This window comes from Ruditapes philippinarum, unplaced genomic scaffold, assembly GCF_026571515.1.
Source record: "Ruditapes philippinarum isolate M1 unplaced genomic scaffold, ASM2657151v2 ctg2338_1_1_1_1, whole genome shotgun sequence".
NCBI lineage: Eukaryota > Metazoa > Mollusca > Bivalvia > Venerida > Veneridae > Ruditapes > Ruditapes philippinarum.
This window is the reverse complement of record NW_026862802.1, coordinates 7480-58026: the sequence shown is the minus strand read 5'-3', so window position 1 is coordinate 58026 and position 50547 is coordinate 7480. Positions and strand designations below refer to the sequence as shown.

The following is a 50547-nucleotide window of genomic DNA, read 5'->3' as shown; positions in this document are numbered from 1 at the left end:
AGCTCGCCTTCAGATTCATGCTAATTTTCATGAAAATTTGAAAAATGTATTTAAAAGTATAATATTGTAAGGTGCAATTTACACATTATCAATGGCACTTACAACCCATGTTAGTTACCAAAAAGAGGTCAAAATTTACAAAGATAGCCCTTACTGCGTTAGTAAAGCAGTAAAAATATAGTTATATATGCTGAAAAATAGGTCATTAATTGCACATAATATGTAAACTATTAATAGAATTTTAAATCTTTTTACTTTTCCTAAAATCTTAATACATTTTCTCAGATTTGATTTTATTGAAATATTTTTGCTCATCTGGAGGTTTGCAGCTTTAAAAATATATACAATAAAAGATAAAGCACTCAAGTTGAATATTATCATCCCAAAAATATTCATTTAATTCAGATGATGTAGTTTATATGTAGTTTCAGACAAATATTAGTTTCCTTGATCAAAAAAAGAAAGTGGTCCCATCTGCTGGAAAACGGCACAGTTCCTTGATTTTTGCTTTGACATTTCTGAATTTCATAACTCATTGTGGCTAAATTTTAACCAAAATATTGCAGTATTTCAGAAAAAAATATTATTCAAGCAAATCACATACAGTAAATAAAAACATTGTCAGACTCTGTACTCCATAATAAAGTCAAATGAATTACATCAATCAGGATAAAATTTAACCATCCTTGATTTTCAAAGAAACTATCATATTTTCCAGCAATTTTTGTTGAGTTTTTATATTTTAATATTTTTACATGCCAAGTGTTTGCTTTGTTTAATCTCCATGTATTGATGAAATAAAAAAATTGCACCTCTTGTTAAAATTTTACCATCTGTTGCATATTTATAAAGATATTTTTATATGAATGTCTGGATTGCTAAAATAAATATTGCTTTTTGAAACTTTGGTTTTGTTACATGATTCATGGAATTTGGTGTTCAAACTCATTCCTGATACATATTAGAGTAGATATTTTATACTTTCTTGTTGTTTATATATAATAAATACTTTTGAAAACTAGGGATGTTTTTTTTTCTTGGTGTCTTAATGATATTATTATTATTATACTTTGAATCTGGACTCTGGGGTTGGAGGTTTTACAAAAATATGTCTAGAGATATAGCTCAATACCCTTCAGGTCATTTCTCTTACCATGCTGATTTTGTGAAGAATTGGCTGTGACTTGAGGAAAAATAGATAAATGAAAGGTTTAGCTCGACTATTTTAAGAATAGTGGGTCTATCCTACTCACCCAAGCACTGGCACAGTACTTTAATTATAATGTCCCATGCACTACTGAAGATATCATATGTGTTTGTAACTGTAAAATTTATTTCATATTACAGATCACTGTCCAAGGACCATGACTCAACTATGGCCCTTTGTGAACATAGAAAATATTGTGTTTCCTTTTACGTGCAACCTTTTTTATAGGGACACAACAGGATATATTTTTTTGAGATTTGGTTAACATTTGATATAAATGGACCAATATTGTGTGCAAAATTTCAGGTCACGAGCCTCCTCTATTTTCATTGTACTAAAGGTTCAACTGTTTTTAAGAATCATAAGAACACATAAGAACAGGAGCTGTCAGTAAGACAGCCTGCCTGAAACTGGGAATGATGGGTGACTAATAAGTATTTAAAGATCCTGTATGTTTTGTGATTGATATTGTTACTGTGTGTATACCACACTTGCAAAAATTTATATATGTATATAATTATGCAAATAAAACAATTTTCAAACATCGAAGAATATGTAAAATATGTACTGCAAATATTTGTGCACATAATATTTAATCAACAAATTACATGCATTCATTTCTTATTGGAAAATTTGACTTAGAATTTATAGAAAAATATATTTCTAATAACCTCCCTTTATTTACATGAAATGTTTAATTTAAATAATGCTTATTGGAACTTACAATATTGACAAATCTTAATTTGAGCATCATATTTATGAAATAAAACCATGAAAAAATTGTGTTACAGGATCTTTAAAGTTTCAAAGCTATACCTCAAAGGGTATAGGGAATAAGTAAGGTAGTATGAAAAACTTAACCCAAAGTTCAAGTTGAAAAAGGGTCAAAATCCTCGACAGAGTTATGACCTCTTGCCTGGAAGTGGGGATGAGGGTCATAAGTTGAAGAATATAAACTTAGTTTCCAAACAATACCTTTAAGGGCTATAGGAAATAAGTAGGACTTACCAAAAACTTAAAGGAAATTCCAGGCGAAAATTTTTGTCAGTTATGTCCTCTTGCCAATGGCAACTTACAATAGTTTCAAAGCAATACCTCAAAGATCATGGGAAATTAGTGGGTCTTTACCAAGTGTAACACAGATGCAGACACCCAGCCATCTGGCTTATATTCAATTTTCAATCTAATTCGAGATACATAATCTTGAGTATCCCATTACCCATGTACAAAATTTTTAGTCACGCTTGCTACTCTTAACTCCCATTGGCCTATGGGAAAATGAACATTATATTTATAGCAAGGGGTGATAATTTCCAGTATATTTATCCAAACTACCATTATTCACTCTTGACCTGCATTAATCATTTACATGTGGAAATTTCTCATGGGCCATGCCTTGCCAAGTCCGTTTAGATTTTTGACACTGGCAAGACTAGTAACAATTCTACACAAATTTCCCTTAACCAAGCACTTTCTTTGCAAGATACTCCATAAGCCATGCTGGTGACTAGTATTACAGGAAGCATGTTTCATTACATGTTCAATCCAAGTTGCAAGATGTGAATCTGGGCACAACACAAAAATGCTTCTCCGTTGTTTAGTGAGGACTGTTTGCGCCTTGTGGTTAACAATTAGCCACCTTAGTAAATTGGTTCGAATTATAGTCTGATTTTATTGACCTGTCAATTATGAATACATTACAGGACTCATTTAAATATTCGATCCCACTTCGGTTTGGTCCGTGTAGTTTACGAGAATTAATGTGGAGTATATAAGTCATGGGTTGATAGTCACACCAGCTTAATGTGAAGGTTTTCGTTAATTCACAATAGCACAGTCGGTAAAGAGAATGCCTGATAACTGAGAGGTCTGTGGTTCGATCCTTACTGTTGCCACTAGTATTCTTTCTTTATTTTTGCAGTATATTTTGAAGGAACAGATTTGTAGTGTGTTTTACGGCATTGAAAATACATTTATTGATTTTAATCCGTTTTAATTTTTTAACATGAATTCTTAAACATGTTATTTAAATGAGTATAGACAAAACAAAATTAAGTAAAACATAATAAAACAAAACGAACAATATAAAATAATCATATATAGCTTCAATAATGTTGAAAGTATTAATAAGTAAAAAAAATCATGGACCAACGCGGTCTCGAACTTAAAAACACGTGTGGCAGTTAGATTACAAACTCGTGCTTTACCCTATTGCGCTATAACGCTGAGTGCACTTAGTTTATAGATACAAATTAAATTAAATTCCATCGTAAAGCGTACAACTCACGGAACTTACCGAAAATTAATATACTGTGTGCATCGACCGTGTAATCAGTATGTAATTGACAGGTTAATAAAACCAAACAATAACGAAATAAATGCCCTTTGGCTCTGGCAGGTGAGATGGCTTTGACCAAAGTTTGTCAACACCAGAGATTAGCCAAAATCATCCGCTAAATGTGCTGTAAAACCAAACTATCAGACAAGGTACCCCTAGATATCAAAACAGAGTTCTCCCCATCAAGCTAAGCAGGTAGACAATGAATATGGACTTAGGCACCCAGTTTGTTAGAAAACTTGTATCTTACATGTGTACTACAGTGTACTTGTAAATTGATACAGCGCATTATTATTCTTGTGTAAACCAATTCATTAAAACAGAAGAAAAATCATTATTTTTCTAGTTTTATTAACAGTTATTATCATTTATGAAAAACAAAAGATGGGTCAAAGATGAGCTCTAATGGATGAATATTAACAATGAGTATCTACAGACATGCTCAAATGTATTTCAGAACTGACAATATACTGCAACATATTTAAAATATAAACTAGAAAAAAAAATCACAGATTGAACAGAACTAAACTGCTGATGATATTTGATCAGTTGCGAGATGGAAGCGAGATGTTAAGAAAGTCATTTAACTATGTTAAACCAGAATGAAATGAAATATGAATATTAACAAGTCTTTCTTGCAAATTTTGCTTATTGCAACAAAATCTATTAATTAACACACGATCTTCACAATAATGAACACAACAGAGTTTTATAAAAACAAAGATGAAACAACACATTTAACATCTATTTGGTCTCGACACAGGATCTCGGTATTTCACTCAGAATGGCAACGGCTGGATGATATAAATAATTAAAGTTTGTATCAGAGTTTTTTCCAATTAATCAACTTCCTCCATTCTTGAAGCATCATCATCATCACCTTCCAATGGGGGCATTTCTTCAGAGTTAGCTTCACCAGATTCTTGAACAACTACATCATCCTCGTCAATGCCTGTCAAAGTAATATAAAAATATTATATATATAACCGTCACAATAAAAAACTGATCAATTCGAACAACAGTGATTTACTCAATAATATAATAGTGTTACTGAAATAAGACCAGCTATTGCCTCCTTAATGACAATGGAAGAACAGTAGTCCAGCCATCAACGCCAGAAGATCTTTAATATTTCCTCCCGATACTGACATTTACACAAATAATATAAATGCTGTGAAGAGGATTACATTTCTACACCTTTCTTATAAATCAATTGGAACAAAATTGATTTACTCAACAATTATTTACTAGTTTAACTGAATTTTTTAAGACTATCTTCCTTTTGAAAGGGAAGAACAGTGTCCACCATCCCCCTCTTTAAATTTCCCCCCGATATGACATAACACAAAAAAAATAAAAATTGCGTGAAGGGGGTTTTCAAAAACCTTTCATTGTAAAATTACCAAATTCTAATGGTAATTTTACACATCAATCTACAAATCAAAATTGAAAAGAAGCCGAGAACACTTACCAAGACCAAGTTTGATCATTCTGTTGATTCTATTGGCATGGGTTGTTGGCTCTTCAAGGGAGAATCCAGAGGCTAGGAGAGCTGTTTCATACATCAGGAGAACTAAATCTTTCACTGATTTATCATTTTTATCTACACCAACTTTGTCCTTCAATGCTTTAATAATTGAGTGATCTGGATTGACTTCCAGATGTTTCTTTGCTGCCATGTAACCCATGGTGCTGGAATCTCGGAGGGCCTGTGCCTTCATTATACGCTCCATGTTGGCTGACCAACCATACTGACTTGTGACAATACAACATGGGGAATTCACCAAACGATTTGATACTGTAACCTGTAACATAAAAACATTATTTAACAAACTTTAACAAAAAATTGCTAATAAAAAACTTATTTAAAAGCAGAAGTACTGCTTGTTGCCTTCTTAATGACAATGGAAGAACAGTAGTCCAGCCATCAACGCCAGAAGATCTTTAATATTTCCTCCCGATACTGACATTTACACAAATAATATAAATGCTGTGAAGAGGATTACACCAAAAAACTAAGAATGACTACATGCTTAGGAAAATTTTCATAGTCTGATGAAATTAATAAACTTTTTCATCTAATTACAAATGTTGAAATCAATTTAATTCAAATTTATACAGGGTTAAAAATCTTAAACAAGAGGGCCATGATGGCCCCGAGGTCGCTCACCTGTATATAGTCCCCCCAACCCCCAATGTTGCAGGGTCAATTTAACCCAAGGGCTTTTATTTGCACAAACTTGGTAGACACCCATAAGAAAATGTTTCATGCTAAACATCTAAGCTCTAGCTCATTGGGCTTTTTAAAAGAAGATTTTTTTAAGTTTTTACTATACACATATAGTTAAAAACAATGACACCCCTGGGGCCGGGCCAGTTTTGACCCCAGGGCTTTTATTTGAACAAACTTTGTAGACACTTACTAGAAGATGGTTCATGCTTAATATCTTAACTCTAGCTATTTGTTTTTTTTCAAAGAATATTTAAGTTTTTGCTAAACACATATAAAGAAAATCAATGACCCCCGGGGCGGGGCCAATTTTGACCCCAGGGCTTTTATTTGAACAAACTTTGTAGACACTCACTAAAAGATGTTTCATGCTTAATATCTTAACTCTAGCTATTTGGGTTTTTTCAAAGAAGATTTTTTAAGTTTTTGCTATACAGTGAGTATACACATATAAGGAAAATCAATGACCCCCTGGGCGGTGCCAATTTTGACCCCAGGGCTTTTATTTGAACAAACTTGGTAGACACCTATTAGAACATGTTTGATGCTAAATATCTTAGCCATAGCTCTTTGAGTTCTTTAAAAGAAGATTTTTTAAGTTTTTACTATATGCATATAGGGAAAATCAATGACCCCCCGGGGCGGGGCCAATTTTGACCCCAGGGCTTTTATTTGAACAAACTTGGTAGACACTTATTAGAACATGTTTCATGCTAAATATCTTAGCTCTAACTCTTTTGGTTCTTTTAAAGAAGATTTTTTAAAGTTTTTACTATATGCATATAGGGAAAATCAATGACCCCCCAGGGGCGGGGCAAATTTTGACCCCAGGGCTTTTATTTGAACAAACTTGGTAGACATCCATTAGAACATGTTTCATGCTAAATATCTTAGCTCTAGCTCTTTTGGTTCTTTAAAAGAAGATTTTTTAAGTTTTAACTATATGCATATAGGGAAAATCAATGACCCCCCGGGGCGGGGCCAATTTTGACCCCAGGACTTTTATTTGAACAAACTTGGTAGACATCCATTAGAACATGTTTCATGCTAAATATCTTAGCTCTAGCTCTTTGGGTTCTTTAAAAGAAGATTTTTTAAGTTTTTACTATATGCATATAGGGAAAATCAATGACCCCCCGGGGCGGGGCCAATTTTGACCCCAGGGCTTTTATTTGAACAAACTTGGTAGACACTCACTAGAAGATGTTTCATGCCAAATATCTAAGCTCTAGCTCTTATGGTTTTTTAAAAGAAGATATTTAAAGTTTTTTCTTTCGGTTGCCATGGCAACCAGAGTTCTGCATGGAATTAAATTCCTTGAACAATTTTTAAAGGTGACCACCAAAGGAACATTCCTGTGAAGTTTGGATGAAATTGGCCAAGTGGTTTATGAGATGTCATTTAAAGTAAAAGTTTACGGACGGACAGACGCCGGACGAAAAGCGATCACAAAAGCTCACCCTGTCACTTTGTGACAGGTGAGCTAAAAACACTGCTTCTTTTAAAGTTATATTTAGAGCGGTCATTAGTTTTAAAATACCCATTGCATAAACATTTTTTCTGACTTTTTGGTCATCACTGTTACGAAATATGCCCATTACATAATGACAGCATAGTAGATATAGCCATCTGCTTCAGAATATGTTTTGGTTAGATTCTTGATAAACAGAAATGTATGAGCAGTATTCTATGAGTGGCAGCGGAAATTACTTTAAAGTACATCCCTTACGCACATACCTTTTCAACTTTTTTGTCAAGGATTTCCTTCATGACTTTGCACAAGCCTTCAAATTCAGCTGTTTGTTCTTCACGTTTCTTTTTCTCATCCTCGTCCTCGGGGAGTTCAAGACCTTCCTTGGTAACACATACCAAGTTCTTGCCTTCAAACTCCTTAAGCTGTTGTACAGAGTATTCATCAATTGGGTCAGTCATGTAGACTACTTCAAAACCACGGCTGATTACACGCTCAACAAAAGCAGAGGACTGTACAACTTCCTTGCTTTCACCTGAAATAGAAGTTAAATTTTTATACATTATTTTTCCCGAAAAATATATTGGGCCAACTGTTACATTTTGAAGTATTGTTAAAATGGACCATTGCCATTATCAAATTTTGGTTATTAATTTTATTTTATTCTTTTCCCTTACTGTAACACAAAATTAAATTTAAACCTGCATGCTTGAAAATGTAAAATTTCAAAAAAAAATATATGTGTACCTGTAATGTAATAGATATCTTTCTGGTTTTCCTTCATTCTGGATACATACTCCTTCAATGAGGACATTTCATCACCAGACTGTGAAGTATGGTACCTAAGGAAGTTGGCAATCTTTTTTCTGTTTGTTGAATCTTCATGGATACCAAGCTGTAAAAACCAAAATATTCAAATGTTATACATTACAAGACTTTTCACACAAAATAGTTCTTTTTAAGTCTTTCAAATGTTATAAATTTTAAAGCTCTTGTTAATTGTACACTAAATTATTTTTACTATGGATACCGTAATATAGATAAAAACTATGCTTTACCTTGAGATTCTTGGCAAACTGTTCATAGAATTTTTTGTAGTTATCTTTGTCTTCTACCAAATCATCAAAGAGTTCCATACATTTCTTTACAAGATTTTTGCGAATGACCTTGAGGATTTTACTCTGTTGCAACATTTCTCTTGAAATATTTAAAGGAAGGTCCTCAGAGTCTACTATTCCCTTCATAAAGTTCAAATATTCTGGAATCAATTCTTCACAATTGTCCATGATAAAAACTCTTCTCACATATAGTTTGATATTGTTCTTTTTCTTTTTGTTTTCAAACATGTCGAATGGAGCTCTCTTTGGAACAAACAGAAGAGCACGGAATTCAAGCTGGCCTTCAACGGAGAAGTGCTGTAACAAGAAATAAAATGTTACGGTTAGAAAAATAAATTGACAGCAACATCTTTGTTGTGCCAGTGTTTAAATACATCAAAACATTATAAAGTATTTATCATCTTATTTTAGAAATCTTAACTGAAAAACTGTAAATAATGCTTTATATTACAAATTAATGTTACTATTGAATAAACCCTATGGCAATAATGATGTTGGGCAACAATGACCACAACAAAGTAATAGAAAACAATATGTGCAGTACCTTCACGGCTAAATGATCTTCCCAATCATTGGTGAGTGACTTGTAGAACTCTCCATATTCCTCTTGTGTGATGTCATCGGGATTTCTGGTCCAAAGTGGCTTGGTCTTATTTAATTCTTCATCTTCCTGGTACTTTTCCTTGATCTTCTTTTTCTTCTTTTTGTCTTTTTTATCATCATCTTCCTCATCTTCATCAAGATCCTCTACCTTGGGCTTGTCTTCCTCCTGAAAGCAATAGGATTAAAATTTTTTAGATCTTGCTCAAACTGACCTGACCTATCCGGAAAGTTTTGTGGTTACAAAAAAAAATTATTGAAATTACAGTTAAAAACTTTGCATTACTTAAAGCAGCAGCCTTCAGATTCAAGCTTATTTTCATGAATTTTTTGGATAACGTATTTAAAAGCAAACAAGAAACATGGCAATGCCATGAAACCAGGTTTTCAATTATCACCATTGTAGATAAATATGTTGTATTTGAAATACAAATACAAGCAACAAACAATGTAACTATGTGCAATGTAAAACATGAATAATGTAGGAGGAATTGCCACTGAAGAAGTGTTCACTATAATATTAAGTATAAGGAAAAAAACAAAGGGCCATAATTAGGTCAAAAACTATCCCAATCACAAAACCCCGCACATATGTGCCAGGGTGCTGATGAACAAAGCTTCTGTGAAAGTTTGAACAAAATCCGTTGAGAAATGTAGGACGAGTTCAGCACAGAAGAATTTGTTCACTATAATTATATTTGATTAATTCTGTATAATGAAAAACAAGTTACAAAGTAGACATGAAATAATATATCATATCTTTTTTAAATTACCTCCAAAGATGATATGACCTTTGACTGCCAAATCAAGTTTAAAATCATGTAAACAGGATTTTTCAATGTTAATGTCACTGTGACCTTGACCTTGGAGCCAGCCATGCGGAACATGCGTTCTGCACGTCCATCTTGATGTGGTAAACATTTGTCTGAAGTTTCATCAAAATTCTTCAAAGGGTGAAAGAGTTACAGAGCGGACAGGATTTTCCAATGTTAATGTCACTGTGACCTTGACCTTGGAGCCAGCCCTGCGGCAACATGCCGTTCTGGGCACGTCATCTTTGATATGGGTAAACATTTGTCTGAAGTTTTCATCAAAATTCTTCAAAGGGTTTGAAGAGTTACAGAGGCGGACACAATTTCGTTTTGACGCCCGAAGTTTAAAATCATGTAAACAGGATTTTTCAATGTTAATGTCACTGTGACCTTGACCTTTGGAGCCAGCCATGCGGAACACTGCGTTCTGCACGTTCATCTTGATGTGGTAAACATTTGATCTGAAGTTTCATCAAAATTCTTCAAAAGGGTTTTCGAAGAGTTACAGAGCGGACAGGATTTTCATGTTAATGTCACTGTGACCTTGACCTTGGAGCAGCCATGCGGAACATGCGTTTCTGCACGTCATCTTGATGTGGTAACATTTGTCTGAAGTTTCATCAAAATTCTTCAAAGGGTTGAAGAGTTACAGAGCGGACACAATTTCGTTTGACGCCCGCCCATCCGCCCGCCATACCCCAATCTAATAACCAGGATTTTCAAAATTGAAAACCTGGTTATTGCTGGACTTGCAAAAATTGTGAAGAGAAGTAATTTACACATTGCTGGTCTTGCATTTAGTATTCAATTTAATTGCCAAAAAATTGAAGTAATATTTTAGCCATTACAGCTTCAGTCACTAAGTAGAAATATTCTGATACATACTTAAAATCAGTCATTAATTGCACATAAAATGTGAATTATATAGAGGATATTTGTTTAGTTCAGTGTAAAAATCGGAATATATTTCATTGAGTGAGCACCAAAAGTTATATTTCACGATTGGCGCAGCTTTATATTTCACCAATATATTTCTATAAACCACCGAAAAGCATGTAATAAAACTTGTTGAATCTTTTTACTTTCTTGAAAGCTTAGTACATTTTTATCGATTTGATTTTCTTTAAATATTCTGGCTCATCCACATGCAGCTTTAACCAGACAAATTTAAACAATATTCAATATCAATTACAAACCTTTTTCTCTTCACCATCAGCAGCATCCTCTTTCTTTTCTTCCTCCTCTTCATCATCAGAGACTTCCTTATCTCTTTCCTTTTCACAAACAAGCTTGATGGGATAGCCAATGAACTGGGAATGTTTCTTCACTACCTCTTTGATGCGCTTCTCTTCCAAATATTCTGCCTGATCCTCTTTGATCTGAAGGGTGATCATTGTTCCACGCTCAAATGGTGTATCTGTACAGATAAGAATGTCAAAATATACACACATGCTTTTATAATTGTCATTAATTCATACAAGAATCATTAAAATTAAAACATACTAGGTTTTTTCTTATATATTAACATCTATAAATTAATCTACAACTTTAAAAGAGTTAAATTTCATTATATTGATTAGGCCAGGGCTCACGCTGTCGGTCGCCATAGTCGCCATTTGCGATTATTTTATAAGATTGGCGATTATTTTTGCATTTTGGCTACAAAATCTGGCGATTAATTTTTACTTCCAACAGTGTTTATATAAGGTGTAAAAATCGATAATGAATGCAGTAGACCCAATTAACACCAGCGGGGTGCATTTAATTGAGTGTCAACTTTTTACCGGTCACGTGCAGCTGCCCGAGGTGAAAAAATACATGCGAGATGTATAATTGTATAAGTACTTTAAAGATATTGTCCAGCATTTATAATAGCCATCAAATATCCGTCAATTAGCCACAAAAAATCGTTTTAAAATTGATAAACTGGATATTGACTTACCCAAAATTTACCGTGAAATGCAGTAATTGCGAATTTTGATTTTTATTTGTTTTAAGCTATTTGACTAAATCGCCAGTGGAAAACAATGGTAAAATATTTAAAAAGTATTAACTTCCAAACAACTATTTGCAAAACAACCAAAATTGTAAATATTTCTTCAGAAAACAGGAAAAATCCGATTGTCACATATTTTCGCGACACCGATAATTTTGATATTTATTTAAAGGTGAAATAAGCTATGTTCTGTTTAAAAATCTTTACTACTATGGCAGAAAATTTGTATTACATTGGTGATGATGATATTTTTCAGTAAATTATTCAGAAAAAAGGCTGCATTCTGTGAATGAGTTTGCAAACTTGTGTTATTTCTATAGGCTAATATGACCTAGATCTACTCCAGTTCTGTGTGAAATGTGGAAATTGACAGTGGTTATAGCTGACAAAATTGATTAGAACAAACAAAAAAAAGTTGTCTGATAACAGCATTATGTAAAGTTATAATGAATCTTTAATATTATTGTTATACAGTAATTATACTAATTATAACGTTTTTATTCTGTTCTATAATAACAATTAAAGTTGTGGTTCTATTTAAAATCAAAGTGCTGCAGCACTGAATGCGACGGACATGCAACCGGGGAGACATTTAGGGTTATTTAGAAAAAAAATAAAACACAAAATATAGGAATCTATAACAGAGAAAATTTGTTCCATACAAGGAGCAATATATTTTGTGTCCCAATCTGATATAATCCAGATTTTCTACTTTCAAGCAGAATGAAATATATGCCTAAAACCCTGGTCAAACTTGTAAATCAGTGTCATTATCGATTTATTCCAAGAAATGATATGTAAATGGAAAAAAAACTTTCAACAACATATTTCTAAAATAAAACCATGCAAATAGACTTCAAGCATAATACATTATACCACGGATAAATCCGTGATTATACATGTGAGAATGTTATTTAAATTGCTTCGTGTTTTAACATAGTGGGCATATAGACAATAAAATATAAGTCATTTGTATTTTTATTTCTTTTGATATGTACGTCTCATTAAAAATATCTTTGGTTAAAATCATCAGCAAATTAATAGTCACCGTATTTTTTTAGATTTCTTTTATTTGCAAGGGCCAGAGCACATCGTTTTTATTTTAATCTAAATGTCACAATTTTTTTTTAAAAGCACTATAGTGTTTAGTTGTCCTTTTCATTTTCACACTAAATTACATTTTCAACTTGTTTGCTTCTTACAATTGTATAGAATTTCTAAAAGTAATTGCATGTGAACAAAGTAAGTATCCGCTGGTTTATAACATGTATAATGTGTACTCCCTACTGTCCGAAAATCAGCACAGGTAAAGCAGAATCTATTTTTAGAATAGCGATGGTTAACTCATATCGTGACCTAGAAAATGTATCTAATTTATTAATAACTGCTGAATATTCAGCTAAACCCGCGGTATGAGTCACGAAAATAGTTCTTCTTTTATTAATGCGCGAGTTATTCTAGAGTCCAAAAAACTTTTGATTTGTTAATAATAATGTTTTGTATAATGTAGAAATATTTATTTCCTACTAATAATTTCTTGGAACTCAGAGCTTACACCTTTATTATAGTATAATTTGCTGTCCTACTTTTTCGACAGCGGTAAATCGCAGTAATTTGCATAATTGCGCAATAATACTACGGGACTACAACGTTTTTATCAATCATATACGTCCATATTTTAACTTGGATAACTTAATTTGAAATTGAAAAGGCTAAATATGGAAGATTTTATGATATCCACACATAGTATGGGAGTTTTAAAGGATCAAATTCATGTACTTTTTCTTGGGCTGTTAATCGGTTGAGGACACTTTGCGCGAGTGTAGCAGACGAAATCCCATGTAGATGACTTAGCTCTGAACGCGCCTGAGGGCGCGTCCGTCGCAAAAAGGTAGTTATCAATATACACAAATGTATCAGTTTATTTGAGAATCCTTATAAAACTAAAAAAATTTATATATGTAATGTTTATTTAATCAACTGTTTATGCTGTTAATCGCTAATTCGTGAATAGTCCGCTGAACTTTTGGCTATTATTTTTTTAAGTTGAAATTATTGGCTATTATTTTATTTGAGCCAGTGTGAGCCCTGTTAGGCAATTTATATTCTACCAAGTCTGTCCACTTAACCAGTTTGGAATTTGACGCCAAGGAAGACAGATAAATTTAAGAACCATCTAGTATATACCATTTCATTAAGCTAAAGAAAATTTCTAAAGTAACTTCAAATTTTCTACCGATTATTTACAACTTGTATGAATACACAATATTGCACATACCATGGTTTGGTTTAATTGTGAATGATCCACCAGCAGAAGATTCCCAAGTGTAACCTTCATCATCATTATTCTTGGAGACAACGGTCACTTTGTCTGCAATAAGGTAAGCAGAGTAGAAACCTACACCAAACTGACCAATCATAGATATATCAGCTCCAGCCTGGAGGGCTTCCATGAAGGCTTTCGTTCCAGACTTTGCGATGGTACCAAGGTTGTTGACAAGATCAGCCTTGGTCATTCCAATACCAGTATCAATGAGGGTCAGTGTGTTCCTTTCTCTGTCTGGGATGATCTTGATGTACAATTCTTTCCCACTGTCCAGCTTGGATGGATCCGTGAGACTTTCATATCTAATCTTATCAAGAGCATCAGAACTGTTGGAGATCAATTCTCTGAGGAAGATTTCTTTATTGGAATAAAAGGTGTTGATAATCAAGCTCATAAGCTGAGCAATTTCCGCCTGGAATGCGAAGGTTTCAGTTTCGCCATCTTCCATATTTTGTTGTTCAGGCATCTGAAATAAAAATACTAATTGTATATCACAATTAGGTAGGGAGAGACAAATTCATTTACATCCTTATTAAATATATAAAATAGGTAAAAAAATACAAGGACAATGCTACCAGTACCATTACAAGCCCACGTTAGGACAAAATGCGTGTTCAAGCACGCTGATCACTGTCCATAACTAACTGAATCATAAAGATACATTTAGATATTTAGGAAAACAATAAATTGTGCATTACATCAGTACAAATTTCAAAAAGAAATACAATCGAATCCGACAAAATTCAACGATTACTTGCTTTCAAAAAATTGACAAATGCCGGTCGCACGTGTTTTTTTTTCCTGCCAATTTTAACCTTTTTTCTCATTGAATCACATACAAAAACAATAGATCTACTATTATTATTTTAAATTAAAATGGATTGATCTGTAAAGAATAGTAAAAATTATTCCAAACTTACATTTAGATGTGTTGTGTTTTCTTTGTCGCAACTAAACGAGCTTCGCCCTGTTCAATCTGTAGCGTTTCTGACTGATACACACGCCGGTTGCAGTCAATAAGCGTGTTCGCGTAGGAAAATAATCAATTGCCGGGTAGTAAAAAATATATGTAATCAGAGATTATTGCTCAAATCAATGAAGTATTTCCGTCTTCTAAAACTAAATTATAACGTATTCAGGTATAAGTCAATATAATATATCGTAATTCACCACGCAATATTATTTTCTTCACCAGTACTACTTGACGGATGTAAGATCACACTAATTTATAGGTGTAGGAAATCGGTTAATCTAGAACGTTCGACGGAAGTGACGCATTATTCCAGAACATTCTTGGGATTTCCGATAAAAATTAGGTCAGTGTAGCTAAAAATAACTTCAAAATCGAAACCGAAAGTGCTCTAGACTCTTCTCGATCAAACATGTACATGTATATCATTTAATTATCTATATTACATGTTATAAATAATGTGTATGTTATACTTTATACTGTACACTATACAAATAAGATCTACATGTTAATAATTATGGATCTTCTTAAAATCATGTAGATCTATTTGACTAAAAACATGTATATCTATTGATATAATGTACAGGACTGTATAATTCATAGATACATGCAGCCAGAAATTGTATATGGTAGTTTAGTATTTAACCATAAAAAGTCTAGGAAAGTATCTAGACGAATATAAAACACGTTCCTGTTGCTATTAAGCAAACTTTCTTTCTTGGCCTACGTAAAAAGAAGCAAAATAGCAGTATCACAATAAATGTATTTTAGAAGATCTTTTAGATAGAACTGCTAGATCTATATAATTATAATTTTTGCTTCACACAAATTATATGTACAATCTATTCTATTTTGATAAAAAACGGCACCCAATTTTTTCAATGTTGACATCTTGATTTTCCCGAATTCACACACAGGGACCCAGCACAGTGTTGGGATAGTGTAAAAAAGTTATTCTAGAAAAAAAAATACTGTTTATATATAATATATGAGCCATGTCACGACAAAACCAACATAGTGGGTTTGCGACCAGCATGGATCCAGACCAGCCTGCGCATCGCGCAGTCTGATCAGGATCCATGCTGTTCGCTAATACAAACCCTATACAGAAAAGAAACTGATAGCAAACAGCATGGATCCTGATCAGACTGCCCGGATGCGCAGGCTGGTCTGGATCCATGCTGGTCGCAAACACATAAGGTTGGTTTTGTCATGACACGGCTCATATAGTCTATATATTATATATACAGTATAATATTTTTTTTATAGAATTACTTTTTACACTCTATATATTATATATACAGTATATATTTTTTTCTAGAATTACTTTTTTTACACTATCCCAACACTCACATGCTGACCACAGTATATATATATATATATATAATATATATATATATATATATATATATATATATATATATATTATATATATATATATATATATATATATATATATATATATATATATATATATATATATATATATATATATATAAGCAAAAACGCTAATTTAAATTTGCCGTAGCTTTCGGCCTTGCGGCCTTCTTCAGCAGCATTTATTTCACATACAAATATATCAAACAAAACAATGGAAGTGACGTAACGTCAATGAACGACGCCCGCCGTGGCGTTGGTTGCCGTCTGCCGCGTTATTCTTTTGTATTAACTCCATACGGTCTATAGGTTCTTAATTTATTTTTCCACAAATTTTCTATTGTTTTTCTGTATTGTTCATTCCCGTATAGCTTTTATACGAACGACCACACAGTAAATGATTTTTCAATAATGGGGCTGGAAAAGCTAAAAAAAAAAAAAAAGCCTGCGTATCACAGATAAGACGTCAAAAGACAAATTTAAAAAGCAGGCAACATATTCTAAGGGTGATTCAACATTATTCAAGTAGGAATATTGGAACCACCCAACTAGAAAATGCCGAAAAGTTGAAACTAAAAATACCACAAGCACAACAATAATGTCGTACTGAACGATCTTCAAGAATCGAAAATATAACATCATTGATTAAATGTACGGGGAGACTTTTTACAGCCGCCACACGGCACAAATAACACGGATGTGATCATAAAAAAGATAAATACAGAATCCGTAAAGAAAGCCCAACACGGCCAAATTGAAAATGTTGCAGGTTCGGTTTGATTGAGCCTGTTCATGGACGGTACTGGAAAGTGCAAGTTACCGTCCACGCCCCCTAGCACCGGCTTAAGCAGAATTCAACATTTAAACCTGAAATAGTAAAATTTTGAATTAAGAAACACCCGCAGATGTGTTCATACGGCGGTTATCATGGAACCTTCAATGTGGCACTTCTGTGCCATTCCATGAAAAGCGACGTATGGTCCCCAAGTAATAAAAAGCGTGTGCCCTAAACGAGAAAACAATGAGCGGAACTACATAAAAAGGAATTTTGTAAGGGGATCAGAGGTTATGAAGCCTGCGTATCACAGATAAGACGTCAAAAGACAAATTTAAAAAGCAGGCAACATATTCTAAGGGTGATTCAACATTATTCAAGTAGGAATATTGGAACCACCCAACTAGAAAATGCCGAAAAGTTGAAACTAAAAATACCACAAGCACAACAATAATGTCGTGCTGAACGATCTTCAAGAATCGAAAATATAACATCATTGATTAAATGTACGGGGAGACTTTTTACAGCCGCCACACGGCACAAATAACACGGATGTGATCATAAAAAAGATAAATACAGAATCCGTAAAGAAAGCCCAACACGGCAAAATTGAAAATGTTGCAGGCTCGGTTTGATTGAGCCTGTTCATGGACGGTACTGGAAAGTGCAAGTTACCGTCCACGCCCCATAGCACCGGCTTAAGCAGAATTCAACATTTAAACCTGAAACAGTAAAATTTTGAATTAAGAAACACCCGCAGATGTGTTCATACGGCGGTTTTCATGGAACCTTCAATGTGGCACTTCTGTGCCATTTCATGAAAAGCGACGTATGGTCCCCAAGTAATAAAAAGCTTGTTCCCTAAACGAGAAAACAATGAACGGAACTAAATAAAATGGAATTTTGTAAGGGGATCAGAGGTTAAGAAGCCTGCGTATCACAGATAAGACGTCAAAAGACAAATTTAAAAAGCAGGCAACATATCCTAAGGGTGATTCAACATTATTCAAGTAGGAATATTGGAACCACCCAACTAGAAAATGCCGAAAAGTTGAAACTAAAAATACCACAAGCACAACAATAATGTCGTGCTGAACGATCTTCAAGAATCGAAAATATAACAAATATAACATCATTGATTAAATGTACGGGGAGACTTTTTAAAGCCGCCACACGGCACAAATAACACGGATGTGATCATAAAATAGATAAATACAGAATCCTTAAAGAAATCCTTATAAGCCTATAATCGAACTGAACCTATCTTATGCTAATATTTGAGGGCGTCGATCGTTATGTATGCATGGAAGACGTAAATTTCTTATTTGATAATACTTGGAAAGGGCCGGAAAGGTCTGACTGGGATTCCGCGTGCCGCGGTATAATACAGATTATGACCCCGGGGGGACACGTTTAGGTAACAGTAAATATATTTCACTCATTTGTTACACAGCAGTTCCTCGCATGTAAATTACGTATGTATTACACAATTTTACCATCTGATCCGACGTGTGTGTGGCTAATTACCCCTGCCAGCTGTAATAAAGGGTCATCAAATTATGATCTTAGCAAGAGACACCTTTATCGAATACAAGATTTGGACGCAATGAACAGCTGATTATTAACTGAACGTTAATTAAGCACTACTGATTACGCGCAGATGCTCGTTTAAAGATCCTGTATGTTGTAATTAAGGTTGTTACCACATTTAAGTGAAATTTTACATATGTATATAATTATGCTTCTTAAACAATTTTCAAACATTGAAGAATAAATAAAATATGTACTGCAAAAATTTGTTATATGTAATCATTAAAATATATGCATTTATTTCGAAATGAAAAAATTGACTTCGACTTTATAGAAAATAAATTTCTAATTACCTCCCATTATTAACATGAAATGTAAATTTGGTAATATCTTTACAAATAATGCTTTTTGGAACTTACAATATTGATAAATCTTCATTTGGGCATTATGTTTTATTTTATTATATAAAACCATAAAATATGAGTTAATTACAGGAGCTTCCGTTTTTTTATGGTTTATATCTTTAGTACTCGACTGGATACAGTAAATTTCTCGTACGATCATATTTATTTTAGTATTCTCTTCCAGCTATTATCCCTGCTAAAAATAATTTATCCCTGCTAAAAGTTTATCCCTGCTAAAAGTTTACCCCTAAAGGATACATAAGGTAAAAACATGCATGTTGAATTGCCATGCTCTTAACCCATTACTTCATATACACGCCTTTTAACGCCTTTTTCACCCCCCCCCCTTTTTGTTGTCTCAAATGATGAAAAAATGCCTTATTTAGGCCCCAAACACTTGTTTTTGTTTGAGAAATGTTGTTAAAAAAAGTGACCCTTTTTTCGGCGCGGCCCCCCAACCAAAAGATACATCAGGGGGTTGCCAGAAGGGGGATGTGCCCCCTTCTGTTTGGGGGGTTTGAAGGGGGGCGGAGTCCCCCTCATCGCCAAGAAAATTTTGGACTTGTGAGAGGCTGTAAATGACCCAAGATTGATCATAAGGTAACGTGTAACCAACGCTGAAAAGCATTTGACTCTATCTCAATCCATTGAGAAGTTGCAGCACTTTGAAATCAATTTTGATGGAAAAAATCAACGCAAAATAGTGATTTTTGGCAATTTTGAGATGTCCCCTCGTTGCCATGGTAACAGAAAATTTAAGCCTGAGCATGTTGTTGCAAGGACAATGGTCCAGTCAACATTTGTGCCAAGTTTGATTAGTGTTGAAGCAGTTTTTATAGTATTATAGCAATTTGAACTTGTAACGGGAGACTTTTCAATGAAAACAGCCATTTTTCACAAAATGCTCATGAAGCAATGGGTTAATGAAAAAAATAAAAAAATCTACAAAACAACAATTTTTCTTCAAATTTATATGACAGGCCATGTTTAAACATGAAAAAACGCGATTTAGGGTAATTTCAAGTATTTTCATCATTTTCTGTTAACCCATTACTTCATATACACGCCTTTTAACGCCTTTTTCACCCCCCCCCTTTTTGTTGTCTCAAATGATGAAAAAATGCCTTATTTAGGCCCCAAACACTTGTTTTTGTTTGAGAAATGTTGTTAAAAAAAGTGACCCTTTTTTCGGCGCGGCCCCCCAACCAAAAGATACATCAGGGGGTTGCCAGAAGGGGGATGTGCCCCCTTCTGTTTGGGGGGTTTGAAGGGGGGCGGAGTCCCCCTCATCGCCAAGAAAATTTTGGACTTGTGAGAGGCTGTAAATGACCCCAGATTGATCATAAGGTAACGTGTAACCAACGCTGAAAAGCATTTGACTCTATCTCAATCCATTGAGAAGTTGCAGCACTTTGAAATCAATTTTGATGGAAAAAATCAACGCAAAATAGTGATTTTGGCAATTTTGAGATGTCCCCTCGTTGCCATGGTAACAGAAAATTTAAGCCTGAGCATGTTGTTGCAAGGACAATGGTCCAGTCAACATTTGTGCCAAGTTTGATTAGTGTTGAAGCAGTTTTTATAGTATTATAGCAATTTGAACTTGTAACGGGAGACTTTTCAATGAAAACAGCCATTTTTCACAAAATGCTCATGAAGCAATGGGTTAAATCGTACATTACATTGGCCCCAAGTGAAACCAATATTTTCTCTCATGGTTAGATATCGGTTAACTATAGTTCAAGATTATTTGCTACGATATAGTACGTAATACGGTTGACGCGTTTTTTTATTGGCATACAAGGGCAGGTAGTCCACGTGAGGAAGTCATATGACAATATGATACATGTAGGTTGATGTTTTGTAACTGAAACTGCGCTATTGTTGACAATGGGTACAAGTTAAACGTTGATTACGAGGGAGATGTAATGATATATAATGTTATCACGGGACAATATGATATGATAGAAGGTGTTAATTTTAGATAGCGATACAATATATAAGTTATATAATTGTAATAAAATCGTGGATGGATAAACATTATACTGCACAAATCTGGACATTTAACATTTGAAAAATGATCTGGATCTATTGCTTTCTAGGGCTTATAACCCTCGGCTGTGTGGGTAAGAGATTCAAACCATTTTACATTTATAAATCATTTCTATTATAGTATACGTATAAAATTATACATCTTAATGTGTATTTTTACTATGATTTAAGAAAGGAAACATGTCGTAAGAAAAAAAATCGTCTGCTAAATATTGACCTGATACTATTTAATTTAGTCTTATATTGGATAAATACATGTACGTAAATGGAGGCCGCGTTAACCGAATTTTAAAGTCAGTGTTACAATCGAGTGCGACTGCCAAAAATAGATTTTATTTGTTTGTATTATAAGCGAATAAATTAGAAGTCTTATATCTGATAAAGCTAATAAAACGCCTAAAGTTGGAACACGGTTTTCACAATACATGTATAATTATGCAGTTCAACATTATTTGCGAAAATATATTTTGTGAAGCCACTGACACAATGATAAATAAATACAATATTGTACGTCTTCATTATTACCCCCTTTAACGTGCAATATATACAATATATACAATATACAACTCTTTTTAGTGTCACACATAATCAATTATTGAAAGGTAAAGAAATATTCCAGTTCGAAAACGTGATAACATAAATGAATAGAAGAATTAATTTAAGATGTATTTATATCTATTTTAATATTTTATCAAAGAGATCTTTAAAAGAATTGTCCGTAATTCTTCATTTCTCCCAAATGTTGAAAAATATTTTGTCGCCATATATATAAAATGTAGTTTCAAATAATACGGAAAAATAAGGGGGAAAAGTGATGCATTTCCCGATTTACATTGTAATTAATTATTAGCAAAAATATTATAGAAATTTAAGAGAAATACAGCCTAGTTTCATATCCGTTAAATGGATCTTCAGATATAAATATATATTGTTTATGTATTTCATATGTATTGCTAACATTTTGTTTGAACTATTATATCTAACAGGTGCTGATTATGCCAAGTATGAGGAGTTTGTCCGCCAGCAATCAAAGAATGCAACATTCGTCCGTATGTTCGAGAAACACTTGAGTCAGTTTCAGGACCATGATAAGGTATACTTTATTCTCCATAGTTTCTCTTTTTAATTTTTCATAAATTTTATAACAACAAAAATTAAGACATAAAAATAAATAGAGGATATTCAAGTTTTTTCTATAAATACATGATTTATTTTCATCGAGTGGTATGAAAATAAATATTTCATGAGTGGCGGTAGCCACGAGTGAAATATGGTAATTTTCATACCACAAGATGAAAATAAATCATGTATTTATAGAAAAAACTTGAATTTTCGGTTTATTATATACATTTTTCTCTTTCTGGACATTAAAATTTGAAAGACTTTCCCATAAATATTGAGTACTGGCAGAATTTAAAAGAAAGTAGTCCGGCAAGACACCAGTGAAAATACGGAAAATATGTTTCACTGCAGTAAAAAATAAATTTTTACAGTGAAAATACGGAAAATGAAAATACGCATTTTATTTCATCAATATTTCTCAATATTTCATTTATAAGTATATAATAATCAGTTTTATTTAATTTTACCCATGAAATATGGTGCTATATCAGTCAAATATATTTCATATTTTTTAAAAATAAATATGAAATATAAATATGAAAGTGGGCGGAGTCAAAACTCATATTTATTTTAAAGGACTTCTTTCGCCGTTTTGTTTGAAAAATCTGATAAATACAAAACAATTTTTTCTTGAATATTGTTTTGAAAACTATCTAGCATGATAGAAAATGGTTTAACTAAGAAAATTAATCCGAACGCCAATATCTTTAATTCAGTAATTAACGCTGTACAGTCGTTTAAAGAGTTGTTTACATGACGTCACAATGTTGCGCCAAACAGCGCATGCTTACGCATAAATTACTGCGCGCTGTTCAATTGCAGTTGGCAGCAAGCTAGGGGATTCGTTACCAAAAAATTTTCTTTGATAATGAAATTAAATATAAAAAGGTTTTTTTTTTCGTTTTTTTTTGTGAAATATGATATATATTTTCACTCAACATGATAAAATGCCACATATTTTCACTCGCCGTACCGGCTCGTGAAAATATGTGGCATTTTATCATGTTTCGTGAAAATATATTCCATATTTCACGAAACGAAAAAATATCCTCTTATTATTTAATTTTACCCATGAAATATGGTGCTATATCAGTCAAATATATTTCATATTTTTTAAAAATAAATATGAAATATAAATATGAAAGTGGGCGGAGTCAAAACTCATATTTATTTTAAGGGACTTCTTTCGCCGTTTTGTTTGAAAAATCTGATTAATACAAAACAACTTTTTCTTGAATATTGTTTTGAAAACTATCTAGCATGATAGAAAATGGTCTAACTAAGAAAATTAATCCGAACACCAATATCTTTAATTCAGTAATTAACGCTCTACAGACATTTAAATGGTTGTTTACATGACGTCACAATGTAGCGCCAAACAGCGCGTGCTTACGCATAAATTACTGCGCGCTGTACAATTGCAGTTGGTAGCAAGCAAAGGGATTCGTTACCATTTTCTTTGATAATGAAATTAAATAAAAAGGTTATTTTTTCGTTTTTCGTGAAATATGGTTTATATTTTCACTCAACATGATAAAATGCCACATATTTTCACTCGCCGTACCGGCTCGTGAAAATATGTGGCATTTTATCATGTTTCGTGAAAATATATTCCATATTTCACGCAAACGAAAAAATATCCTCTTATTATATATTAATATATTGTGTTAAAATATTGTATTGTCACCAATCATCTCTGACCAAAGAATCACGTAAGTAAGTATGGGGTGATGCGATTTTGATACAGGGGATTACCTCAATCTGGATGTTAACGAATAGCAAACTTATAACAGTTTGACTGTTTACTCTTTAACAACAGTGACACGTAACCGGAACTTAATATTAACAAAAAGAAAATCTTGATATGATTAACATATTTGTAAAGAATTCATAATCTGTTCTTCTGTCGTCTGCATCTGTACGTTTTATCAGAAACAATCTTAACGAGTTATCGGAATGCAACAATAGGGGTCATATATGAACAATCTGTAAACTTCCTGTTTCGTTTATAATTACGATGCTCTTGTCGTCAGATGTCGCCATAATGAGGATAAAGTCACGCTCAAGTGGAAAAAAAACTCTCAAGAGATTCGTTTCAAAAATAATTCAAATTATCCTTACATTTTTTTCAATATTGATCGTCAGATTTCATCAAAATAAACAAACCACAAAACAAAGAAAGGCATTGAGAAAAATTATTAAGTCTATCATATACCTACGATACATTTTAAAATTTCTCTCCAGAATCTGCGAATCAGTGAAACATTTCCTTGCAAAGCGTTCCCACAACCACAGACTAAGACGACCTCAGGTGAGAGTTTTGGTTTTGTCATGACACGGCTCATATATCCCTGTTGTAAACGCGTTGATTAGAGAGCCTTTTAGAGAGCGAAGTGTTTCTTACAAGTTTGCAAGCCCCACTTAGTGCTTTAAATAATGTACCAACGGGTAAATTTTCCGTCCGTACATTACTTATGGTACAAATGGTGCGTTGGAAACTATTATGAAACATTCAGTTCTCTAAAAGGCACTTAATTAAAATCAGAGCGTTTACAACAGGGATCAACCAAAGCGGTAATTAATTCATAAGAAATTATCTTACGTGTACCTTATTTAGTTACTTTCATGAAGAAGTTTTGGCTCGTTTACTTTAAATTGTTAACTTTGTTTACATTTTAATGTCTCAACTTTCTTATATATCAGTTTTGATTTTTCTGTAATAATCAAGAAAGTTTATAAATATATTAAGATATATGTTGACAGTGTTTTATTATCTACCGCACACACATCAAACGGTCGTTATAATAGCAATAGTTTATAAGCCGTCAGATTTATAGAGCTATTTTTAAAATATTTATATGGCATTGCCATGGTATAATTTAAACAAAAAATATCTCACCCAATTAAATTAGGAATTCTTATTGTTTTCAGTACACAAATTGAGACCAATGGACGTCAGTGTTATAGGTGCTCTAGGTGACTCTATCACGGTGTGTATATAAATTATGATTATACTTTGAATTTATATAAAATTAATAATTATTTTCTCACCTAGCCATTTAAAATGAGACTGCAGCTCTATTGTAAAGCAATATTTGCGCAACGATTACTTCTAGTATAGTGTATCATGTCACAAGTAAACTGCATCATGTCACAAGTGAACTGCTTTATGTCATAAGTGAACTACATCATGTCACAAGTGAATTGCATCATGTCATAAGTGAACGCCGATAAGATCATAATTTACATGGACATTTAAAATATTTACAACACAAACACTCCGGCAGTGTATAATTGAGATTCGATTTTTGACATGCTTACTTTATGATGAAATTGTTTGGTTTGTAACAACTTTAACTTTGCAGTATTTTCCTATAATTCCTTAGATAAGTAAAGAACACATACACAATGCAACGAATAAGAAATAAGATTTATCTTGAAAATCACTTTATAAAAAGAAAACATAAACAATGCTATATAAATCACTCGTAGATTACCAATGTCATTGAAATACGATGCTATTATATAATATAGATTACCAATATCATTAAAATAAGATGTTATTATATAATATAGATAACCAATATCATTAAAATAAGATGTTATTATATAATATAGATAACCAATATCATTAAAATAAGATGTTATTATATAATATAGATAACCAATATCATTAAAATATGATGTTATTATATAATATAGGCTGGAACAGGCATCACCGCAGGAACGGTGCTTGGACTTCTGCAGGAAGACAGAGGTTTATCATGGAGGTATGTTACCTGTCCCACTAGTACAGTCCATTCTAGAGTCATTCAAACAGATGTAGTGCCACTTGACTGCAAGAATAAAACGCAGAACAAATAGAGCACAAAAATATATGTTTTTTATACATTTTGTTTTGATTGGCAAACAATATAAAAAAAATGTTGAGTACATGTATATCTGCATTAAATATTTTTAACACTAAAGTTCACATAGATGTACAATGTATATAGCTCTACTGATGTGGTAAATATTTCAACTCATTTGAAAATAATTTGGAAGACGGACGGACTGAAAATCTTTTGCATTAATTAGAAATAAATACAGACGTCCAAATAATGAAATATTTTATTTTCTAGTGTCGGTGGTGATAAAACAGTGAATGAAGAGGAAACTATTCCAAGTAAGACATATATTTGATACGGATATTATATTTGGTTGGCTATCTATTATAATTTGTTATTGTCAAAAACTAAGGTAACCTTCTTAAAATATATTTTTTTATCACTTGAAGCTATTTTGAACAGGACTCAAAATAACAGGGTATTGTGATGACTTTAAGTCTTCGTTTTCAAGTCTTCGTTTAGTTGAGTTTAAGGATAAACGACCAAGTTGGTATTTTGCACATGAACGTATGTCTTTTTTATTACAAAAGTCTTTGAGCTAACTATTCGAAGTCTGTTTTCTCTTCAGATATTCTAAAAGTATACAGTCCAAACATCAAAGGTTATTCTACTGGTTCCGGTCCTGTATGGTGGGAACCAAGCTCCCATCTTAATGTTGCTGACCCAGGAGATAAATCCGAGTAAGTTTTTACTTTAGTAAAAGATTTACCGTAAAATACGTATTTCATTAACCCACCATATATAGCAAAATATATCATTCTGAAGACAAAATTGTCTTTTGTATATATTTAATATATCATCATCATCATCATCATCATCATCATCATCATCATCATCATCATCATCATCACCACCACCATATTAAAGTAAAATATTATATATATGTCTTTCAATATTTTCAAAATATATTTACGGTTCTTTTAAAGCCCAACATTTGAAACAGGGGTCGAAAAGTCATCTTACAAGGGGTCTAAGAGTCAAGGGGTCTAGATGTCATCTTAATATCTAAAGGGGTCGAGAAGTCAAGGGGTCTTAATTAGTGTCTTACTTGCACCATAATATTGTTGAATGTTGTATTTGGATTACTTACAAAATGTCAGTATTTTATATTTTTAGTGCTATGCCAGGTCAAGCAAAGACAATAGTGGAACGTATGAAAGCAGACAAGAATATTAACTATGACGAAGACTGGAAAGTTATCACATTGTTTGTTGGAGGAAATGACTTATGTGATTTCTGCGGTTCTGGAAAGGTAAAAGTTAATCAGTGTTTCCGCGTTTCCGAAAAATAATTAAAGGTCACATATGAATAACTAATTTTAAATGACATATATGATTAAAGAGGAAACAAATATCACTTCCCGGGAGAGATAATTTAAACCTATGATGCCGACCCTCAATTCATTTTATTAGCATTGTTTCTATTATGATATTCTCTTTATTCATGCAATGTTTAAGAAAATTCTCAGCTCTATAGTAAATGTTTGTTCTTTCATACTTGTTAGCCTGTAATTCCAGAATCAGAATGGAGTGTCATTTTTGCATATTTTACATGTACTATAAAACGCTATAAAAGTAATTGAATCTTCAAAAGGAGTATCTACGAAACTAATATACTTAAAACAAACAAAAATCAAATAATTTTTAAAATCCCCTAAAAAAAATTAACAATAATATCAAAAGAAAAAGGGTATACAAATTTTCAACTTTAAAAATAACCATTTTTTCGGAAAAAAACCACGAGCTGAGAATTATGTACCCCCATAAACAAAAAACCTGGTTTTTCACCAATGTCCCACGTGGTTTGTCAATTTTGTAAAATACTTGAATTTCTTTTGTCAAAGACCTCAATCAAAATCTTGTATGTGACGCTCTTCATTTGTAAGTAAATTATCAATAAAAATCATACATTTTAATTATTGTAAAATACCTGTGATCTTATACTCTTTACAGCAAGATTATTTTTGTCTGCAAAGTTTCATAGAAAAGTTAAGTATAATGAAGGTTATTAAAAGGCACATTACGCAGAAATCCATATTAACTGAATTCTTTAGAAAAGTCAAACATGTGTTTAATAATGTATTAATAATGAATTTAGGGCATGTTTCATGTTTAACAGCTAAAACAAGTAAAGCTGAATGTGCAATGCTGTTCGGTAAAGTAGCAAAATGTAAACAAAGTAGTATTTTGAACTCCATACTAAATACTAATTCACTATCATTATACTAATTTAAAACAAAGCAAAGGGAGTAAACGTAATTCATCTATGGATATTTTTAAGGAAACTGTTACACGATGCCAAAATTTTTGAGTTTTTTGAGAAATTAAAATGATAACATTTCTAAGAAATAAATGGTCCTTTCCAATTATCACACGATATTGCAGGTTTCTGTGTGCTGTGCGCGTTTCCCTAATAGCGGGGCCAAGCGAACTCGAGCGGAAACTTTATACGAACACGAAATGAAATGGTCCTGACGGGCCGATTTTAACCCGGGGAGTTTTTACTGTTGTGTGCAACCTTTTCGTGAAACACAGCCCCCCTTTTAGGTTTTTAGAGTACTGTCCCTTTTGAGATTTCTAGTTTTAATTAATTTTAACTTTTTCAAAAAAAACGTCATTTTTAATAAGTATTGAATCCCAAAAATGATTTCCATGCTTCAACAAAAGAGAAAAAATTGGTATTTTTCCCCCGAATTTTTTCATTTAAGTCTTTCGGGGACAAGGGCAGGGGGGGTCTCTAAAAATTTTATATTATAATTTGATTTTTGAAGAGCACACATATTAAAAAGAGCGTTGATGTTAAGACGTCTGTCACTCAATCAGATCACTGCCGTGTTCCCTGATATCACACCAGTGTTGGTTGACTTCAGTAAGCCAACTCGGGAGTATTTAAATCCTTACCTCGCTATTGAATATTATTAATAATTAAATATATTAATTAGCTTAAATAGACTCGTCCATATTTCAGTCTTGACATAACCGTTCCTCATTGTTAAGGGAGCATTTCAAAATAATCAGTGACCAAATAGATAACAGTGCAGACCATGATCAGACGACACAGATGTGCTGGCTGATCTTGGTCTGTACTGGTTGCAAAGGTAGAATTTATCGCAAGCATGTCTTTGAACAAGCTAAGGGTTGGATAAGGTCTAGCACATGTTTTAACGTAAGAGAAAACTCTTGTTTGAACGATAACCCAAACGGCTATACATGTACATCTTATTGTAGAAGCATATGATTGCTTTTAATATGATAATGCATATACATGTACATGTAGATTTGCGCGTCCGCCTGTCCTTCCGCCCCTTTGTCACGCTAGCCTTCTGTCTCACTGTTCATCCTTTGTGTGACTAAACAGTGGAAATGGGGATATACCTGTTTTATTGCCACTTGTGTAGTTATAATGGCATATTGACATTCAATCATATGAATAAACACAATACTTTTACAGATTGAACCAGTCGGGAAGAAACGAACAAAATGGACACCGGGAGAAAAAGTGGAGTGTCCAAGTGCCGTAAGTATTACCGACTTATCTCTTTGTTGGTTTCTTTATAGCGGGATTATTTCACCCATATTTCGCCAGTTGTCATTTAGTTTCAAGTCGGTGATATGGTGATTATTCAATTTTACTTATTTGGAAGACTATAAATTATCCACTTTTCGAGCGTTATACCAGGAGGCCGAAACATTGATTCTCCTTATGGTAGCTGGAAATGCTCATAATCGGTTTTATTATTGTTCTTGTTATTATTATTATTATTATTATTATTATTATTATTATTATTATTATTATTATTATAACAAATGCGAGTAGCAGAGCGGTATTTTGGAAAGTACAAGAAAGATAGTAACTTAACAACCACTTTGTTTATTTTAATTTCATATCTTCTCAATTAATACCATCATATATATGCAATATATAACCTATAAATATACATGTTTACAACGTTATTGTAAGTATGTAAGTGTAACAATAATTGTTCAATTTTATCTTATAGGAATCACCATACTTTTTTACCTACAAGAATAGTGATAATACAGACACTTTTGGGGATTCTGTTGGGAAATTGGTGAGCGAAGTTGACAATTCGAACGCTGGCTCTGGCAGTTCATCAAACCAATCAGGACCAAGCTCTGTTTCTATGACAATCATCGCCACTGTAGCAGGTGTTCTGATTGTAGCATTTGTGTCTGTAATGAGTGTTGTTGCATGGAGACGTCGTCATAGCAACAAAGAAGAGCGAGATTTTCTCCTTAGAAACAGAAACAAACAGTATTACGCGCCTATCTAAGCTGGACAAATCATAAATTCTGACGTAAAATCTGTGATAGTAACTTTTTTAATTGAAATTGATATTTTTCTTACATTTTTATGTTCATGTTAGTGCAATAATGTGAATAAATTATATTTGATGGAATTATATTGGGTTCTTCTATTCTTATTAATATATTTATTTAATAATTTTATTAATATAGACCATCCGGTGTAAAACAATTTGATTGCACATTTACCAGACCTTTTTCAAATATACATTAACGAAAAAAGATTCTTGATTGATACACTGTTATTTTGAAGATTTGTTTAAGTACTGAATAACAGAAGTTTCTCAACTTATTCTTTTTAGAAACGCGAATTCAAATTGCATAAACATTTCTTTCAAATCTTATAGTCTCTATTTAGGACATAGCGAAATGAGTTTATTTACTCCAAAGATTAATATAAGATGTATTACGAATTTACGTTCATAACTGTTTATGTTCATGGTGTATTGTCTTCAAATTTGGGCACAACAGTCCTTGGCACAAAATCTTGAAGTAGATCAAACTAACATTGACCTTCATTCATAAATGACCTTGACCTTCAGGATCAAATGTCTAAATTTTGCTTGTTTGCTGATTTTTGCTGTAAGTGACTATAACTTTGCTAATTTTTAATAACTTGAACATATTAATCTTTTAAGGATAGACCTTCAAGTTAACCAGACAGAGTTTGACCTGCGCTCATAAATGAATTTGACCTTGAAAGTCAAATTATTGAAATTTTCAAAAAAAATTGCTGTTACTGGCTATAACTTTGCTTTTCTTGAATGGATTAACTTTATATTGAGAAAAAAATATTTTAGGCCAGGACCTTCATGAATATAAAACTCAAATTGACATTGACTAATGTATGACCTTGAACTTGAAGATTAAATTATTTCATTTTCACTGATTATCGCAATTATTGGTTGTGATTTAGTAACTTTATAACTAAATACAATATGTTTATTGAATTTTTCTATGGTTTTTTTATTGTTCTCCTTTTATTGATATTCGTGCAATATTGGGAAGACAGAGTGACCATCAAGAGATCTTTGATTTAAAGACCTGAAGAACGCCTGACAACATGGTATAATGTAAAAATGAATAAAAGTGATTTTACATATTATTATATAAATTTTAAATGAACTTAATCCAACATGCACTTTACGTAATCAGATAAAGTATGTCTTATAAAAACTGTAGTACTAGAATAACAGACATTATAAAATGTTTTCCTGTGAAAATACACCTCAATCTAAGACATATCTATTTTAAGATGTGTGCGGGCAGTGCCTTTATCATAAATCTCATGTCACACCCGTCAGCAAAATATACTGATAATCTAAAGATGGTAGGAACTGATTACTGTATTTATAATAATAATTGTTGCATTAATTGATTCAAAACAATCTGAAAGCATTACCGTTACATTATTTAATTATTTTACATGTGTAAGGAGCGGGATGATAATTTTAAATTATACATCTACGTGAAAACAACATATCTTATATAGGACTATTAAATAATGAATTGATGTCTCCATGCGCATGTGCAACTGGAACGAGAAAATGCGAAAATATAACAATGTGAAAATGTAACAATGCGAAAAAGCGAAAATGCAACAATGCGAAAATGTAACAATGCGAAAAAGCGAAATTGTAACAATAACAAAAGGCGAAAATGCGAAAAGACGAAAAGTTATACTTTGTCGTCTTTTTGTGGTTTCGCATTTTTGTATTTTGAATGCGAAAAAGCGAAAATACGACAGATGGAATGCGAATATACGACATATTTTATGTGTCGTATTTTCGCCCTTCTTTTGTATTATTTTCGCTTTGATGCCTCAAAATTGCGAAAAAGCAAAAACACGAAGAGACGACAAAGTCCAACTTTGTCGCTCCTTCGTGTTTTCGCATTTTCGCATTTTGAGGCGAAGAAGCGAAAATACGACATGGCGTAAATCAGCCACCATATAAACCAGGATGATGTTTGCCCATGGATGCCCACAATAGCTTACTATGAGAACTTTGTTTTTAGATGATCTAAGGCAAACAAAGAATATTATTAAGTTCAATACTGAGATAATTCTGCAAAAATCGGTGCAGATGTTAAGAACGTTTATCACATGACGTATTTGAAATCGATTGTATTGTTCAGCTAATGAAACTAAAAAGGGTAGGCAACTACAACATTTTAATGCAAAGAGACTTGTGTGAGTTATCTGCTGCACATTTTATTCTTTAAAAAGATGATGGTTAAGTGGGAATTAAGTCGCCTGAATTTCATGTTAATAGCTCTATGCATGTTTTTCTCAAAAAGTCAATAATATACTTAGTTCGAAATGTAAAAATGTCAAAAGGTGTGTGTGTTTGCGTTTGTTTACCCTCACCACCAGAAAGAGACCATATGGGCGAGCATATGTCAAAAGGCTTTCATTTTTCATATTTATTTCCAATTTCATGTTAATGAATCACACACGGGGCAATTTCAGAACTTATCGGTAATGCTCTGTTGATAAACATTAGATAGTGTGATTGATATAAATGATTGTACCGAGGACCTATCTAATATTATAAGTGATATTTCATTTAAAAGTTTTGGTAAGAAAAAATCTTTTAAAAAGAGGCCTCAAAGAAAGAAATGTCTATGGTTCTACGTTGAATGCAGACAAGCCAAGTCTAATTTTTATAACTGTAACAGAGCCTTTTCTGTAAATAAATGTGAAAGAACTAAATTATTGTTCCTTCAAAGCAGAAATGATTATATTAAAGTAAAAAATCAAGCAAAAAATAAATTTTATAAAAAGAAAGGCAAAAATTGTCCGAAATGAGCCGTAAAAAGCCTAGAAAATTTTGGAAATATATAAATGTAAGTTTGAATATTCTATGTTGTTGTAATAATGTAAGTTTGAATATTCTATGTTGTAGTAATAATAATATATAAACAAATTTAAAAGTAGTAATCTTAATGTTTCTGATAATATAAAGGCAGAAGATTTTTTAAATCATTTTTATAATATGTCGAGTAACGCCGAGTCGCGTCGCCTCTTTTAGATTGTGGCGTAGTATACCAGTAATTATAGAAAAACTTGATCGGGTTATAACGACAGAAGAAATTTTAAAGGCTGTTATTTCAAGGAATAGAAATAAAAGCCCTGATATATATGATATTGTAGCAGATTTTTTCACTGATGCTAAGGCAGTTATTAGTCTCTATTTATGTAAGCTATTTAATAGAATATAAGATAAAGGTATATATCCGGAAATGTGGACAAAAGGTGCCAAAGTACCGGTTTTTAAAAAAAGGTTATAAACTTGATCCTGCAAATTATAGGGGTATAACATTTGTTAATATTATAGGTAAGATCTTTTGATTAGTTTTAAGAAACAGAATAAACTGCTGGTGCTAATCTCAAAATGTGTTTAATGATAGTCAATTTGATTTTCGACAGGGAAGGTCAACCATTGATGCAATTTTTATACTTCATTCTTTTATCAAAAAAGTTTTGAACAAAAATGAAATATTATATTGTATATTTATAGATTACGAAAAAGCATTTGATACAGTCAATAGAGACTTACTTTGGATGAAATTGGAAAAAAAAGTTGACAAATTACATATTAAGTTTTGTGAAAGCATTTTAGGTGTCAAAACTATCATAAAACAAACTCTTCTAGACCAAAACATTCAAAATTGGCATGCATCTTTAAATAACTCTAGCAAAGGTAGGAACTATTCACTTATTAAAAACAATATAAATTTGGACAACCACCTTCTTAAACTTAATAAACAAGACTCATTACCTCAATAAAATTTAGGACAGGCAACCATCATTTTCCTATAGAAACTGGAAGATGGAATGGAATAGATTTGCCAGACAGAAAGTGCTTGCACTGTGACTTAAAGGACATAGGCGATGAATATCATTATTTGCTAAAATGCCCGTTCTTTGAGCAAAACCGAAAAAACTTAATCAAACTGTATTACTATAGGAGACCAAACATGCTAAAATTCGAAATTCAAAGAATTACTGACAAATACATCCATAAATATCCTGCAAAGAACATGTAAATTTATAAGAATACTTTTAAATGAAATGAAATTAAGTTAATTAAAATTACATCTAAAAATGATAAATATATAAACAAACAAATAAATAGATATACAAAAGGTAAAAATAAATTAATAAATGAATAAATAAGTAAATCAATAAATCAATAAATAATAACTTAGATACTGAGTACATTCCTAGTACTGTAAGGCACAGAATAAATAAATAAATGGTAAAATAAGTAGATATAACAATTTTCTTAAAGAATCTTTCAAATTTGTGCTTTATCCATGTTTCAACATTTATTAAATACTTAAACATGATAGTAGAGTCCAATGTTTAGTACAAATATTATGTGTGTACAGTTCTGTAATCTGTATTCATCTGATCATTATAATTTTTATACATGTATAGGCCTAGATCTATATCAGTATATACGTACAGTATGCACAGGTCTAATTTCTTATTTGTTTTCACAACTAACTTTACTGTAAATGAAATAAACAATCATGAGTTATATAATAGTTAACTAAAAAGAACATATATGCATATATATATAGTTCATTTTATTGGCGTCCGCGCCGAAGTGCGGCACCCCTTATGGAATGAAATCAGATTTTGTGAAAGGGCGACAGCAACTTCTCGAGCTTTTTAGTCGGTCATAATGAAAGCCGATCATTCCGATCGGTATGAGGGTGCTTGTTTATTATTACAATGTAATTAAAAATGAAATGTCGCGATATGTACAATGAATAGCGGACTGGAGAATTTCGCAATGCAAACATTTTCAAATGAAATAACCTTTTCCGTCTCTTCGGTTTTTTTAGTTATCATTTTGCAGTACATAGAATGATGAGTTGATGATCTAAACATTCCGAAAATCTATTTATAGAGGGATGTACTCCTATCGGTAATTCCCGGTCTCTCCCGGGATTTACTAGTGACAGGGGAATAGTATCACACGTTTATTGTCAGTTCTCTCCCGGTTTTGGAGTAGATGTTTGATATCGTTACAGAACAGAACAAATATTTTACAGATAAATAAATATAAGCTATGCCAAATAGCATCAGCAAACTTTATGCGCCGCCGAGGGAGGTACGGGTTTTAGCCGTTCGTAAAAACGGCTGAACGGATAATAGCCCTACATAAAATCGTCTTGAACCAGTTAGCAATTACTAAGAAGCGTAGAAAGAGGAAGCAAAAATTTTATGAGAAAGTGATTTAATAAAATAATTTTATATAGTTATTTTTACGGACATTTGTGGATATCATAAGACACACAAAACTTAATCTGGAAAGTACCAGGTTGGATATATTTGTTTCTTTGGTGTTATAACCACCAATTGTTTTCTTTATATCGCCGACTGTTTCAGTGCATTTTTCTTACGAAACCCTCACATTTCTTACTATTATAGTAGAATTCGATTAATTATTATTCCTACATGTGTATTGTCTATATTGTATTAATTTGCATAATATTGATGTATGTACTATTCTTTGCACATGTTTAAGTATTGTTGGTTAAAACAATAAACAGAGGCCATACCTTATAGTATGGTATGGCCATTAAACACAATTTAACAGTTTGTTATTCCTCGCGTGGCTGTTCATAAATATAGATACCTTAAGAGGGGGTCTTCGCAGTGTGGTGTTGATCATATGGCGTTACACATATGGATTATAAATGATTGTATACATGTATATCCGTTACTATTAATAATTACGATCATAAAGAAATAACAAGTAATATTCTAATCTCTAGCATGCCAATCAAAGTTCATAATGAACAGTGTCTTTCGTCCGTTCATTCTGGTAAAAACCAATTAACCATTGAAAAGTTTATAAGAATACCTTGTCATCATATGTCAGTTCATCTTCACTTTCTGCATTTCTTGCTTAGACGCCCTTTGATGCCTTGCATCAATGCTTTTCTTGTACCAAAATTGAAATGAATCATGAAGCAGCGCAAGGCACCGGAAAACCTCCTCATTGTTACTGTTGATGTGTGGTGTTTTGTGACTGTTATGCAAGGTGGAGTATGTTCTTTAAGCCCTCGCAATATAATTCATCACACCCGAACTCCAAACAGTGATTTTATATACAAATGTAGTTTTAAAATCATTGTTTGGGATATATTATTTCTTTAAAAACACAGAAACAAAAGACGTAATTGTGCGAATCAAAAGGTTATATAAAGCAAAACAAAAGATGAAATAAGCACAACAAAAACATCCGGGGAAACGTGATGTATTACTTGACAATTAAATCTAAAATAAGCTGGAGGATATGTTAGCTGTCAGCTTTTTGGTTTTGTTCACTGCTATTTGAATTATCCATTACAACAACTGGTATATATAATAAGAATATATATTATAAGAATAGAATAGAATTTTATATCCAATCATGGGCCTTTACAGGCATTACATATTAATGACATTGTACAAGATGAACAGAACTAAAAACATAACATAGCTAAAGCTTAATTATGATTAGCAAACACACTTAACCAATAAGAAAGTAGAACATATTAAATGACAATACAAATTGATAAAAAAGTCAAATACATCCGCTATATACTTTCAAACAATAGTTAAAATGGATTTTCACGCATCACTGCCTATACATTCAAAACAGATTGTGTTTGAAAATAGATAATATGACGTTAATACGTATACAAAATTCTCATTTGTACATTACAAGTCGATGTGTATAATTGAATGTCGTACTTCCTTGTTGATTTCTTTGTTCTCAGTTTTAATGTGAAATATTCTAGATGGCATGTATATTTATTACTCTTCTTCCTCTTTAAGAAGGCCCCCGACTGTAATAGTTTAAATATTGTGGGAAAAAATATGGATTTTATATATTTCTTCGCAATAATATTTATTTTCTGGTCGACTGTAAGTGCTTTAAACTATCAATGTAATGAAGTGGATGCAAGCACACTACAATGTAATTATATTCCAAAGGATATTCCAAATGGATTCACACGTGTTAGAATCATAGATTTTCTGAAGGAAAACAAAACATTTGAATTCAATAGTTCATACTTTATGTCTAAAAACTGGGAAGATGTAACTGAACTTCAGTTACAGGATCATGGACACATTGCAGAAATCATTTTCATGGAGAAGTGTTTCATCGGATTGAAATCACTTCGAGAGTTACATATGAATCTTCCGACACAGATTCAACTAGATTCAGATGTTTTTGTAGGACTTGACAATCTAAAATTCTTAGACTTGAGTGAATGCGTTTATTTAAATCTGACAGAACTTGTAAAAAGTTTTACAGGGTCAAATAAACTTCCAAGCTTGGAAACTTTGAAAGCATCAAATTTAAATATCTACAATAGAGGAATCAGTTTTGACACACAATTTGCCGAGGCACTTGGTGATAAACAAATAACATCTCTAGATTTCAGTTATACAAAAATCACAGAAATAAACATAACCGCTGTTTTACAATACATACAGACATTGAAAAATGTGAATATATCTCATAGTACAGCATCAAACTTTATATATGGTAACAAAAATGAACTTCAAAAGTTAAAGAATATCAATATGTTTGATATGTGTCATGTACCAGTATCTTGGTTAATTCCATTCACAAGATATGTCAACATGGCATGGAACTATTCCGACTTTCCTAAACCTTGGAATTATTTTTTTTATCCTAAAATAGTGAACATGACTTCCCGTATAACTGGTACGGGATCAATTCATACTGTAAATTGCACATACATAATTAATGTACCTTTTCAATGGAAAAGTGAAGAATTGATAATAAAGAAAAATAATATTAAACATTTAGATCTTAAGATGGAATGCTCCAGACATAAAATTGTTACTATAAAACACATTAATGCAGCTGGAAACCAAATGGAATTTCTCCATCCTAGTATATTAGGATGTACCCCTAATCTTGAAAAGCTTGACTTGTCAAACAACAAGTTACATAAAATGGCAAAAGAAAACCATTTGTTGTTTCAGCAACTGTTCCAATCACTTTCTCGTCTAATTTCTATTAACTTATCATTTAATCGACTTCAAGTTATACCGGAAAATCTTTTTACTGAAAATCGTGACCTTGAACTGATAGACTTTTCTCATAATGAACTGGAGCAAGTGACATTCACATTAAAACATCTGTACAAACTGAAAGTTCTTAATCTTCAATATAACAGGATAAAAATCTTAAGCTCTCTTTCGATCAATAACCTTAACAGTATATTCAACACACTAGGAAACACAACATGGACTTTGGATCTTGGAGATAACCCTATATCATGTTCAAACTGTGAAGCAAAACAATTTATCTACTGGTTAACACATACAAACTCTGTGAGTATTTCCACAGCCAATCTCGCTTGTACTACCTTAAAGAATACAAGACGGAAAATAGATACACGCACATTAGATGATGTCAACAACATTTGTAAACGGACGATCATGATTATATCAACCACTGTATCTGTGGGATTTACTTTTATTATTGTTCTAATAGTCATAATGGTTATATACAAACGTCGTAAACGAGCTAATAAAAGAATAAAGAGAGGAGAATTAGTAAACAGGCTACAAGAAGGTCAAGGTCAGAATGAATTTGTTGCATTTCTTTCATACAGCAGTGAGGACAAAGATTTTGTTGATAACTTTTTGATTGATGACTTCAATGAAACTCTCCAACATATGACCGGTATAGACAGAAACTTGATATGCACAGGTGACCTATATCTGAGACCAGGTTTCAGGATTTTGGACGAAATATCACTGTGTATAGAAAGAGCATCGGCTTTCATTGTGGTTGTGTCAGATAGTTACAACTCAAGTCCTTATTGTCACAATGAATTAGATATAGCTTATCGACTTCAAAAACCAATCGTACTTTTCATAAAAGGAACGGTTGACGAGTCATTAATGACACCAGTGATGAAATCTCTCTTCAACAGTAACGTCAGAGTACTTTGGACTTTTAAAAACCAAGATTACACAATGATGACTTCGTGGCAGAATGTCTGTTCGTCTTTGTTGGATTTGATAATACAAAATGAAAATATTTGATACAATGAGAGTGATCATAAAGGAAGTTTATAATAATTACAATATCATTTTGACATATTGAACGCTAACATTTTATTTGAGAGATGATATGTCTAGAGAAGCGTTATATCATAAAGCAAGCCAATGAGAAATGTCATAAATGTAAGTCCATGTGTACTTACAAATAATGTAACATTGGCTGGGTCGATGGAATATTTTACAAACAATTTAAAAGTCAAGTGTTATATCTATTTAAGTAATATATCTACTAACAGTTAAAACATTTAAGCTCAGTTCATATATTTTCAACAGTGTACATGTATCAGTTAACAACCTGTCTGACTTTATGTTATCGTGTTTATAAATAATAGACTATAGTCTAATCTAACCAATCTAGCTTTAGAAACGTTATCGAGTTTGCAAAGAATGAGACAATATGTTATCTGTTCTGAATCTGCTCAAGGTTTACAAAATTCCTTAAATAGTTTAGAAAAATATTGTAACAAATGGCATCTTACTGTTAACGTAGATAAGACTAAGATTGTTGTTTTTAGTAAGGGCGGAGTTTTAAATAAAAGTTATAAGTGGATATATGGGGGTTTAAATATAGAAATTGTAAAAACGTTTAATTACCTAGGTATTGTTTTGTCTAGCGGAAGTTCGTTCATACCAGCGACCAATACACTAAAAGGCAAAGCAATACGGGCTATGAGCTCGTTATTTAATGTAACAAGAGATAAGCAAGTTCCCATTGATATTATGTTCAACCTGTTTGATGCATACGTTCTACCAATTCTAAATTATAGTTGCGAGGTATAGGGTAGCCTTCCATCGGAAAATTTGGAAATTGTACATAAGAAGTTCTGTAAATGGTTGCTTAAAACGTGAAAATGTCAACAAATACTCTTTCACTGTTTGCAGAAGTAAACCGATTTCCATTATATATTTCACGTCATGTAAGAATTGTTAAACATTTTATAAAAAATACCCAAAATAAATCAAGCAACTGTATATTAAATCATATTGTTAATTGTCAGAGATTGGAGATAGAGTCAAAGTCTAATACTGTAAATTGGTTGTCTAAAGTCAAAACACTTTTGCAAAGTGCTGGATTTAATGATGTGTGGATGTATCCAGAATCAGTTAAGCTAAATATATTAATACCAGTCCTACATGGTCGTTTAAAAGATATTTATATCACATATTGGCATTCTAGTGTACATATTTGTTCTTCTTTGTATTTGTATAAACATTAAAAAAACCGGTTTTAGCAGGTCTAAATACCTGATATTGTTGACTCTATGAAATTAAGAAATATATTAGCTAAACTTAGATTATCATCTCACAATTTATAAATAGAAACAGGTAGACACAATAATATTGATAAAAATGACCGGAAATGTACTATTTGCAACAATAATGACATCGAAGATGAACATCACTTTGTATTGATTTGTACTTTGTATGTTTCTCTTAGGAAACAGTATATATCCAACTATTTTACAAGAAACCCTAGCATGTTTAAATTTTTAGAATTGCTGAATTCAGAAAGGAAGTTAGTGTTAACAAAATTAGCTACATATTGTAACAAAGCTTTTAAATTAAGATTTGATTCATTGAATGCCGGATAATGCTATATAAGACCACCTTGTTGTATTGTTTAAAGTTATATAAGGATTGTAAATATTACATGTGTTGTATTACACTCTCACTAGCTTATTTCATTTATTGATATGCGTTTACCATTTTTCATATTCATGCATGTATATATTTGTTGTAAATGAAGATGAGCTGTATAATGCTTAATTCAAAATAAAATATATGTTCTGTTCTGTTCTATGTTATCGTGTTTATAAAATAATATGGGTTAAGCTATATCTGAGTAAAGAATTAGCATTTTTTCTATAATAATTAAAATTTTATCTCTATACAAGGACGCTAGTTGTTAGCTGTCAGCTTTTATAATGGTTCACATTTTTGTCCGATGTGCACGACCATTTGAACAATTGGTATATATTATAAGTTATAAAGATTGTTGACAGGTTATATGGCCCTATATAAACGGCTATTTGTAAATATAATCCGAGCCGCTAGGCTAGGGTTATATTGCAAACAAACGTTTATATTCGGCCATATAACCTCTCAGCAATCTTTATAATGAATTTATAATTTACAGCAAGCATCATTTTTTTTAAAAAAAGTAAGATTACTTTATGAATCGACAACAACCGTGTATATAAATTTCGGTCGGAAAGTAGCGAGCTACCTTAAGTGGTTTATCGTGACGTTTATATTATAAGTTTTTTTGTCAGGTTATATGACCGTATATAAACGGTTGTTTGTAAATATAACCCGAGCCGCTAGGCAGTATATAGCATATATTGCAGTAATGTTTTAAAAGAAGCCCAACTATTAGATTTAATAGATACCAATAAAAACAACGTAAACAACAACAACAACAACACTAATAAATAATAAATGAAAAAATAGATAAATAACAACAATAATAATAATAATAATAATAATAATAAAAAGGATAATCAAATTGATGATTATTATAATAGAAGTAATAATAATAGCAATAACGATGATAATAATTACATGTATAATAATAGTGATGAAGATGATGAAGTTAATAATAATAATATAGATTTGAATGAAGTATGTAGAATATCAGATAACTTAGATAATCTGGAAATCAAAGAAAATTGTAACCAATAAACTGTTGAAAATATCATATCAGATATTGCTTCTTTATTTCTTCGATCCTCTAAAACATCTTTTGACTTTGTGCGCAAAAATAAAAACATCATCGACGTGGTTTGGGCATAAATGTAAAACTATGCGTAAACAATTTCATAAGGCAAAATATCTTTATAAACTACGAAAATCAGAGACAAATAAAGAAAACATTAAAACAAAAAGTAAAATGTATAAAGAAACCATGAAATAATAAATAAATCTCATTATAAAAATTATAGAAAAATTAAGAAAATTAAATCATTCTGACCCCAGAAAATTTTGGATTTTTTTTAAACGTAACAGCAACGAAAAAAGTAGAGTGTGATATGAATTGTATTCCTTTTTCAAAGAAAATAATTTTGAAAACAATATTAGCGATCAAATACCAGAGGTTCACATTCAAACGCAAAATTCAGAAATAAATGAAACTATTAACTGTCCAATAACTGAAAAAGAAATATCAAAAGCAGTTAAATCTCTAAAAATAACAAAGCATGTGCAATTGATAATATTGTAAATGAACACATTAAATACTCGTATAATATCTTTAAAACTTTTATCTTAAACTATTCAATTTGATTTGAGACAATGGCAAAATCCCGGAATCGTGGACAATTGGACTCGTAAATCCAATTTCTAAATATAAAGGTGAAATATCTAAACAAGAAAATTGCCGGCCTATAACTTTGCTCAGTTGTTTTTGTAAATTCTTACCTTGCATTTTAATTGGTATTTTACATAATTCTCAAGCTGGGTTTTCGTAAAGGTTTTTTTTCAACAAATCAATATGTTCATTCTCCAACATTTCATTCAATATAATAATATAATATCAGAAAAAAATATTTTGCGCTCTTATCGACCTTAAACAAGCTTTTGATACAGATAGTCTTTGGAAAAGATTAGGTAATTATAATATTAATGGAAAATGTTTTAACTTTATAAAAACAAGTATAATAATATTAAATCATGTATTAAATCAAATTCAACTTTATAAAGTTTCTTTCCATGTAATATTGGTGTAAGACAAGGCGGAAATCTTTCAAATTATTTATCTTTCTTTATGCAGATGATACTGCTATTTTAGCTAACAGTGAATAACAAAATCTCTTGATTTATATGAAGAATATTGTGATACTTGGAAGCTAACCGTAAACATTGAAAACTCAAACAAAAATAATTTTCTCAAAAGGAAGAATGCCTCAATATCATTTTTCATTCAAAAGCCAACAGGTAGAAATAGTGCAAGAATATAAGTACCTTGGAATATATTTTAGTAGAAGCGATCTACACAAGCAACTCGCGCTATGTATAGCCTAATTAAAAATACAAACAGATTAATTTACAGATTGTTATGTTCAATAAAACAATCAAACCTATATATTTTACGGATCTGAAATATGAAGTTTTGGAAATTATGATATAATTGAACGTGTACAACTTAAATTTCTTAAGTACATTTTAATATTAAAAAGTCAACCCCAAACTATATGATATATGGAGAAACTGGTTGTACACCGCTTTCTTTAGAAACTGGTTGTACACCGATATCTTTAGATATTGAAGAAAGAGAAAACTATCGCATATGTAATGTTAATCCAGATACATTGCCAAATAAATTATCCAGGGTCGTACCTCTGCTTATTTTGAGTGTACGCCGAGTGCAGGTCTGCCAGAAATATACATAATATATAGCTAAATGTGCTAAAATAAGGGATTTAGGGGACATCTAAGCTAATTGTACTTCTATTGTCTTTATCTATAGTAATGAAAATAACATCAAGTACATGTATTGAATGGAAGGGAAATTACACGAAGTCTAACATTGACAATGTTTTAAAAAGTTCAAAAGTTATTTGAAAAACAACACATAGCCAGGTGTCTCTCTATTGTAATAAAAAATGTTTCACAAGTTTTTTCTTTGTTATGATTCTTTTGTTTCATCATAACTTAACATGAGATACAATCAAGGAAAAATTTGCTTTAAAATGATCTGTATGGCTTTAATACAAACACAACGGCTTTAATAATTTAGTGTCACGAAATGTTATCGTATTTATCACCTAAGATGTAGTATCGCACGATCATTTAGGTCCCTAAACATATTTTTAAATGCGTATTATGTCAATGTTGAAGAAATAAATATTGTCTTTAACTGTTTTTATTCACAACTCTACTCTTTCAGTTTCCATTCAAATTATTTAAGATATTTCATCAGGAAGTTAAATGCCTCACGCACATAACAGGATAACTCGTTATCTAAAGTTGGTGAAATAAAAGAATTGGGACGTACATGACGTGTTTAATATGGCTATACATTGTTTTCGTTGTATATTTGTCTATGTTTTAAATATGTATAGATGAGACTACGTATAATAAAGAATATATATATGTCATTGTTTGCAGAAGTATTTTTATTTCTATACACAATAAAATAATACAGTAGAAACATCTTTCTTTAGTGATATATATTGTAAATACATGTATTCATTTTTACGGTTATATAAACAGAGGTTGAGTCCGGTTTGTAACGATAGATGCTGGCAAAGATCTGATTCATAGGGCCTAAACTATTCTACGCAATTTGAAATGAATATAAAATGAACGAATGTTACTAAATTAACAAATAATATACTGACTTATAGCTACAAGGTAAATTCCATACAGCCAACTCCCTTCCATTTGGCTGCAAACTCCAAGTTGCAAACAATATCTTAATTTTTCATATAGATCTAGATGTAAAAAATGAAATAAATGTCTAATTGTCACTGATTTTTATTCTTGTTAAAAAATTATTGTAATACTAGTATATTGGACAATTTCTTATCATTATTTCGATTTTGGCGAGGTTTATTAGCATTATAACATTGATTCTTTAAAGCTTATAACTCAATCTGGAAAAAAAGAGAAAATTCCAAAGGAATTGTTTATATCATTTTTTTTTACATTCTGTACGTCACTACTAGTTTCTGTTGAAAGGCCTAATATTTTGTTTTCTGAGTTAAAAAGTCTCATCTTTCGCATAGGGTGGTATAAACTGAAATTTTAAAGGTAATTCAAACCATACCTCCTTATAAACACTGATTTCTCGGACTCGAGACTGACACAACAATAGAATAATTCTCTCTAACATGGCTTCCCGTTGATATACCCAAGCAATTGTTTTATTTTAGTTTGCTCATATGTGCTTACTCCCTTTTCTTATAATTGATTTATTGATTGTTTACGCATATTCGAATAAGGGAACATCCTAAGCATAACTATAGAATCAATTAGCAGCTATGAATATGTTGATCAATGTACGCCCAAATTATTGATTTCATTTCTGATATTTCATTTTTTTTTTTCGAAACTCTCTTCTTTTTATACGCCTGTGCGTATTGGCGTATCGGTAGGTACGCCACTGAGTATCTTTTATCGTTTACAAAAAGGTAGTTAACATAGCTGGACCATCATTGAAATAAAAATATCCTTTGTTTTATTATGTTAAAGAAATTTTTATCAAATGTGGGATGATACATATATGGACGGACCATCATTTCCCAAACAGCAAATGGCTTAAACTTTCAGTACGACAACAATTAAAGATTTGTTTATTAACGAATGGTAAGCTTATGTAGAAAAATTCTACTAAGGCTAGCTTCTATAAACTTTTTGAATAACTTTTAAACTTTTTGATAATTAAAGAGAGAGATCCTTTCTTATCCTTCCCAAGGTCAACAATTCTTTATTCAATGATGCGATTTCGTACTCGTAATAGAAACCGGAAACTGGGCAAGAATTCAATATTAAATGATAGACTATGTACGTCATGTAATAAACTAGACCTAGTGACATATTTATAGTATCAGTATCCCGCATTTTAATTAGACCAGAGATATTTTTAGATTTTTCTAAAGGAAAGGTCAGAAGATACTGGTTAGGTCTTAAAGCACTTATCAACTCCACTTCCGTGTTTCAAAATCTTATGCCATTTTTATCTTTATAAAATGTGTCATTTCTATCCACAGTATACAACAGAAATACTTTTCTTCTTTTGGCCTCCGATACAGCCATTCGCTAATTAAATTTTATGAGATCGCGGAAACTGTGACCTCCGACACCTTTGTATAAGGTTCATCGTGAAGTCGGGGGAACTCCTGACTCCGACCGCCACTGGGAAGTCGATGGTCAGGAGTGCACCTGACACGGCCTGGGGCACGTGTCATCGTAGGAAGACCTTAGTGGAGCTTCCATGCGCCAAGTTCTCTGGTTGATTTCAGCTCCACGATAGAGTAGGCGGAGCCATCAGTTCCCACCAATCTTTATGCTGGGTTTGTAGATTTTACTTAGAATTTTGAGTATTTATTTAGAGATATTATATGGTTTCCCGTTTTGCGCCTTCTGGGTGCCCTGCTATGGTAGCTTGGCTGTTTCAGGGGCTGCGTCCTGTGAACGTTACCTTTGCCTTGTTGATCTTTGTTCTCGTCTTTTAAATTAATTAGATATGGTTTTAGAGCTCTATAGTCGTTCTTATTTATTATTTGCAGATTTTAAGTTTCAAAAGTTTAGAATTGCGCTGTCCCGGTTTAGAGTTTCTAGTATCCGGACTTTTCATGCTCCTCCCTTTCCACGTGCAGCTATATAGACATTATATATTGGTGAAAACTACATTCATTCGCCAATAACATGGTCAGTTTATTTTCAATTATAGTTGTGTATAGACAGTATTTTTCCCTCTGATATATGATAGGTGTTTCGTCTATCACGGACTCTTTGTTAGAGGAACAACGCTCTGTAATAAAGTTTCTGGTTGCAGAAGATGAAAAGCCCTGCCACATCTTTCAGAGGCTTAAAAAATAATTTTCTGATAAATGTGTATCACGTCCGACCTTCTACAACTGGGTTTCTCTCAGTTTCGTGAAGGTAGAACAAGTGTTTGTGACAGGCCTAGGACTGGGCGGCCAGCTGAGGCGGTGACCCCAACAATGGTAGCAAATGTTAAAGCTTTTGCCAACAAAAACCGTCGAGTAACTTTGGAGGAGGTAGTCAACAAGTTTAGCATCGGTAAGGCATCGGCACACAAGATTTTACACGAACACCTAGGCATGAGCAAGGTAAGTGCCAGGTGGGTGCCTAGACAGCTGTCCGCAGATCAAAAGGCAACTAGAGTAACCAATGCAAAAGAAGTCGTTTTAATCTTGAAGGAGATAAGTTTTTGAACCGCATTATCACTGGAGATGAGATGTGGGTTCATTATTCCGAACCTGAGACAAAAGCTCAGTCAAAGCAGTGGAAACGAGCTGGTTCCCCACCTCCTAAAAAGTTTAAGCTGTCTCCTTCGGCTAGCAAAGTCATGCTTGTTGCCTTTTGAGATTCACGAGGAATAATACTTACTCATTTCATGCCAAAAGGTCAAACTGTCACCACCAAGTACTAATCTGAAGTAATTCTGAAAAATCTCAGAGAAAAACTGAAGCAAATGCGTCCAAGGTTAGCACAGAAAATGTCCTCCTTCTTCACGATAACGCCCCCTCCCATACCGCCGCAGCTACAGTGGCGGTTATCAACTCATACAAATGGCAATTGTTGTCTCACCCTCCTTATAGCCCAGACCTCGCCCCTGTGACTTTTATTTGTTTCCAGAACTGAAAATATTGCTTGCTGGAAAGAAATATAAGACCAGGGCGGCTTTGATATCTGCTGTTACACAGTACCGGTATCTAAAACATAGGTCTACGTCATGGTTCACAGCGGGAATACAAAAGCTCCCACAAAAGTGCGTAGACGTAAATGGAGAATATTTTGAAAAAGAGTAGAAAGTTTTTTTTCTTATTTTTTTTATTTTTTTATTTTTTCATTTTATTTTTTTTGATCTACACCCATATTTATAACCAGTGTCACTTGTGTCACTAAGTGATATAGAGGATATTTGTTTGTGTGTCAGATGAAATTTTATTTCATCGAATGGGCTTTGAAAACAGTATTCTCATGAGTGGCTATAAAATTACATCTTACACAACAAACAAACACATTTTATTTTTATTTTATGCTTAAAAACAAGTTAAAACGAAATTTCCATAATAATCACGTTAATATTAAAATCTGTTTTCCCCATTGAGAGCCCCATTTAGTCGGAATTTCTCATTAAATACAAGAAGTCTTGAGCTGAAAAAAGTTCGACAATCAACGTTAAATGACGGTGATATTATTCATTTTATTAAAAAAAAATATGAATGATCGCTTGTTTTATTAATAAAAACAAACAATACTTGTAGGAGGAAAAGCTACTAAAATAATGAAGAGAGGAGAATTAGTAAACAGGCCACAAGAAGGTCAAGGTCAAAACGAATTTGTTGCATTTCTGTCATACAGCAGTGAGGACAAAGATAACTTTTTGATTGATGACTTCAATGAAACTCTCCAACATATGACCGGTATAGACAGAAACTTGATATGTACAGGTGACCTATATCTGAGACCAGGTTTCAGGATTTTGGACGAAATATCACAGTGTATAGAAAGAGCATCGGCTTTCATTGTAGTTGTGTCAGATAGTTACAACTCAAGTCCTTATTGTCACAATGAATTAGATATGGCTTATCGACTTCAAAAACCAATCGTACTTTTCATAAAAGGAATGGTTGACGAGTCATTAATGACGCCAGTGATGAAATCTCTCTTCAAAAGTAACGTCAGAGTACTTTGGACTTTTGAAAACCAAGAATACACAATGATGACTTCGTGGCAGAATGTCTGTTCGTCTTTGTTGGATTTGATAGTATAAAATGAAAACATTTGATACAATAAGAGTGATCATAAAGTGAATTTGAAGTTTTCAACAATTACATTATCATTCTGATAAACATGTATCGAACACTAATTTTTAAATTTTGTAACATTGATAAAAATTCACGGGAAACGTTATGCCATAAAGCTAGCCATTGGGAAATGTTATATGTTATATAAATCTTAGTCCATATGACAATGAATTATATAACATTCGACGTTACAGTGGTATATTAACAATCTTTGATATATTTATAAGTTATATATAAACTTAAAGCTAATACAATTTCCATTTCAAATATTTTAACAGTTTAATTTACATGTTAAGATGTATATCTGTAAACAACGTACCTAACTGTGTATAAAATCATATATGCTTCAACAGATTTGATTTCTGTTAAATCTTAAGTAATACACGTTCGTCTAATCTAGATAAATCGAGTTTTTTAAGATGACATTTTTTATAAAACGCACTCATGACAGGCGCATTCGCTGTGACAATAATCCGAAAAATAATTTATTAATAAGTTTTCACATACATCACACAGTCATACAAAGTGCAATAGACAGATCATTACGTTTTGATGGAATGGGACTTTTGATTGCAGTCGCAATATACAATAAATCAATCTCATTCGCAGTGATCTCCCTAGTACAGAGATCTCTGCCATCACAAACATTTTTATCAATATATTGATATTTTATATTTTTTAGCTTTTGAATTTATTTTTCATTATTTTGTATACTTTTGACCATGTTTTGATAAATTTTAACTAACGTAGGTTCGAAAAGTTAAAAATAAAACAGAAAGAGAAAAATGACGTTAGATTTTCTATGTAACGGTCGATATTTACATTTGAATTTCGACGTTACGTCATGTGACTTTCATTAACATGTGACGTCTGTGAAGGCAGTGATAACAATTCTGCCAAGGGAGGTAATCTCTGTGAGGAGTTTGTAAATAAATATGATACATAGAGAATATTGAATGAGTGTAAGTTTAATATTGAATTATTGAACGAGTTGAATAGAATTATATTATGCGAGCCTCTGGCGTTCTATTCAACGAGTTCAATAAATCTAGTATTAAACTTACACGATTTTAATTTTCTATTTATCACATACCAAACCTTAAGACCGTTGGAAGTGAAAAAGATCCATTGTTCATTGACGCGCCTATAGTATAGCGCTAACATTTAACGCGTCGTTACGCTATGTTTATATAACGAAAATGACGTCACCTCAAAATATATGCACGGCCATGCAATACCATTTTTACGGAGTCGTAAAAGCTGCACGGGTATGTTATAATTTATAATACTGCACGTTTGTAACGTCGCTTTTCATTGGATAATCGTGACGTTTATATAGTTTTATATACACGGCTGTTGTCGATTCATGAAGAAATCTTACTTTTTTTCTCT

At 32.2% G+C, this 50547-nt stretch overlaps 3 protein-coding genes across 3 annotated transcripts; 2 read left to right on the top strand and 1 right to left on the bottom strand.

Annotated features, from left to right (window-relative positions):
• Nucleotides 1-3879: 3879 nt before the first annotated feature.
• Nucleotides 3880-15174, bottom strand: LOC132720260 (heat shock protein HSP 90-beta-like). The gene is made up of 9 exons (XM_060704349.1): nt 15019-15174; nt 14051-14564; nt 10973-11193; nt 8909-9133; nt 8305-8661; nt 7994-8141; nt 7513-7781; nt 5017-5350; nt 3880-4497 (listed from the first exon to the last, which is right to left on the bottom strand). Exons 2-9 carry the CDS (start codon nt 14562-14564, stop codon nt 4385-4387), a joined length of 2181 nt encoding a protein of 726 aa, XP_060560332.1. The 5' UTR covers nt 15019-15174; the 3' UTR covers nt 3880-4384.
• Nucleotides 15175-20999: 5825 nt separating this feature from the next.
• LOC132720265 (phospholipase B1, membrane-associated-like) lies at nt 21000-30638 on the top strand. Its single transcript, XM_060704356.1, has 10 exons — nt 21000-21280; nt 22193-22299; nt 24573-24639; nt 25260-25318; nt 26031-26098; nt 26450-26493; nt 26784-26895; nt 27332-27491; nt 29648-29731; nt 30216-30638. The coding sequence occupies exons 1-10, from the start codon at nt 21232-21234 to the stop codon at nt 30507-30509; spliced, it is 1044 nt and encodes a 347-aa protein (XP_060560339.1). The 5' UTR covers nt 21000-21231; the 3' UTR covers nt 30510-30638.
• A 6607-nt stretch (nt 30639-37245) lies between these two features.
• On the top strand, nt 37246-41448 carry LOC132720259 (toll-like receptor 4). The gene has a single exon (XM_060704348.1). The coding sequence runs from the start codon at nt 37289-37291 to the stop codon at nt 39635-39637; it is 2349 nt and encodes a 782-aa protein (XP_060560331.1). The 5' UTR covers nt 37246-37288; the 3' UTR covers nt 39638-41448.
• Nucleotides 41449-50547: the final 9099 nt, after the last annotated feature.

Coding starts and splice junctions, on each gene's coding strand:
- LOC132720265 (XM_060704356.1), top strand. CDS start 21,232: ATGATCTGGATCTATTGCTTTCTAGGGCTTATAACCCTCGGCTGTGTG. Junction 24,640..25,259: donor ACAGACTAAGACGACCTCAG/GTGAGAGTTTTG, acceptor TATTGTTTTCAG/TACACAAATTGAGACCAATG. Junction 29,732..30,215: donor AAGTGGAGTGTCCAAGTGCC/GTAAGTATTACC, acceptor TTTATCTTATAG/GAATCACCATACTTTTTTAC.
- LOC132720259 (XM_060704348.1), top strand. CDS start 37,289: ATGTCGTACTTCCTTGTTGATTTCTTTGTTCTCAGTTTTAATGTGAAA.
- LOC132720260 (XM_060704349.1), bottom strand. CDS start 14,564: ATGCCTGAACAACAAAATATGGAAGATGGCGAAACTGAAACCTTCGCA. Junction 11,194..14,050: donor CACAATTAAACCAAACCATG/GTATGTGCAATA, acceptor TTATCTGTACAG/ATACACCATTTGAGCGTGGA. Junction 5,351..7,512: donor TTGACAAAAAAGTTGAAAAG/GTATGTGCGTAA, acceptor TTTATGTTACAG/GTTACAGTATCAAATCGTTT.